At 45.4% G+C, this 60,948-nt stretch overlaps 1 protein-coding gene and 1 pseudogene across 2 annotated transcripts; both read right to left on the bottom strand.

The window, feature by feature from the left end:
- Window positions 1–5,949: 5,949 nt before the first annotated feature.
- LOC308345875 (large ribosomal subunit protein eL21-like) lies at window positions 5,950–6,701 on the bottom strand (the record flags this gene model as incomplete). The annotated part of the gene is made up of 2 exons (XM_080808432.1): window positions 5,950–6,143; window positions 6,326–6,701. 2 exons carry the CDS (start codon window positions 6,699–6,701, stop codon window positions 6,016–6,018), a joined length of 504 nt encoding a protein of 167 aa, XP_080664558.1. The 3' UTR covers window positions 5,950–6,015.
- Window positions 6,702–32,864: 26,163 nt separating this feature from the next.
- Window positions 32,865–34,254, bottom strand: LOC308346073 (protoheme IX farnesyltransferase, mitochondrial-like; annotated as a pseudogene). Its single transcript has 2 exons — window positions 34,208–34,254; window positions 32,865–33,862 (listed from the first exon to the last, which is right to left on the bottom strand). The product of its transcript is annotated as a protoheme IX farnesyltransferase, mitochondrial-like (transcript).
- Between the last annotated feature and the right edge of the window lie 26,694 nt (window positions 34,255–60,948).

Below are 60,948 nucleotides of genomic sequence, written 5' to 3'. Positions count from 1 at the left end.
TTATGTCTCTACAGATCAGTACAAGATGTATTTCCTTCCTTTTATTTTTATACAAAAGAATACATAAAACACACAAAAGAATAAGGTATCACACGCACCGTTCTGTACCTTGCTCTTTTCCCTTAGTATGTCTTGAAATTGTCTCTTATCAATCCGTAAAGTGCTTCTACAATCTTCTTAACAATGTAGAGTGTTCCACTGTACGGATGTGCCAAACGTAGGCAACTCGTCCCTGTTGATGGGCATTCAGGTAGTTTCCAGGACTTTGTGGTCACAAGGAAGGTTGTAATGACCGGCCTTGCATTAACGCCATTTTGCCTGCATGAGAGAGTTTTTGACGTTGAGCCGCTGAGTGTATGGATTTGTCACTTTACTTTGCCTACTTTGCCATCTGTAGACCTTGTGTTGGTCTGTGCACCCCTCAGCAGTGCGCACGAGGCTGCCGCCCCCCACCCCCAGCCTCACAAAGAGTGTTTCATCAAACTTCTGGGTTTTTGCCAATCTGGTAGGTGAGAAATCTTATCTCATTAGGGCTAACATCTGCATTTTTCTTGCTTGTACTTAATTTTATTGAACTATCTATTTGCATGCTTTGCCTATTTTTCTGTTGAGTCGTTGGTCTTTTTCTTGGGGGGGGGGCCCTTAAGATATTTGGGAGATTAGCCCTTTGCACTATGAATTTCAATTTTTTTTTTCTCTTCTGTGTGTCATTTCCCTTTGACTTTGACAGTACAGCATAAGAGGTTATAAACACAGACTCCGGGGCCAGGCTGTCCAAGTTCGCTTTCCAGCTCTGCCAACAGGGCTGTGGGGCTTTGAAAATCTGCTCCTCTGTGCTTCATTGTCCTCATCTACAGAGTGAGGGTAATAGTGCCGACCTCATACAGACTTCGTGAGGCTTAAATGCTTGGTATACGTAAAGTGTGTGTAACAGTGCGTTACAGAGAACATAGGAAATTCTGTGTTTGATGCCCATTATTATTTACAACGTTGCTATGGTTCCTGGATTTTGTGTCACAGTTAGGAAGGCCTTGAGAAACCCTCCCTGTGCCGTTCTTTGCACTGTGTGTGATCTTTCCCACATACTCCGACCGGGAATGGCATGTGGCCGAGTGATTGTGCGCACTGGGTTTTGAGGCAGGAGAGCCTGAGTTTCGGTGGCCGTGCTGGCACGTCCTCGAGAAGTGACCTTAACCAAGTCATTGGTCCTAAGTGGGGATTAAAATGACACCTGCTTGTAAGGTGGCGGTGGTCACTGGGACCGTGGCTGCTACACGTGCGCGGGCAAAGTGGAGGGTGGCCATTGCTTTTATGATCATGGTACAAGCCACGCACGGTCCGTTAATTTCCATTCCCTGCCTTTCCGGTTCCCTAGGTGCAGGGACTCTGCCCCGTTTTCTCTCCCCAGAGGCCTTCACGGAGGGGCCCTGACATGCTGACCGAGGAATGAGTAGGGAAGCAAGCTCTTAGAGAGCGTGCTTTGCGCAGATTATCCCTGGCACGTCACAGAGGAGGAAGCGGAGGCCGAGGGATTTGCCCAGGGTCAGAGAACGGAACCTGGAGCCGTTGACTTCCAGGTTTGGAGGGGCTCTTTCTACCCCACAAAAGGCAGCAGCTCGGTGGAGGAGGAAAACCTGCTCCCCTCGAGGCCACGTTGGCTCCACTGAGGGCCGTGTTCTGTGTCCTTCAGGGCAGACGTCTTCTCATGACCGCGTGGTGTCATCCACTCCCGCTTCTGAAATAGCGTTCATTATCCTTGTTCTTGGTAGGCCCATTACAAAATAAAAAAAAAAGGGGCTCCTGGTTGGCTCAGTCGGAAGAGCATGGGACTCTTGATCTTGGGGTCATGAGTTCAAGCCCTACATGGGGCGTAGAGATGACATATAAGGTGACTTGTAAACAGGGCACCTGGTGACTCAGTTGGCTAAGTGTCTGACTTCGACTCAGGTCATGATCCTGGGGTCCTGGGATCGAGCCCCACGTCTGGCTCCTTGCTCAGCGGGGTCTGCTGCTCCTTTTCCCTCTGCCCCTCCCCTTGCTCTCTATCAAATGAATAAAATCTTAAAAATCAGTCAATCAATCAAAAACCGTGTGGCATTGAAGTGAATTTCTCAGGCCTTGGCTCCTCCGTCTCTAAAATGGGAACACTCATTATTCATTCTCTTGTTCCTTGAGAGAACATGTCTGTGGGCCTCTGCAGACTCTGTTTGTGTCTGCAGTGGACGCCAAACCTACAGAGATGGACAGAGCGAGAGCTCTGTGCATGGAGAGCTCAGAGGACTGCAGAGCAACCGCCCCAGCCATCCATCGGCAACACCCGACTCCTGGGGCACCCCGGGGGCTCAGTGCATGAGGTGTCCGACTCATTTATTTATTTATTTATTTATTTATTTGACACAGAGAGAGAGATCACAAGCAGGCAGAGAGAGAGGGGGGAAGCAGGCTCCCTGCTGAGCAGAGAGCCTGATGCGGGGCTCAATCCCAGGACCCTGAGATCATGACCTGAGCTGAAGGCCGAGGCTTAAGCCACTGAGCCACCCAGGTGCCCCGAGGCGTCGGACGCTTGGTTTCGGCTCAGGCCATGATCTCAGGGGTGTGGGATCGAGCCCCACTCGCTGGGTGTGCAGCCTGCTTAAGATTCTCTCTCCCTCTCCCCTTCTCTTCTCTCCCTCTCAAAACAAACAGAACAAACAGTGCCTGACTCTTTAGATTGCTGGGCCCACGTGGAAGCCGACATGCAGTGCTTTGGAGAACACAGCGGAAGGGCTGTTTATCTGGCCTGGGGCCGAGCTAAGGAAAGCAGAGGGCATGTGACATTGGAGGTTCCTTCTGAAGGATAGCGAGGTGTACTAAATTTATTGACCTTGTGCTGCTTATAGATTTTTCTTGGCTGGCGATGCCCTTTGTGTGACAGGCCTTATTGGGAGCAGATGCAGAGATTACTCCAGAGCTCAGGGCTTTGTACTTCTTTGATGTGACAATGCTTCCTCCAGCCAAGCCCCGGCAACCCCATTTTCAACTTCTGTCCCCAGTGTGGGGATGCCAGATTTAGCAAATAAAAATACCAGACTGTCAAACTGGCATTGCAGATAAACTATTTGGGATGTTTTTATACTAAAAATGAATTTGTTATTTATCTGAAAGTCTAGTTAATTTTTATTTTTTATTTTATTATTTTTGTGTGTGTGTGAAGATTTTATTTGTCAGAGCACACGCAGGGGGAGGGGGAGGGGCAGAGGGAGAAGCAGGGCCTCGCCCCCTGCCCTCTCTCCCTCTCCCCCTTCCCCCATCCCTCCCTGAGCAGGGAACCCAATATGGAATTTGATCCCAGGACCCTGGGATCATGACCTGAGCTGAAGACAGACACTTACCCAGGTGCCCCTGAAATTCTGGTTTAACTGGGAAACCCGTATTTTTGTCTAGCAAACGTACCCCAGTATACAGGCCGCAAAAATCTCTCCTCTGGGGTCCTTTTTCTCTAGCAGGTTGCCTTCTTAGACACAGAAGACGTAGGATGGCTCAAGCCTGCTGCTTTCCTCAGCACCCATTGCTCCGCGGGAAAACTGGACACATCTTTGCCGCTCCACAAACAGTGAGTGCGAAGGCCCAACCTCCCTGCTCCATCAGGCAAACTCCACCAGCCCTCTTATTTCCTGCGTTCTCCAGACAGGAAGGAGAGACATCGGTGTCTGTGTTTGCAGACAGACCCCAGACTCCAAGGGGTATGCATTACATTCTTCCAAGAATGCTCAGAGTTTGGCAGGATGAAGCAATGCCCTCTAACCTATAAGCTGGTTTAATACACAGGATGGTTTGCATATGTACATTTCCTAGCTCTGCCGGCTGAGAGGGTCTGGAAGAATGACGCTCTAGGAGCACGGAGCACACTTGAAGCCCACATCGTCATTTCTAAATGCCCTTCTCCAACTAAAGGAACAAAGCCTTGAGAGATGGCTTGTTCCAGGATTGCGACAGGGAAGTACAGGATGAGCCCAGAGCTCTGTCAAAAAATTAGAACAAAATGCAGCTAAAAACAAACAGTGGAGGGGTGTGTGTGTCCGAAGAGGACTTAGGAGCCAGAGTCTGAAAGAGCCTCCAATGGCCAAAACAGGGACAATTTGAGCAACAAAATAAATAACCATAGTATTAGATTGTAACCCAAATAAATGATTATAAACCAATGATTGAATGAATGAATGAATGAGTAAATAAGTAAATGGGAAAGAAGGAATAAACCTTCCAGGATAATTCCAAACAATTTATAGACATTCTGTCTTGCCAGGAGGTGGGGCTTAGCTTCTCTCCCCTTGAGTGTGGGCCGGACTTGGTGACTCACTTTCAAACTTGTGAGTAGGGAAAAAGAACAATTTTACAGTGAAGAAACCTGGTGGGAGCCACTTTAGCCCAGTGATCAGGGTTCATGTCACCATGTGATAATTTGTGCTGCCCTCACGTCACCCCCCATGCGAGGCAGTGAGAAGGGAACTTTTACTTCTGTGGTATTCTTCCCCCAAATTCTTAAACCCGGTCTGTCATGAGAAAACATCAGGCAAAATCAAATGGAGGAACATTCTTAAAAACAACTGATCAGTATCCTTCAAAAGGTCAAGGTCACGAAAAGCCAGGGGAAGAGTGAGAAACTTACTGGTCAGAGGTGACTGAGGAGGGAGGCATGGTGACTAAGTACTGTGGCATCCTGATGGGATTCTGGAATGAGAACGAACATTCTGGAAAAGCTGGTGAAATCCAAGTTCGCAGTAATGCATTGATGTTGGTTTCTTAACCTTGACAGATGAAGCCCAGTAATATATGGTGTTAATGTTAGGAGAAACTGGGTGGGAGAATATGGAAACTCACTCTATTGTTTGCAACTTCCCTACGATTCCAAAATAACAAAGTGAGACAAACACTGTAAGGCGGTCTAAACACCTAAGAGTTCAGTTTCTTTCATGTACATTACATCCAGAGGTAAACAGTCCAGGATTTACATGGTGGCCCCATGCTCGTCAGGGATCTGGGCTTCTTCTGTAGATATTCCGCCATTTTGAAGCCCTTTGCTTCATGGTCTAAGATGGCTGCCAGAACGCCAGACTTCTGGCTGCATTCCAAGCATCCTGAAGGAGGAAGGATGAAGGACGAAGGAAGATAGGGATCCTTTTTGTTATTTCCTTATAAAGAGCTTGCCCAGAAATCCTACTTCCGCCACATTGGCTGGGGCATATCTAGTCTGCAAAGGAGGCCAGGGAATGTAATCTTTTTCTGGTTGCATTGTGTACTGAATAAAAATGGCCATCTGTTACTAAGGAAGAAGTGCATGCTGGGTAGGCATCTGGCAGTTGTTCAGCTTTCTGTTCATGTACGTTAGGTGGTCTGTGGCTTTCTCAGCTCAGCTGTACCTGGAGGAAGGAGGACAGTCTCCCTTGAAGTCGCCTTCTGTCTCTATGACGATTCTCTGGCTTGAAGAAGGGAAATGTCACAATACTTCCCACCAGGCTGATGACTTACCTCCCTTCATAGATCTCTCCGTTAAAAACTTCAGTTTTCTGGAACTCCTGGGTGGCTCAGTTGGTTAAGTGTCTGCCTTCAACTCAGGTCATGATCCCAGGGTCCTGGGATTGGTGTCCCAGGTCGGGCTCCTTGCTCAGCAGGGAGCCTGCTTCTCCTGCCTGCCTCTCCCCCTCTGCTTGTGCTCTCACGAGCTCTCTCTCTGTAAAGTAAAATAAAAAAAAAAGCCATACACACACACACACACACACACACACACACACACACACACTTCAGCTTTCTGCTTCTTTTGGCTGGTTGGAGGTGATCATTTACTTCTCTTTGGTAAGCTGTCTGGGTAATCTCAGAATCCTTTGCTCTGGAATTCCAGATCTTTTTTTTTTTTTTTTTTTTTTTAATTAGGACACAAAGTTTGCTTTAAATATTTTTTCGGGGAAAGGACACTACACTTCTACTCAATTAAGAGAAACAATTTTACAGTCTTGAGGTCTTTTGTGTTCTTTATATTTATCATGCCATGAATTCATAGGGAATGGGTTGCAGCAGTTCGGGCTCCTTTCCATTGGTTCTCACGAAATGTGCTTCTCTGGGTGAAGCAGGCTGACGCTTCAGCTGAACCCAAGTACCTTTCTCTTTGGCTTCCTTCTTTTTTTTTTTTTAAAGATTTATTTATTTATTTGACAGACAGAGAACACAAGTAGGCAGAGAGGCAGGCAGAGAGGAGGAAGCAGGCTCCCTGCTGAGCAGAGAGTCCGATTCAGGGCTCGATCCCAGGACGCTGAGATCATGACCTGAGCCGAAGGCAGAGGCTTTGACCCACTGAGCCACCCAGGCGCCCCAGCTTCCTTCTTTTTCTGATCATTTTCCTTTACACGCTTCAGGAAGCTATCTTGGCTCTTTGAATGTTTAATATGCTCAATGCGTACATTAATTCTCCTGGCAAGAATCTTGCCCTTAACTTGTTTGTTTACAACAATGCCAGCAGCATGCTGAGTAACATTGTAGACTCTTTCAGTTTTGCCATGGTAACATTTGTGGGGCATTCCCTTTTGAACAGTGCCCATTCCCTTGATGTCCACAATATCGCCTTTCTTGTAGATTCGCATGTATGTGGCCAAAGGAACAACTCCGTGTTTTCTAAAAGGCCTAGAGAACATGTAACGGGTACCTCTCCTCTTTCCCTTTGTGTTGGTCATTTTGGCAAATTATGGAAGATGGCGGTTCCGGCCGAAAGGCTGGGATTCCAGATCTTTGACAGTGTATGATGGGGTTACGTCACCATATACCCATCTAAACGGAAAATATCATAAGTTGAAAAATGCATTAAATACATCTAACCTACCACACATCACAGCTTAGCCTCGCCTACCTTAAATGTGCTCAGGACCCTTACATTAGCCTACAGCTGGGCAGAATCCTCTAACACAAAACGTGTTCCATAATAAATGATTGACTATCTCATATAATTTATTGAATACTGCACTAACAGTGCAAAACAGAATGGTTGTATAGGGACAGAGTAGTGGTAAGCATGTCAGTTGCTTACCCTTGTGATCTCGTGGCTGACCAGAAGCTGGGGCTCTCTGCTGATGGTCAGCGTCACGAAAGACTATCATGCTGTGTGTCGCTAGTCCAGGAAGAGATTAAAGTTCAACATCCAAAGTATGGTTTTTACTGGATGCAAATTGCTTTTGCAACATTATAAAGTCGAAAAATTGTAAGTCAAGCCATCCTAAGTCAGGGACCATCTGTCTGGGTAAAATGTGGGGGCAGCAGGGAAAGTCTTTGTAACATCCTATGAAACAGGCTTTCACTGAGAAGACTGAGAGCAAGATCGACGGGGCATTCATTTTACATGGTCTGGTCGGAGGACAGATTGGTACCTCTCCCTCCTCCAGAGGGCAATTTGGCAGGTATGTCCAAAGTCTTCAAAATATTTACACCCCTGTAATGTAACCTTCTAGAACTTGTTTGGTTTCAGGGAAGTAATCTGAATACAGCAAGCAAGGATCTGCTCGGAGAGATTTGTTCCAGTATTATTTATAATGCAAAAAAACCCAGGAACCAATGTAGAGTAAATGATGGACCTTTTGTTAGGTGGGATTTTATGTAGCTAGTAATGATAATGTTTATTATGATTTAAAATTAACACAGGGGCATCGGGGTGGCTCAGTTGGTTAAGCATCCAACTCTTGGTTCTGCTAGGGTCATGATCTCCGGGTGATGGGGTCAAGCCCTGTGTTGAATTCCCACTAGAAGTGGAGTCTGCTTGTCTCCCCGACCCCTTCTGCTCATGCATGCTATCTCTGTCTCACAAATGAATGGGTAAATCCTAAAAAAAGAATAACATGGGGGATATGTTTATATTATGAAGTTAGGTGGAACTAAATGGGTTTTGCTGTTGCATAGACAGGATGATCAACTTAAAAAATTTGGAGAGATGACATACACCAGTGTGCTACTCTGATTGCCACTGGGCAATAAGGAGTTTCATTTATTCAAAATGAAAAAAGCCCTTCTAGATAAGCGTAGAAAAACAGAAGGAAGAAAAGCCACATGGGTGATTTTCTTCTGTGATGCAGTTTGATAACTTAGAGTCTAGAGGTACTGGCAAGTATACATGTGAAGAAGAGTAGGCAGGACTTCTGGGTGAGTGAGCTCATGGAGATGTGGGGAGAGTGGCCGGCTCGGACAGTGTGGAAGCTCTGCGCCATTCCCACGTGCCTTGTCCTGTGCATTTCCTCCATCTGGTTGTTCCTGAGTGATGTCCTTTCATACTAAACCAGTGATCTAGGTTAAAAAAAAAAAAAAAAGAGCTGTGCCCTATTAAACTTGGTCCTGCTCTTCTGGGGAACCCTCTTCAAGCCTTTAATTTTTTCCTTCTAGGTCAAGATAACATGCTCAGGTTACTGTTCCATGATTTATTGATTTTAGGCATTCTCCGTTGGCTTCCCGATGAGGTAGATGAAGATTTAGGTCTCTCATACCCCTCTAGTGGCCTTCCCAAAATTCATGCCCACCTGGAACATTGAAACGGCAGCTTTGTTTGGATATAGGATCTTTGTGAATGTGATTAAGTTAAGGATCTTGAGATGAGATCGTTCCTGGATTTGGGGTGGGCCATAAATCCAGTGGCTCATGTCCTTGTAAGTCAAGGAAAGGACACACAGAGACACGTACAGAGAGGAGAAGCCCGTGTGAATGTTGAGGCAGAAACAGTAGGTATGCAGCCCCAAACCAAGGACTGTCAGAAGTGGTAGGGAGTCAGCAGAATCAGGAGGAGAAAACAGGGAACAGATTCTCTCTCACAGCCTCTCGAGGGAACCAGCGCTGCCAACACCTTGACCACATGCAAACTTCCAGCCTCTGGAACTGGGAGAGAATACATTTCTTCTGTTTTAAGCTGCTGAGTTTGTGGTAATTTGTTATTGGCAGCTGTAGGAAAATAATCCAACCCCATCTTTCTTCCTCTGTCCCCATGTGGGCATTTTGACTTCTTTTAACCTTTTTTATTTTTAAACTTTGCAGGAATAAGCATGCATTCCATTTATAATGGGAGAAAATAAACTTTATTAGGAAGGAGGGCGAGGATGTGAAAATGTAGCATTTGGGGAAGAGCAAGGTTGCTCAGATTCCGGCCGAGGTGGGTAAGGGTGACTGTGTGTGTCCAAGACTGAGATGTTGGTGGCTTTGTAGGAGGGAAGACTGAAACCACCTGTGTCAACATAACTACCACTTACTCCAGAAAGTTCTTATCCAGGAAGATAAGGCTGTAAACCATGAAATATTTCACCATTTACTTTGGAAATTCCTGAAAACCAATTTATTCAAACAAGAGATTGCACATTGGGGCACATAGCCCTGTTCTCACAAGCACGGGCTGCTCCCCTGGGCTAAAAAGTCCGCTTACCGAACAATGGTTTACTAACAAAGACTCCTGCCTTCTAGGGCTTCTGCCTTGTGGTGGCCACCAATCCTAGACTGTATTAGAAGACCTGCGTTAAACCACTTGAGCTCAGACACCAAAACCCAGGAGGTGTCCGCCTCTGGCCTCCTCCTCCTGAGAGCCCCCTAGGCTTGACCTGGGTGGAGCTGCTCCCTCTGACAGCGGTTAGGTAAAAACCTAACTTAGGTAAAAACCTAACCAAACAAACCTGCGCTTTGTTTGGTGCGCAGGGCATTCTGGTGGACTTTCTGGGTGGTCATGGTGTACAGGTGCGTGTGTGTGTGTGTGTGTGTGTATGCTCACTTGTGTGAGAGCGTCTGCAGGAGGAGTCCGTGTGTTTGCGTGCAGGCACATAATGATCGGAGGTTGGGCTGCAGAGTGCAGGAGTGTGTGATGGGTCCTGAATGCCAAGCTGGGGAATCTGAGTTCCCTTCCATAGGCAGTGAGAGCCTTGAAGGCTTGAATAGAGAGATGAGGACGTGCCCAGGTCTGGGTTTGGGAAAAGTCTGTGATTCCAGGCTCAGGACAAGTCAGGGCATAGAAGTGGACAAGATTGCTGGGTAGCAACGCAGTGAATTAAAACTGGCTGCTGGTTCTTTGCCTCTCCCCCTCCCTTTGAATCTGTTGTAGCCTTGGGATTCCTTTTGACCAACGGAATACGATGGAAGTGATGCAGTCTCACCTCTGAGGTTATGCCTTCAGAGACTGGCACCTGCTGACTTCCTCTTTGGAAGGCTTCCTTTCGAATCAGGCTGTAAGAAGTTTGATAGCCTTGAGAACACCCTGCTGGAAGGAAGCCCAAGCTCGCCATGTGAAAGAGAGGCCACATGGAAAAAAAGCATGGAGGTATCATAAAAAGGAATGAAGCTTTCTAGAAAATTCCAGTCCAGTTCAGCCACTAGCTGAATGCGACTGAGTGAATGACCCAAGCTGATGCCATGAGCAGCAGAGAAGCCACTGGCTGAGCCCTTTCTGGATTCCTGTCTCACAGATTGTGAGCAAGCCGAATGGGATGGTTGAACCGTCATGGGATGGTTTGCTATGCAGACAAACAGCTAACGTTTCTTGGTTATTTAGTGCACGTCAAGGGCAGTGGTAGGCAACATGGTTAGGATGTCAGTTACCCATGATTTGTTTTACAAATCCTTGTATTCCTAGCCACTTAGATTTTTTTAATTATTATTTTTTAATTAACATATAATGTATTATTTGTTTCAGGGATACAGGTCTGTGATTCATCAGTCTTACACAATTCATAGTGCTCACCAAAGTACGTACCCTCCCCAGTGTCCATCACCCAGCCACCCCATCCCTCCCACCCCTCTCCCCTCCGGCAACCCTCAGTTTCTTTCCTGAGATTAAGAGTCTCTTATGGGGGCACCTGGGTGGCTCAGTGGGTTAAAGCCTCTGCCTTCGGCTCAGGTCATGGTCCCAGGGTCCTGAGATCAAGCCCCGCATCAGGCTCTCTGCTTCACAGGGAGCCTGCTTCCTCCTCTCTCTCTGCTGCCTCTCTGCCTACTTGTGATCTCTCTCTGTCAAATAAATAAATAAAATCTTAAAAAAAAAAAAAAAGAATCTCTATGGTTTGTCTCCCTCTCTGGTTTCATCTTGTTTCATTTTTCCTTCCCTTCCCCTCTGATCCCTTGTCTTGTTTCTCAAATTCCTCATATCAGGGAGATGATATGATAATTGTCTTTCTCTGATTGACTTATTTCACTAAGCATAATACCCTCTAGTTCCATCCATGTCGTTGCAAATGGCAAGATTTCATTTCTTTTGATGGCTGCATAGTATTCCATTGTGTATGTACACCACATCTTCTTTATCCATTCATCTGTTGATGGACATCTAGGCTCTTTCCATAGTTTGGCTATTGTGGACATTGCTGTTATAAACATTCGGGTGCACGTGCCCCTTTGGATCACTACATTTGTATCTTTAGGGTAAATACCCAGTAGTGTGATTGCTGGGTCATAGGGTAGTTCTATTTTCAACTTTTTGTGGAACCTCCATACTGTTTTCCAGAGTGGCTGCACCAGCTTGCAACCCCACCAACAGTGTAGGAGGGTTCCTCTTTCTCTACATCCTCGCCAACAAGTCGCTAAAATTAACAAGTCGTTTCCTGACTTGTTAATTTTAGCCATTCTGACTGGTGTGAGGTGGTATCTTATTGTGGTTTTGATTTGTATTTCCCTAAGTGATATTGAGCACTTTTTCATGTGTCTGTTCCTAGCCACTTAGATTTTAATATTCATGATTCTTACTAGCTATTTACCTGAAAATATTACCTTTATATACATAACTTTTTGTTTTATTCATAAGTAATTGCTAAATCAGAAAAAATTTTTCAATATATATATGCATATTTTTAAGATTTTAATTTAATTTAATTTAATTGTCAGAGAGATAGCACATATTGGGCAGGGAGCATTGGCAGGTAGAGGGAGAAGCAGGCTCCCTGGTCAGCAAGGAGCCTGATGGGGGACTCAATCTCAGGACCCTGGGATCGTGACTTGAGCTGAAGGCAGATGCTTAACTGACTGAGCCACCCAGGCATCCTTTCAATGTATATTAAAGTCAAATAAAATGTGAGCCAAGAAGAACCCAAATGTGTGTCCTGAATTAGTCACATATGCAACCTTTCTTTCTTTTGCAAGATTTTACTCATTTATCTTAGAGAGAGAGAGAGAGAGAGCATGAGGAAGACACAGAAGGAGAGGCAGAGAGAATCCCAAGCAGACTCTGTGTGCTGAGCAGAGTCTGATAGCCTTGATCTTCTAACCCTGAGATCATGACCTGAACCAAAATCAAGAGTTGGATGCTCAACTGACTGAGCCACCCAGGCGCTCCATATGCTACCCTTCAATAAAATATTTTAAGGAAAAAAGAAGTAGAGTTCTAGGCCTTCCCTTGCTAATCCTTGACGTGGATGATGCTGTTGTTACCTCTTTGTACAGAGGGGGGCACGGCATAAGGGAAAGCACGAGGGACAAGAAGGATAGAGCGAAAAGGAATGCAGAAGTGGGTGGAGGGGAGTCAGATAAGGGAAATGAGAGGGAACAGCAGAGAAGACAGATAGTGTGGAGAAGTCAGGTGGCTCCTGCCCTTGGTCTGGGCTTCCTTTGCAGGATCTGGTGCTCAAAGAGGGATGCAAACTTGGATCTGGGCTGGCTGTTGGCTTGAAATGTGTGTCTGGACTCCTTTCCTCAGATTCCCAACCAAAGTACGTCCATGTTAATCCACCCCCTTCCCCCCACCCCTGCTCCATTAGCATTTCCAGGTAAAATCTGGGTTTGGGGTGAAGGCTTACTATTCATTTTCTTTTGAAGGGGAGAAGTGGGTACAGAAAGAGGGAGGCTAGTCCTAATCCATTACATCGATTGGTTCAAAATATTTGCCGCCTCGGATTTCATAGCCTGGAGAAATCCACTCCCTAGTGAGGTGTTTCACCCGCTATGAATTAATATGCAAATCAATGCAAATAATGTACAGCTCTCCCGGGCCTCTCAGACAGGTTTTCTTTTCAACAGTATTACTTCACTGGGCCAATTCAATTGGGTAGAAAAAGTCCTTTGCAAATGGGATTTTCATATTAACAAGAGCAGCCGTGGGTTAAGCATCTGGCACTTGATGTATCTGTTTGTAACCCTGCAACACAGAACTGGGCAAACTCCAGACAGCACCTTGGAGCTGGACCTTAGGTTTGCCTACAACGCTCAGGAATATAAAAGCCATCATCTTAAGTAATGCTCAGCCTCTGCCATTAGGCTGAGGCCTTTCACTGTAAGAGCTGAGTTCAAACGCTAAAAATATCAACTCCAGTTTCTTAATGTCAATCGTAGAAACTTACGGAGTGTATAATATTGTTAACACCGTGTTTGTTTTTTCTGATGTGAAATAATTACTGACGTGCCGATAAGAATGGAAGTTAAGTGTGATGGTTATATTTTTATTAGCATGCCTCTTTTAGTTTTTATGGCTGCTGTCATGAATGACCATGAACTTGGTGGCTTAACACATACTCAGTATCTTGCAGTTCTGTAGGTTACAAGACTTACAGGACTAAAATCAAGATGTTGACAGGCCTGTGTTCTGTTCTGGAGGCTCCAGGGGTGAATCCATCTCCTTGCCTTTTCTGGCTTCTAGAGACTTCTGTGGTCCTTGGTCCTTTCTCTGTCTTCAAAACCAGCTCCAGCTGATTGTGTCCTTTTCCTTCTGTCTCGCTGTTCTTGTTGTAAAGACTCTTGTGGTGACAGTGGACCCATGGATATAATCTGGGATACCCTCCCTATTTTAAAGTCGGTGACTAGCTTTGAAACCTTAATTCCATGAATTCTTTCGCAACCTAATTTCCTTTTACCGTGTAAAGTAACGTATTCACAGGTTCCTGGGATGAGGACGTGGACATCTTTGGAGAACATTATTCTGTCCGTCCGGATACCTAAAGCAGTTAGCACTACTTTCTTAATATCACTTGATAGCAGGTCCATATTAAAATTTCCTCATTTGCCTGAAAAATATTTTTTCTACATTTTTTTTTTCAAATGGGGACTGAAACAAAGCCCACATGTTGTGTTTGGATATTGTTTCTTAAATCTTTTTGCCTAGAATAGTCTCTCCTCTCCCCTCTCTGTCCTGGTTTTCCCATGCCATTGGTTTTTGAAGAAACTGAGCCAGTTGTCCTGTAAATCTGCTCTTCATGGTGTCATTTAATTTGTTCCCCTATCCCCCATACTTCCTGAATATAAAATGTTTGATCTGTAACTTGGCTAGATTCAGGTTCAACTTTTTTTTACAAGAATACTCCGTATTGTATTGCATAGGGGGAGCTCATAATATCTGATAAAGCTAAAATTGTGGCTTTCCAATCTTTCGGTTTGCATAATTATCTATATTTCTTTTCTTTCTAAAGATTGTATTTATTTGAGAGAGAGCTCGAGAGTGCACATGAGCTGGGGTAGGGGCAGAGGGAGATGGAAAAACAGACTCCCTGCTAAGCAGGGAGCCCCACATGGGGCTTGATCCCAGGACCCTTGACCGTTGACCCATGACCTGAGCCAAAAGTAGATGCTTAACTCTCTGAGCCACCCAGGTGCCCCTCTTTTTCTTAATGATCTTACCATTATTGTTTCCAAAATCGGTTATTTTATTAGAAGTTGTAAATGGATTTTTGAATTCTCTCATTCCTTTTATATTCATTAGTTGAAAATCTCCTGTAAGGAGAGACCTTTTTCTTATCAGGGAGGACTATTTGGTTACCTGGATATATAGTTTTATAAGGTAGACATGATAAATTTTCAGAGTAAGGAGTTACTGCTTAGTAACTTAGGCATATTATTATTTATTTTAGTTTTCTTTTCTCTGTTTTTTTTGGTCTTGATGTGAACTCGAAATTAAAAAAAATTTTTTTTTAGAGTGAGAGGGAGGAGGCAGAGGGAGAGGGAGAGCGAGAATCTTAAGTAGACTCGATGCCCAGTGCAGAGCCCGAGATGGGGCTCCATGTCATGATCCTGAGATCCTGAGTCAAGAGTCAGATGCTTAACCAACTGTGCCACCCAGGTGCCCGAGAACTTGTGGATTTTTTGTTAGCTCCATATGTTTTAATCAGTGCAGTACTTTTTTTTTTCAGGATTTTATTTATTTGACAGAGATCACAAGTAGGCAGAGAGGCAGGCAGGGCGGGGGGAGCAGGCTTCCTGCCGAGCAGAGAGCCCGATGTGGGGCTCGATCCCAGAACCCTGGGATCGTGACCTGAGCCAAAGGCAGAGGCTTTAACCCACTGAGCCACCCAGGCACCCCTGCTTTTTTCGTTTTGATACTGACATTGTACCACCTATAGCCAGTGAGGATCCTTTGAAGTTGGCTTTTGTTTGCTTTTGAAGCGACCTTGTCCGTTTTAGGTAGCTTCCTTGCTTTCTACACAGGGTCCCCGACATTTCCTTCCTCTGATCCAGAACTAGCTATTTTTGCATGGTCTCTGACTACTTTTGTGGGGAATGGTGGCTAGAAGACGCATCTGAGTGGGATGAATACTGTGTTGCTGTTCAGACCTTTTCATAGGTTTTAGACTTCATCAGTGGCCCAAAGAAAGATAAGTAATGCATTGCTACTGGTGCTTACCATTCAAAGTTATCCTTCCAAGGCTTTTATGTAACTTGGAGTTTCTCCTTGTATCTCTTTTCTTTAATAATGAAAAGTTTGGTTTCTAATCTCCTTACCATAACTACTTATTTATTTTTCCTATTAGTTTCAAAATAACAATTTAACTATTACTTTTGGTAGTGAGAATACTAAATGAAACTTCAAGCTTCTTTGTATTCCTTTTTGTCTGTAGACTATATCTCAGTAAGTGGGTATGTTAAATCTGTGTTATAAAATTGCCTCAATCGTTTATTTCTCTCTATGGTTTTACCCCCAAGTTAATCTTCAGATAGGTTCATTTGTTTTGTTTTCAGATTTGCTTTCCCCCTTTTACTCATTTCTACTCTATTTTGTTTAAACATTGTTTTTTGAATAAGTGACATGAATGACTCTTTAAAGTCAAAACTATATAATCCAGTGTATAAAAAAATCTCATGTGTATCACTGCCTCTTCTCCTTTTCCTTCTTTTATCCGTAGGGAACTATTGGATTGTGATTTACAGATAAACCAAAGTGTTTGTGTGTATGTGTATACTCCTTCTCTTTTATACATAAAAGCAGCTCGTATCAGTTAATCCGTGTACTGGAAGGTACTCCACATTGGCACATAAAGATTTTTCTCACTTCTTTATCTAGTGAGTCACCTCTCAGTGGACACTGGAGTTGTTTCTGGTTCTTTATTATTACAAATAATGGGATGAGAAAGAGCCTTGTCAGTTTATTATTTTGCATTTTTACTAGTGTGTCTTTTGCCCCCTTGATATTTTATTTCATTTTACTTTTTTAAAGATTTTATTTATTATTTATTTGACAGAGATCACAAGTAGGCAGAGAGGCAGGCAGAGAGAGAGGGAGAGGAGGAAGCAGGCTCCCTGCCGAGCAGAGAGCCCAATTCGGGGCTTGATCCCAGGATCCTGGGATCACGACTTGAGCCAAAGGCAGAGGCTTAACCCACTGAGCCACCCAGCTACCCCCTGACTTGATATTTTAAAGATAAACTTTATTTTTTAGGATAACATTAGATTTACTAATTATAAAAATAGTACAGTTTCCATAAACCTCACACCCACTTTCTCTTATTAACATCTTGCATTGGTATATTGGTATTATTCATTACAACTAATGCACCAATATCCATACAGTATTCTTCTTCTTCTTCTTAAACGTTTTTTAAAAAAAGATTTATTTAGAGAGAGAGTGCAAGAGAGAGCATGAGTTCAGGTGAGAGGCAGAGGGAGAAGCAGACTTGCTGCTGAGCAGAGAACCCGATGTGGGGCTCAATCCCAGGACCCTGGGATCATGACCTGAGCCGAAGGCAGATGCTTAACCAACTGAGCCACCCAGGCACCCCTCAGCTTGGTTTTTGATAGTTGGTGAATGTCATCATTTTTAGTTCTGCTACATGGAAGCCTTCTGACTTGAAGGACTGTACTTAAACACTTATCTCATATTCCACTGCTGCATGGCAGTGTCCTTGCCCCTTACCTTGTACGAAGAGGATATCAGTGCCTCCCTTCTTCCCTTCTCTCATCTTTTTTCCCTGCTACCATCTACATTTTTCAGTTGTAAATTCATTTTTAAATACCAGGATTAATATTTAAATGATTTTCAGTAGCCAAAGTTAAGTCTTTGTGCTGTGTCAGTAGGTCTATCATAAAAGGGTGAAACCAAAGAAAGGCATTTACTGACTATATAAGTATTAATCAATGACGAATCTGGTTGTGTGTTCTGTATGGTTAGCAGGGCTCAGCACATTTGATTGGAAGGTTTGGAGCCAAGATGGCCCTGCATAATTGCCAGATTGAGGCCAAGGACAGCCCCTTCATGTAAACACACATGTTTACTCATCAAGCACCCTTGTTGTGTATTCTAAGTATCTTGTGACTCATTGGAGCTGGCTTTGTCTGGACACCTTGATATTTATGTCCATGCTTTATGTCTAGTAGCAAAGATCAACCATTCGGTTACAGGGAATGTAGAGATCATTTAATGACAAAGTGAAAATCCTTTTAAGACTTTTTCATTGTGTGACTCTGTTTATTAGGTGATGGGGACAGATATCTCTTATATTTCTCAGGGCACACTGCTCCAGAGCTGAACATTGCACCGCACCAGCTAAGACTCCAGATATGGTGGTCTGAGTTAGGTTGCCCAGAACTCACACCTCACACCTAGTTCCCAGTGAAGTTATCTTGACATCTTTCTCATGAGGCTGTTTTGAAGATTAAATGAACTAATTCTTAGAAAATGCTGTGTACTGCCTGGTGCATAAGCATGCAATAAATGTTAACTATTATTATTATTATTAATATTTATATCCTTAGATTATTTTTCCTTTTTTCTTCTTTTAAAAATTTAAAAAAATATTTTATTTATTTATTTGACAGAGAGATAAAGAGAAAACAGTAGGCAGAGCAGCAGACAGAGGGAGATTGAGAAGCAGACTCTCTGCTAAGCAGGGAGCCCTACATGAGGCTCAAACCCAAGACCCTGGGATCATGACCTGAGCAGAAGGCAGATGCTTAACTGACTGAGCCACCCAGGCGCCCCTAGATTATTTTTTCTTTGCAGTTTGTACATAATGGAAATGGACTGCATGTACTTATTTTTTTTAAAAAGTTAACATGAGGTCATAAGGTCTTAGATGAAAGACAAAACAGGCATGCAGGGTACCATGAACTTTGTCCCTATAGGATGGCAAACTTAATTGTTAAATGTGTGTGTTCTGACTGCTCCACTGACTGGCTGTTTCCCTGTCTCTCTCCTGCTCTTTGGGCCTCCTTATTATTCCCTGAAACGCAACAATATTGAAATAATTAATTTAATTAATTAATTAATTAATAATTAATAACCCTACGATGGCCTCTAAGTGTTCATGCGAAAGGAAGAGTTGCGAGTCTCTCACTTAAAATCCAAAGCTAGAAATGATTGAGCTTAGTGAAGAAGACGTGTCAAAAGCTGGGATAGGCCATAAGCTAGACCTCTTCCCCTAAACAGTTAGCCAAGTTGTGAACACAAAGGACAATTTCTTGAAGGACATTAAAAGCGCTACTCCAGTGAACTCATGAATGACAAGAAAGTGAAACAGCCTTATTGGCTGAAATGGAAACAATCGTAGTGGTCCGGATAGAAGATCAAACAGCCACAACATTCCTTTAAGCCAGAACCTGATCCAGAGCTAAGCCCTAACTCTCTTCAGTTCTGTGAAGGCTGAGGGAGGTGAGGAAGCCTCCGAAGATAAGTTCGAGGCTAGCAGACATTGGTTCATGAGATTTAAGGACGACACCGTCTCCATAACATCAAAGTGCAAGGTCAAGCAGCAAGGGCTGATGGAGAAGCTGCAGCGAGTTCTCCAGAAGCTGTAGCGGAGATCATTCATGAAGCAGGCTCCACTGAACAACAGATTTTCAATGTACCTGAAACAACCCTCTTATCGTGGAAGAAGATGCCATCTAGGACTTTGATAGCTGGAGAGGAGAAGTCAGTGCCTGGCTTCAAAGCTTCAAAGGACAGGCTAATGCAGCTGCTGACTTCAAGTTGAAGCCAGTGCTCATTGACCCTTCCCAAAACCCTGGGGTCGTTAAGAATGATACAAAATCTACTCTGCCTACGTTCTGTCAGTGGAACAAGAAAGCCTGGATGACAGCACATCTCTTTACAACTTGGTTTCCTAAATATTGTAAGCCCATTGTTGAGACCTACTGCTCAGAAACAAAGATTCCTTTCAAAATAGTACTGCTCATTGACCAGGCGCCTGGTCACGAAGAGCCCTGATGGAGATGAACACCGAGATTAATGTTTTCACGCCTGCTAACAACATACATTTTGCATGTATGCAGAATTAATCTTGACTCTCAAGTCTTATTATTGAAGAAATACATTTTTAAGGTTGTAACTGCCGGATAGTGATCTCTCTGGTGGATCTGGGCAAGTAAATGGAAAACCTTCTTGAGAGGATTCACCATTCTGGATGCCAGTTAAGAGCATTTGGGATTCGTAGGATGAGGTCAAAGTATCAACCTTAACAGGAGTTGGGAAGAAGTTGATTCCAGCCCTCATGGATGACTTCCCGGGGTTCCATACCCCAGGGAGGGACATCACTGCGGATACGGTGGCAAGAGCAAGAGAACTAGAATTAGAAGTGGGGCCAGACGATGGGATTGCATTGCAGCAAGCTCATGATCAAACTTGAATGGAAGAGGAGTTCCTTATTATAGCTGAGCACAGAACGTGGTTTCTTGAGGCAGACTCTACTCCTGCTGAAGATGCTGTGGAGATTGTTCAAGTGACGACAAGGGATTTAGAATATTACCTCCACTTAGTTGATGGAGCGGCAACGGGGTTTGAGAGGACTGAAAGAAGTTCTATTGTGTAAAACGCTATCAAACAGCATCCTGTGCTACAGAGAGCCCATTTGTGAAAGGAAGGGTCAGTTGATGTACCAGACTTCACTGTCTTATTTTAAGAAGGGGCGCCTGGGTGGCTCAGTGGGTTAAAGCCTTTGCTTTCAGCTCAGGTCATGATCTCAGTGTCGTGTGATCGAGCCCTGCATTGGGCTCTCTGCTCAGCAGGGAGTCTGCTCCCCCCGCCCCCACCTGCCTCTCTGCCTGCTTGTGGTCTCTGTCAAATAAATAAATAACATATTAAAAAAAAGAAAGAAATTGCCACTGCCACCCTGTCCCCCAGCTTTCAGCAGCTACACCTGGATCAGTTGGCAGCCGTCAACACTGAGGCAAGATCCTTGACCAGCAGAAAAATTACAACTCTTAGGATGCCTGGGTGGCTCGGTCGGTTAAGCAACGGCTCAGGTTGTGATCCCAGGACCCTGGGATCAAGCCCCGCATCAGGCTCCTTGCTCAGCGGGGAGCCTTCTTCTCCCTCTCACTCTGCTTGCCGCTCCCCTTGCTGTGCTCTCTCTCTGTCAAATAAAATCTTAAAAAAAAAAAAGGATTATGACTTTTTTTTTTTAGCAATAAAGTATTTTAAAATAAAGGTACATATGTTTTTTTAAAACATAATGCTGTTGCACACCTAATACACAACAGTATAGTGTAAACATAAACATAGCTGTTATGTGCACTGGGAAACAAAAGAAATTAATTTCACTTGCTTTGTTGCAATATTATTCTATTACTGTGGTCTAAAACCAAACCTGCCGTATCTCTGAGGTATGCCTGTAAACAGTGAAACTTGATGACAGGTAATTTCTACTACTGGTGGATAATTTCTCTTCCGCAGTTACAAATACTAATTAAGTCCTTAAAAATAGTGTTTTCAATTTTATTTCAAAATTTAAGTAATGAAAATGTACAAACATACAAAGATAAGGAGAATAAGTCAATGAACCGCATATATTCTTCACCCAGCTTTAGTAATTATCAAATTTTCCCACATAATTATCTATTTCTTTTTTCTTTTTTTTTAAAAAAGGGATCTGATATTCTTTTTTTTTTTTTAAGATTTATTTATTTCTTTGACAGAAAGAGAGAGAGATCACAAGCAGGCAGTGAGGCAGGCGGGGGGTGGGGAGCAGAGAGCCTGATGCGGGACTCGATCCCAGGACCCTGAGATCATGACCTGAGCCTAAGGCAGAGGCTCAACCTGCTTGAGCCACCCAGGTGCCCCTATTTCTTTTTTCTTTTCTTTTTTTGAAGCTGGTTTTTAAAGTTTATTTATTTATTTTAGTAATCTCTATACAACCAACGTGAGGCTCAAACTCATGACTCTGAGGTTGAGAGTCTCATGTTCTTCCAACTGAGCCAGCCAGGAACCCTTCTTTCTTTTCTTTTAAAAGCAAATTCCAGTAGTCATATCACTCCCCCCCATACTTTAATATGCATCTCTAATAATATGGGCTTTATTTACATAGCCACACTACCATAATCATGTCTGACAAAATTTGGAATTGTCCAGTTCACAATAAAAATTTCCTTGTTATCTAAAAAGTATCATATTTTCGACGGTTTGCTTAAATTGGGGTACGAACATGGTCAATACATCATATTTTCTTGTTGTCCCTTAATTCTTTTAAAATCTTGACTATCCCGCACCCCCTTCATGCCCATCATCATGTTACAAAAACTAGGCCAGTTGTCCTGGAAAATACCCCATATTTTAGATTTGTCAGTTGCTTCCTTGTACTGTTACTCAGCTAGCTCCTATTTCCCTTGTAGTTTGTTTTATTTTAAAATCATTTATTTTAAAGGCTTTTCTAATTAAAGTATATAACATGAGAATTATAGGAAATGAGAATAATGATAGAACTACAGTTGGTAACATGGAAAAGGTGAATTTCATGATTGTAGAGACAATCACTGTTAATTGTCTGGCATATATTCTGTCAGACTTTTTCTTCACTATTCCATAAGAAAGTAATTTCTTAAGTTATTTTACAATGAAATTGGCCATTGCGTGATTCTCTATTACTACTAGGTTTTTTTTTTTTTTTAAGATTTTATTTATTTATTTGACAGAGAGAGAGAGAGATCACAAGTAGGCAGAGCAGGAGGGAGAGACAGAGGGGGAAGCAGGCTCCCCGCTGAGCAGAGAGCCTGAAGTGGGGCTCCATCCCAGAACCCTGAGATCATGACCTGAGCCGAAGGCAGATGCTCAACCCACTGAGCCACCCAGGCGACCCACTACTAGGTTTTTGTGGAGACTATTCAGTGGTTCTCTGCACAGTGTCCCCAATCCTGTAAAAAATCTAGCCATTGTTAGAAAGGGATGGGGGCAGGACAGTATGGTCACCGTTTTCACTTAATCAGACATAGGAAATTTTGTGTGTGTTGCAGGGTGAAGAGTGCAGACCGAGGAAGGAGCGGATGCAGAATGGGAACAGTTGAGGAAAGCATGTAGGGTCAAACCTTACCTTAAGCTCCGCATGCCATCAGATAGGACCTGATCTAAGGGCATCAGAGTGAGGTTGGTACCCCATAGTGGAAGGAGAGACCTTTTAGTCTGGTACCTTAGTAACTAGGACAGCTTCTGCAGTTGTCTGTCTCAGTGGAGATTCTGAGCCTCTCATTCTCTCATGCTAGAGGAGTGGATTCTTGGTGAAATGCATAACATAATTTCTTTTAGTGCTTGTCAAGTGTAAATAGAAACAAAAAGGAATGTATAACTCTGATTTGCATTCTCTCCCTTGCTCAAATTGAAGCATTACACAAATCTTTTACTACAGAGTCCCAGTTTTTGAGTTCTTAATTTTGACTTTTTTTTTCAGTTTGCCTTAGTATGTCTTCAAATATTTTTTTCTGAAAACATATATATTTTTTAGATCTTCTAGGTCAGTAACAGCTCCTGCCCATATATCATGGTTATGTGCTCTAGTTTATTTTTTAATTTTACTTATTGATTTTTATTAGAAAAAGATTTTATTTATTTATTTATTTGAGAGAGAGAGAGAGAGAGAGAGAGAGAGGATGAGGTGGAGGAGGGGCAGAGAAAGAAGCAGGCTCCCTGCTGAGCAGGGAGCCCTACATGGGGCTCAAACCCAGGAACCTGGGATCATGATCTGAGCAGGAGGCAGACACTTAACCAACTGAGCCACCTAGGTTCCCCCCCACATGAAAAACATTTTGACTAGATTTAAAAATACATGATTACAACAGTTCTGCTCAAAATGTAATCAATGTTATTTCATTATCTTTTGGAACTCAGTGCTGTATGAGCTTTGGGCAAGTGTGAATTCTATTAATATTTAAGTGACCTAGGATTTATGATGGACCTTTTTTGTTTGTTTTGTCTTTTTAATCATTTGCTGGGATTTATTTAGGTGTGTGATCTAGAGATTCCCTGTTTGTCCCTCCATTCTCCATAATCTCCACCCTGCTGTGGGCCATGGGATTTTTACAGAATCAGTTGATGTCCCTAAACTTCTGGTTGATTGGACCAATGGGAGCCACTAGGAGAAGACTAGGAACCGGAGGAGAGTAAAATCAGGCCTTCTTTTACAGCTCTCTCTGGTTTCTGATACTTTATACTACTCTTGCTTTTCCAGGCCTAGTGCTGGTAATGACTGCTAAGTTCTTGACTAACTCTGTGCAAATCCCCTGTAATTGATTATTTCAGGAACTTGGTGATCGTGATCAAACTTCAGTTAGCATGATCTCTAATGACCTGTCTTCAAGGTCACTGATTATTCCTTCTGTTGTGTCCAGTCCACTCTTATGCTATGGTTTTTGTTTTGTTTTGTTTTGCTTTTCAATTTCAGATATTCTGTTTTTCAGTTCTAGAGTTTCTTTTTGGTCATTCTTTTTTTTTTTTTTTTTAAAGATTTTATTTATTTATTTGACAGAGAGAGATCACAAGTAGGCAGAGAGGCAGGCAGAGAAAGAGGGGGAAGCAGGCTCCCCGCTGAGCAGAGAGCCCGATGCGGGGCTCGATCCCAGGACCCTGGGATCATGACTTGAGCCGAAGGCAGAGGCTTAACCCACTGAGCCACCCAGGCGCCCCTTGGTCATTCTTTAGATGTTTAATTTCTTTGCTAATATTTTATGCTGTTTATTCATTATGAGTATGTTGTCCTTTAAGTCCCTTGTACATGTTTAAAATAGATATTTTAAAGTTCTTGTCTGCTAATTCCAATTTTTCTTATATGGGTCTCATTCTCCTTTGTTTTCTCATATGTGGGGGGAGATGTGCTTTAAAAGGATCTCAGATCTGTTTTCTTTTCTTTTTTTTTTTTTTTAAAGATTTTATTTATTTATTTGACAGACAGAGATCACAAGTAGGCAGAGAGGCAGGCAGAGAGAGAGGAAGGAAGCAGGCTCCCTGCTGAGCAGAGAGCCCGATATGGGGCTCGATCCCAGGACCCTGAGATCATGACCTGAGCTGAAGGCAGAGGCTTAACCCACTGAGCCACCCAGGTGTCCCTCAGATCTGTTTTCTATCTTTAGAGAATATTGAATTTTGTTCTGAAATGTGGTTAAATTACTTTATGTAATTTATGTTAAACTACTTTATGTCCCCCAAATCTTATGATTTTATGCATTGCCAGGGCAGGTCTGTTTTGGTTTTACTGTTATTCTTAAGATGAATACATTAGTCCCCAGGGGTGGTCTTTAGTTCTTTCTAAGTGTGGCTTATGGAGTTTTAATGGGGAGCCATTTTTTTCCAAGCCCCTTTAACTTGGAAGGGTTTGATCTCCAAACTCTGTCTTCCCTGTGGTGGGCATGTGCTAAAATCTCTGTTCAGCGATTTGTCCTCCTAGTGTTTTTTCCTGGGGCTCTTTGTAGTCTTGCCCTACACATGTGCACCTCAGGGGTCAGCCAGTGCTGTGAGGGGATTTTCTTCTCTTTCTTTCTTCTTCTTTTTAAAAAAGATTTAATTTATTTATTTGAGAGAGAGAGAGAGAGAGAGTGAGAGAGAGCATGAGAGGGTCAGAGGGAGAAGCAGACTCCCCATGGAGCTGGGAGCCGGATGCGGGACTTTATCCTAGGACTCCGGGATCATGACCTGAGCTGAAGGCAGTCGCTCAACCAACTGAGCCACCCAGGAGCCCAGTTGAGGGGATTTTCTGTGGAGATTTTGAGTTTACTTCCTCTGTGGCTTCCTCCATTTCGTGGAATTCTGTGAATTCCTCTAGTCAGTAACCAGCTGCTTTGGCATGCTTCCATGCTTTTTTCTGACTCTGGAGACCAGTTAAGATTCCAACTTTGCCGGACTCTGTGTGCCATAGTGCACTTTTTCAAATAATCACATGCTCTTCCGTTTCTGTCGGCTTTTGGTCACTCTGCAGTGTTTTCAAACAGCTGTCTTTTCTAAAGCTCCAGAGTTTAAAATTGTGATCATCAGGAAGAATAGTCTGATATAAGTTATTAGGCTACAACCAAGCCATTATTATTTCTTGACTGTTTTTTGGTAATACGCCTATGCACCCTTGCCCGATACAGCTTATTCCCAACTTAGTAGCCAGACTAATCCTATTAGAACATTAAGTCTGATGATGCTTTCTTTTCTTTGTAAGTCACCACTGGCCGTCCATCTCCCTCAGAATAAAAGCCCAAACCCTGGCAATCAGCAGGTTTGTCCTTCAGTGTTTCCCCCCACCCCCCACTCTACTTTTTCGCCCTGCCACCATGTCCTATTATTTTCCATTTTAATCACTCTGTTCCTGCCAAAGTTACCTTCTTCCTAGTTCTTGCACTTGCCTCGGGGCCTTTCCCCTTTCTGTTCTCTTTTCCTGGAATTGGCATCTCCCACCCTATTTTCTTTTTTTTTTTTTTTAAGATTTTATTTATTTATTTGACAGACAGAGATCACAAGTAGGCAGAGAGGCAGACGGAGAGAGAGGAGGAAGCAGGCTCCCTGCCGAGCAGAGAGCCCGATGTGGGGCTCGATCCCAGGACCCTGGGATCATGACCCGAGCTGAAGGCAGAGGCTTTAACCCACTGAGCCACCCAGGCGCCCCTCCCACCCTATTTAAAATGATAAATCCCTATACCCATACCTACTCTAACAGTCTTTTACCAGCTTCCCTGATATACATTATCTCCATAGTGCTCACAACCAGCTTGTTCACGACCGATTCTCTTTGCAAGGATTTAAATTCCGTGAAGGTAGGGATTTTTGTTTTGTTCACTTGTATACTCTCAACCCCAGAACAGAGAAATGCTGAATGAATCAGAGTCTCTTTCTCTGTGTGGAGTCATATTAGCTCAGTTCCTTAATTTTGGAAAAATACGTGTCCAGGGCAGTTCCCAGCCATATTATGAAACTGACATATTTTATCTTGGGTCTATTTATCGTCATTCCTGTGTAGGATCTTTCCTATATAGCTCCTCCCTTGCAGTGCTGATCTTCTGGGACACAACGCTGTCGTGTTTGATAAAATGTCAGTGAATTAGGTGTCTGTGGAGTTTGGTATTTTTATTAGAAATAACCTCAGAAAAACTTGTTATCCTTTAAATCTTACTACCAGTAATATACCAGTGTTCTAGTGTTTATAGAGTTAATAAGAGAGGAATAAGAAAAAAACAGGGATGTTGGTTTAATCATCGTTTATAGAATACATTTTATGAGCCTACATAAATTATGCATCATTGACCTTTAAATGAATTTAGACTTAATGAGATCGTTTCATTATGTTTAAAGATGTAACATAATTATTTTATTATCTTTTTTATTATTTCCTAAGCTTATTTGTGCTCCTCCCCCTCATCAAGGCCCAAGTGTATTGCCTTCTTATCTAATATTTTTAGGCTGTTTTCTGGTTTGTGGTTTGTGGAAATCTGAACTCACTGAATTACAGTGTTACTTAATTTAATTTTCCAGGGCACTCTACAACGACTTTTGCTTTAACAGACCTATGTTTCCAAAAGAGTTAAACTTTGTGCTTTCAAAGTGGATTCTTTAAAAATGTCACTTGCAATGGCAATCTTTATCATCCTGAACACAAATAGAATAATGAATCTAGAGCTCAGTTTAGGCTCAGCATTCTGCCCTCTAGTGTTGGATCTTGAAACTGCAGATTAATTTTGAACATGACTTTGTGTCCCATGGAGTCCTAGGGTCCCCAGAGGGTCCCAAGAAATCTGAAGGGAGGGAGGAGGCAGCTGAACTCTGGCCTCATTCCTGTCAGATGCAGAAGCTCCACTTTTTTGTATTTTCCTGATTTTGGGACACTACTTATTTCTTACTTGATAAAATCATTGTTTTGGCGCTCCAAAAATAAAAAAAAAATTACAAACAATGGTACTACGGGAGCGACTGGGTGGCTCAGCTGGTTCAGCATCGGACTCTTGATTTTGGCTCAGGTCATGATCTCAGAGTCACCAGATTGAGCCCCGCCTCAGGTTTTGTGCTCAGCGGGGAGTCGGCTGGAGATTCTCTCCCTCCCTCTCCGCTGTTCCTCCCCCTGCTCCCGCACTCTCTCTCTCTCAAATAAATAAATCTTTTAAAAAACACCCCAAACTCAAGTACCGGAATATAAGGGTATGAAACCCAAGAGGTGATTGTAGTATACATACTCATTTATATCACTGGACTTTAGAATTGGGGCTGTATTTCCTCATATAAAACGTATAAATGCTTGAGCTAGCCCCAAGTAACTATTTAATGTATGGTGGAATTTAACATCTATATATATGTATTTGTTAAAGATTTTATTTATTTATTTGACAGAGATCACAACTAGGCAGAGAGGCAGGCAGAGAGAGAGCATGTCTTAAGTGTGTCCTCCAGCTTAGAGTCTCTCGCAAGGTTGTAATCAAGGTGTCAACCAAGGCTGGTATCTCATCTGAAGACTTAGGAAGGATCTTCTTTCAAACCCCCTCACTGGCTATTGGCTAGAGGCACCCTCAATTCCTCGCTACATGAGCCTCTCCACAGAACAGCTCACAAAATGGCAGCTGGCTTCATCAGAGTGAGTAAGCGAGAAGAGCCAGGGTGAATGAGTGCAAACAAAATGGAAGCCATAGTCTCTTTGGAACCTAATCTCAGAAGTGACAACTCAGGCGCCTGGGTGGCTCAGTGGGTTAAGCCTCTGCTTTCGGCTCAGGTCTTGGGATAGAGTCCCGCATCGGGCTCTCTGCTCCGCAGGGAGCCTGCTTCCTCTCTCTCTCTGCCTGCCTCTCTGCCTACTTGTGATCTCTCTATCAAATAAATAAATAAAATCTGTTTTTTAAAAAAATTAAAAAATAAATAAAAAGAAGTGACAGCTCTTCACTTCTGCTACTGTCCTGTTAATGTAGGCTCAGGGCAGGAAACAAGAGCTCAGAGTCCCTGGAGGTTATCAAAACTCCACAGAGCCAAGGGGAGAAGCAAGCCACCAAGAACCCAAATTCTGAACTGGGAGAATCAGGCTAGAGGCCCAGAAATCATGAGCAGGGATATTTGAATCCTTTCCTGGGAAGGTTGGAAAAGGCTCCATCCCCTCAACCCCATCTCCCCTTCCCTTCCAGAGGGACTTCGGGCCCCTTCCCATGCCCAGTAAAATCCATTTCTCTGCCCCCATATGCTTTGACCCTCGCCCAGAAAACAAAAGAGAAACAGGATTGTTTCCGTGAAAGATTAAGGAGAACATTTCACTGCAAGTCATAGCACAGAAACATCAGAACTGCTTTCAGGATGACTCCAGCAGAACCTCCCACAGGAAGATCCAAGACCCCTTGATTATCAGCAATAAATACATGGTTGCAAATGAGTTCCCAAGCCGGACTGTTTGACCATGAGTTCATGAAACCTGAGCACATAAACAGTATTTTCTGCTAAGTATTTTTCTGTTTAAAATATATAGGGGCGCCTGGGTGGCTCAGTGGGCTAAAGCCTCTGCCTTTGGCTCAGGTCATGATCCCAGGGTCCTGGGATGGATCCCCACATCAGGCTCTCTGCTCAGCCGGAAGCCTGCTTCCCCCTGTCTCCTCTCTCTGCCTGCCTTTCTGCCTACTTGTGATCTCTGTCTGTCAAATAAATAAATAAAATCTTAAAAAAAAAAAAAAAAAGATGTGCTCAGGTTCCTTACCCACAGGAACTGAGAGAATAAATATTTGTTGTTTTAAGTTGACACATTTGGGGTAATTTGCTATGCACCAATAGATAACAATACAGTGGTCTTGGAGAAGGAGTGCTGGAGATCAGAAGAGCCTACTCGGGGCTGGTCAGAGAAGCCATGTCAACCACTACAAGAACTGTGACTAGATCTAGTCAAGTAAGGAGACATTTGTCTTTTATCCCTTCTCTAAGTCCTCAGCACTAAGTAGCCAGAGCCTAGAAGAAGGGATGGGTGAGGGTGTGATGGGGTGGGACTCTTTTTTTTTTTTTTTTTAAGATTTTATTTATTTTAGAAAGCAGGAGTGCGAATGGGCTGGGGGAGGGGCAGAGGCAGAGGGACAAGCAGACTCCCCCCTGAGCAGGGAGCCTGATGCCGGGCTCGATTCCAGGACCCTAGGATCGTGACCCGAGCCGAAGGTAGATGCTTAACTGACTGAATCACCCAGGTGTCCCTGAAGGGGTGGGACTCTTGAGCACATCAAAATGATGGGTTTTCTGTGCACAAGGGCAGAGGCTGTTTCTGTCCAAGAGCTACCTGGCAGGCAGCAGAGGCGGGACAGACAACAGACCTTGTGACATTCAGTAGGGGAAAGGTGGCCCCTAGAGCCACAAGTTAGCCTACCCCAAGGGGGCTATGTGTATAGACAGTGCTAAGAATGAGCTTTTGAAAGCAGTCTCTGTTTTTGTCTAGGAAAGCATAAAGGGTCTATCATTTTTTGGAAAGTTTTACTTTTCTTCTATAATCACAGGAAGCGCACTGTCTTATTATGGAGGAGCTGCTTTCTCCATCAGAGGGTGGACCTACAGGACCTACAGGACCTAGGATCCTTGGAAACCCTGGGAGCTCCACTGGGTGCCATTCAATGGAAGCAGGAGAGCCTTCTTTGCTGGATTTTATACCGTTTCTTTAGGAAAATCTTTTTGAATTGCCCTCCATTCTCTTAAAAAAAAATTCACTGTAGGAGAGCAGAAAGGAGAAACTGAAAACCACGATCCCAGTGCTGAGCAGAACTGTCAGCGAACATCTTGGTGTATGTTTTTCCAGTCTCTCTTCGAAGCTGTCTCTGTTGTGATTTACACGGTTGACTCATACCACAGAAACACTTTTGCCAAGATCTTTTGTAATTTACCATAATAATAACTTGATATTTTTTCATGTTTCCAAGTATACGACTGTATTTAAAAAAATATATATATATATTTGTATTTGAGAGAGAGAGAGAATGAGAGAGAGAGAGTATGAGAGGAGAGAGGTCAGTGGGAGAAACAGACTCTCTGGCGAGCAGAGAGCCTGATGTGGGACTCGATCCCAGGACTCCAGGATCGTGACCTGAGCCAAAGGCAGTTGCCCAACCAACTGAGCCACCCAGGCGCCCACGACTGTATTTTTTCAAAAGAGATTTTATTTTTAAGTCATCTCTACACCCAGCGTGGGACTCGAACTCACAACCCTGGGACCAAGGGTCCCACGCTTTACCAACTGAGCCAGCAAGGCGCCCTGACCGTAACGTTATTTTTGAAGGTTCCATAGTATTCCATTTAAAAGATGCAACATAATTTAGGGTATTTAATGTCCTTTTGGTAGGCATTTAGAAAGGTCCTAGTTTTTTTTTTATTTAAGATTTTATTTATTTATTTGTCAGAGAGAGAGAGCACACACACAAGCAGGGGGAGGGGCAGATAGAGGGGGAAGCAGGCTTCCCGCTGAGCAAGGAGCTCGATGTGGGACTTGATCCCAGGACCCGGGGATCATGACCTGAGCCGAAGGCAGATGCTTAACCTCCAGAGCCACCCAGGCATTCCAGAAAGGTTCTAGTTTTTGATATGCAGAGATGACTCTTCTCCTTACTTGATGTAACCAAGTGAGGTCAAGTTGAGAAAGGGGCGTAGACTTAGTGCAATGAGACCACGGAGAGACAAAGAACGTCCAGGGGTTTCAAGAACTCTTGATGGCACTTCTATGCACTTTTCTGTCCATGTGAGAGTCAGACCATGTGCAGCCTATGGCCATCCTGTCTGTAAGGTGAGGGGGTTGGTCCCACGATTTCTTTGGTCATTTCCATGTTTGTGAATTTTTGACCAGTTGAGTGATCTTCAAGTTCTCCTCCAGTGTGCTTCCTCCTGTGTGAAACGGGAATAGAAATGCCCTTCCCAGGGGGAAGGATGATCAAATGGAGGATCAAATGTGATCATGTACCTCTATCATGGACCCCAACACAGTAAGCCCTCATCAAATCTCCCCTGTTACTAGGTTGAACCATATGAAATTGCCATATTTTGTAGGTCGAACATGACTAATACTGGCGATTTCACGTGGTCCAAGCTAATAGTTTTTCTCCTATAATGTGCTTCCATTTGTGCTTTCTTTTTTCCCTTATATACTGGCTTATTGCAGCAGGAAAGGAGAATGGAGACATTCTACAAATCTGAGGTCTGCAACAAGGTGTAGCTATTCTTTGCAGACATTCCTGTGCCACGTTGCCCAGACCTGGATACAGCCAAGAGATAATATTACAGATAAGTAGAAACAGGTCGGATGTTATCTGCAGTCGCTTTAGGAACTTCTGAGAACATGCACATTGCTGTTCAAATGTTTAAATGTTGCCTAAACTTCCCAAAATGAATTCCAACAGGGCAACATGCCCCTGGAGATTGAGTACTTAAAACATCCCATTTAAGCCATACCTGGCAACAGGGACACTTGCACAACTCCTGGAACCAGACACAACACAAGTTGAGGCCAACCCATGCTTCTGGCTCTTAAGGCCAGTGGGTGTACGGAGGCTAACTTCTGACTTTAGAAGCTGCCAGGAGAGAAATGGTGTTTTTCACTAAAGGGACAAGAATGTGAGCTTTGTGGCTGGCTAGGCCAGCTCACTTTTCTTCTGATTTCCCTTCTCATTTGGGCTTGAGAAGCCAGACAGCAAAGGGCCTGCTGATTGGCAGTGGTGACCGAGGGGAACATGGGTCAGAGGAGGATGGGCAGGTCTGAGGTCTAGCGCCCACCTTTGAGAAAGAAATACCTCAGACACCTCCTGTATTGTATTGTATTTACTTAGTATTACTGTTAATTTTAAGTAGGCTCCACGCCCAACATGGGGCTCGAACTCACCACCCTAAGATCAAGAGTCACATGCTCTATCCTGGACTGAGCCAGCCAGGTGCCTCGCGGGATACCTCCTGTGTTTAAAGTGAACTATAAAGATGCCTTTGATTCCTTGGAGTTTTTGAAATGCTGATGGGTAATGGGGGTGGGCTAGGGGCTGGCAGTCCCGTCTGAGATTGCCAAGGCAGCTGCTTGGAATTCTCCCTTCGCATGCCAAGCAGCGGCACATCCTTGGTGTTCTACATTGTTTGAAGAGATATGTGGTTGAGAATATCCATGAGAACGTTGTGAGTGTGTGTGCACGTGTGCGTGCATGAGGGGCCATAAGGGAAGGGATGCACTTGTACATCTGCACGAGGAAGAAAAACAACTGGGGGAAAGGGAATTGGGGAAAGAAATATATAAAGACGCTTAAAGAGAAAACTGTTCTCATCCTAATCACCTGAGCCAACCTCTGTCTTATTTGGGAAGCCTTTTCGACATTACCATTAAAGACAGTCATCAGGTGATCACTGAGCACCAAATAATTCTAGTCTTGTACCAGATGCAGCAATCTCTCTTCTCGAGCTCCTGAATTACCAGAATGTTCTTGTCTAACAGCAAAGGGATAGCAAAAATTATGAGCCTCCCTTGCTGTTTTCTGTTTCTGTTTTCTTCCCACATGCCTATGTGATGTCAACTGTGAGGCTCTTCCCTGGCCCCTTTCCCAGCTGGGGGCCACTTAGCACAGGTGAATGGGAGCAGTGGGAGCAGGGGCAGGTGCCGGAGGGCTGGGGAAGAGCAGCTTCCGGGAGCTCTTCCGGTCTGCATCCCTGGAGAACGGAAAGTCACGGTAGGAAATACACAGGTTGATGGGGAGGGAGATGACGGGGAAGGTCCATGTGCTGACATCCAGGATGGGGGCCGCTGAGGACGGTCCGATGAAGGCCAGGCAGTGGTGCAGGACAGTGCCCCTGCACAGGGCTGGGTGGGTGACCGACATCATAGGGTAGCCTCGGGAGAGTCTGTGTAGAGTCCCCAGGTCAGGGCGTTGAAATGGGGGAAACTGGCAAGCGTAGAGGATTCTTCCTGGAAGAAATGAATGTTCCAGCATCGAGTCTGCCAGTAGCTGCTGTTCTGCCCATGACAGGTGGGATGGCCCTCAAAATGGTTCTGACCTACGTGCTGACAATGCTGATCCTCTTAATGGGGTAAAGCAGCAGGTTACAGGGAAATGTGGAAGGCCTCCAGGGCTCCTGCAGGTGGAGTGGGTTCACCCCTCTCCCCCTGCCCCTGGCTGGAAGGGCATGTCCTGGAACAGCACAAGTGGCCAAGGACACCGTTGGTCACGGACTGATCTGTCCACGAACCAGAGGTCTGTGTTTTGTCCTATCCATGTGTGAATCCAATGACGCCTCAAAAAACTGATGGTTGGAGTTGGTGGCACAGGATGCCAGGCCTGTTATGAGAAAAGGAAGCAGGAAGCAGGGCTGGTCAGAAGGTCCCTGAGCCAGTGCAAACCCAGCTGAGAGCTGTGAGTTGGATCTTGGACAGCGGAGCCAGAATTCCTGGCAAATCATCCAGACGCCGCTTCAGGTCTCCCCACTGCTTTCTGGAAGCTGGTTCCAGCTTCAGCAGTTAGTTCTTTTTCCTTTGGCTTTGCGGACAGAGGCAGGCTGGGGGGTGGAGGAGGTCTCACGTCCTAGATGTCTGCTATGGCCTGACCCAAAGGTGTTTTTTCCAGGAAAGAAAATGGCGCTGGCCTCACTTCCGTTTTACTTGCTGGTTGAGGCTTCTGTCCCAGTTGTGTGACATGCAGGCGCTTGAGGAAGGTTAAGTGCTGAAATGTCACCCACGGCTTATGGACGGTCCTGAAAAGATGCATCTGTGTGAGGGGATTCCTGCAGTGACCCTTTTTCTGGAAACCATACACATCCTCCGACCCAGCCTGTCAGGAGGCACGAGGAGAGAGTGTGCAGGGTGGGGCTGTAGTGCCCGAGTTTGGCTGCTCCCTGGGTCCCCGTGTCCTCTCTTCTCACGGTTGCCGGGCACTGCCATCTTCCTTTTCCTGAACTTGCACTTCCATGGTTAGTCTTCTGTGCCTGGGAGGGGCACACCACATAGGGAAACAGCATGAGCCATGGTCCAAAGGCAGGCAGCATCCTGGCATCTTCGGCAACCTTTTCACAAACCATCTCTGGGCCCTGTTTTACTCATAACCGGGAAGGAGGCCCCCTTCCTAGTGTTATTTTCGCGTGCACAGCTGGGGCTGACCCAAGTCCCTGCTCATCCTCGCCGAAGCTGGCTTAGTGCTTCTAAGAGGACGGTTAGAGATGACGGCTAATGCCACTGACTTGTTCCTGGAACAAGCATCGAGGACCTCTAGGATCTGCACAGCCACCCAGATTTACCACGTAGAACCAAGGATTCTCATTGCCTGGCAAAGTCAAGGGACAGGATTACATGGTGGGGGGAGGCAATGGGGTTTAGTGATTGAGCAGAGGGTATATCATTAAAACATTTTTTCCCCTTATGACGAGTTAAAATTTTTTATTGTGGATAATTTTTATTGCAGGGGAAAATACCAAATAGCACAAGAACAAAAATAAAAAGGATTCTGGGGGTGCCTGAATGGCTCAGTCTGTTAAGCATCTGTCTTCAGCTCAGGTCATGATCCCAGGGTCCTGGGATTGGAACCCAGCATTGCTCTCCCCACTGAGCGCCCCCCCCACCCCTGCTGTGCTCTCTTGCTCTCTCTCTCTCTCTCTTTTTCAGATAAGTAAATAAACAAATCTTAAAAAAAAAAAAAAGAGAGAAAATTCTGGAAGCTTCTCCCTCCCCCAGAAGTAATAGGATCTGTTTGCCATGAAATTTTTAAAAAAGATTTTATTTATTTGAGAGAGAGCAAGCTCACAAGTGGGGGGTGGTGGTGAGGAAGGATACGGGGAGATGGAGAAGCACACTCCCCACTGAGCAGGGAGCCTGATGTGGGGCTTGATCCCAGGACCCCAAGATCATGACCTGAGCCATAGGCAGATGCTTAACTGTCTGAGCCACCCAGGCACGCCCCGGCATGAAATTCTTTTTTTTTTTTTTTTAAGATTATTTATTTATTTATTTGACAGAGGTCACAGGTAGGCAGAGAGGCAGGCAGAGAGAGAAGGGAGAAGCAGGCTCCCTGCCAAGCAGAAAGCCCGATGCGGGGCTCGATCCCAGGACCCCGAGATCATGACCTGAGCCGGAGGCAGAGGCTTACCCCACTGAGCCACCCAGGCACCCCCCCCCCCTTTTAAAAGACTTTATTTATTTATTTGACAGACAGAGATCACAAGTAGGCAGAGAGGCAGGTGGGGTGGGGGGGATGGGAAGCAGGCTCCCTGCTGAGCAGAGAGCCCGATGTGGGGCTCAATCCCAGGACCCTGAGATTATGACCTAAGCCGAAGGCACAGGCTTAACCCACTGAGCCACCTGGGTGTCCCTGACATGAAATTCTTAAATAAGTTCTTTTTTCAGTTATCATTGCTGCATAACAAACCGCCCTAACACTTAGTGGTGTCAATCACCCATTTTCTTATGCTCACAGATTCTGTGGGTCAGGAATTCAGGCTGGGCACGGCCATGGTGTTGTCTCTGCTCCATGGTGTCTGGGACTTCAGCTAGGAAGACTGAAATGCTGGGGATGACTTGACTGCTGAGGGTTGGAGTCATCTGGAAGTGTCTTCACTCACACATCCAGTGGGTGATTCTAGATGATGGCTTGAACCTCCCACTGACTGTTAGCTGGAACAAATACAGATGATCTCTCCATATAGACTAGCTTGGGCTTCCTCACAATGGGATAGTCGGATTCCTAGAGAGAGTATCCCAAGAGATAGGAAGTAGAAGCTTGCCAGTGTCTTCAGAAACTGGACATGGTCATAGTGTCATTTTTGCTGTATTCTGTTAGTCAAGGACTAATAGGACCCAGGTTTGACATTGACACTACATTTTGATTGGAAGAATGGAAGAGAATTTGGGAGCTGTGTTTTAAAACCTCCGCAGTTCCCCAGATGGTGTGTAGCTCAGTGATAAAGAGGTGAGGGTCTGGGTCCTTATTGGCTGCGTGATCTTAGGCAGGTTCATTGTGGTAGAAACTATTGTTCGCCAGTATCTATTTCTTTTTTTCTCTTCCTGGGAGCACAGATAAGCTATTCCCCAGCCTCTTGCCTCTAGGAGGGCCTGAGAAACTAGTTTTAGCTGGTGGACTGTGAGCCGAAGTGTCAAGTGTCACCGTGAGTTGAGGGGAGGAAGAGCCATGGGTTTTCTCACTCTCTCCCTCTTGCTCGCTGTCTAATTGCCAGGGATTAAGTGGCAGCTCAGTGTAGGAGGTGGGGGAGTCACAATATGGAAGGAGCCTGGGTCCCTGAATGATGGCTGGGTAAGTCCTTTGTTTCATGCCCTCTGCCAGCAAGGATGTGGGGGAGACCTAGGCTTTGACTATGTTAAGTCACTGAGGTTTTTTTTTTTTTTTTTTTTTTTGTGATAGTGGTTAGTGTACCCTGACCAATGCATTACCCGACCTCTCTGAACCTGTTTCCTCGCTTGTAAAGTGGGTGGGGGGGGCATTAGCTGTAGCTATCTTTGGGTCCCCTGCAAATGAAGTGAAACAATTTATTGTATGGTGCGTGGCCCATAGTCAGTGCTGAGTGGAAGTTAGCTACAGTTACTGAGTGTGAGTGCCAGTTAGAAGAGGAGCAGGTTTGTGTGTGCAAGAATGGGAGTCTAGCAGGAGTGGAACAGTAGGATGGCCCCCATTGCCGCCACCATCATCATCAACATCATCATCAAGATGGCACCCACCATTTACTGAACACTGGCTCGGGCCACGCTCTATCCTAGCGGTGCTTCACCTGGATTCATTTCAGTCCCCTGAGGCAGATTTTATTTGTCTTGATGTGGAGATGAGGATCCCAGGGCCCAGGGGTGCTGCTGAAGATGTTTGAAGTCATGGGCAGGCTTTTAAACTCAGGGCTCCCTGACCTCAAAGCCTGACTTATTTCACTGCAGGGATGACACCTCGTGCATTTTTGGGAAATGTGACATGTATTTATAGGAAAAAAAATGAGACCTCCACCTGCCTGCCATCTCACCGGGGAAGTGGTGTGTTTTCCTTTTGAGATTTTCTCTACTTCAAGTGGCAGGGATTTGCTTTTGTCAATTAATCTTTGGCAGAAAGCTTGCCTGCAAATGTGGACGGCCCCTGCGTCCTTCTCTTCCCCAGGGTCCTCTTGCTTTTCTGTTCTGTTTGAACTCTCTAGGCTCTCTGTGGACTCGGTCAGTGGAGAAGGGACCTGGATCTCCAGAACAAAGTCCCCGTTTGAGTCCCGAAAGTCTCTCTTCGGCTTGAGGCCTCCTGTGCGGAGAGTGGACGTTTTAAAGCCCTTTCAGTGGCATTGATAACCCAAGGTGGGATTATAACACCAAAGTGGCTTGCTTGCTTGCTTTTTTCTCTGTGTCACTTGCCAAAAGCAACTTGCATTTCCACAGGAATAAGAAAGGCTTGATGAAGCTTTGTGCCGGTGCTTAAAATCCTGGTACTCGATTCATTCCATGAACCAGCGACTCATGCCTCTGCGCAGTTGCGTGTAACTGGCTCCCTCTCCCTCCTCTTTGAGACACTCGTTTGCTTTAGCAACATACCCCACTGCACAGACTAGTAGGTCGGAAGGTGTGGATTCTGTCGTTGGCTTTCTGGGGGTGCCCCTGGACCACATTTGCATTTTCATTAGGAGGACAGTTATAATTGCTATGGTGAGGCTGCGCCCACTGGCAGTGTGCTGAGCCCAGACAGGTAAAGATAAGGGTTTATGACATATTTTACTCACACTGCTCCTTTTCTGGCTCAGATAGAACTTTCAACACAAACCACTTCTTTCTTCATTTTTATCCCACAGCGAATTTTTCTATTGAAAACAGTATGAAGGGCAAGGGGGATAAAGTCAAATTCTGCCCTTCGGATTATCTTTGAAACATCTGTGAATATGCTGGGGGTGGGTGGGAACCTTGGCCACTTGGTGCCGGAACAATGGGTAAAGTTGATTTTCTTCTAGAATGTTGTTATTATTATTATGTTGTTGGAAAGTATCATAGGCTATTACAGAAATTCTGCTGCAATAAAACTTTGAGAACTATTTTGTTCTTTAAAAATGCTGCTACTGGGACACCCAGGTGGCTCCGTGGGTTAAGCATCTGCCTTTGGCTCAGGTCATGATTCCAGGGTCCTGGGATCAAGCCCCGCATTGGGCTCCCTGCTCAGCAGAGAGCCCGCTTCCCTCTCTCCCTCTGCCTGCCGTTCTGCTTACTTGTGCTCTCTCTCTCTCTCTGTCAAATAAATAAATAAAATCTTTAAAAAAGATGCTGCTACTGAAATAAGTCAATCAGAGAAAGACAATTGTCATATGATCTCGCTGATATGTGGAATTTGGGAAATAAGGCAGAGGATCATGGGGGAAGAGAGGAAAAAAAATGAAACAAGACGAAACCAAAGAGGGAGACAAAGCATAAGAGGCTCTTAATCTCAGGAAACAAACTGAGGGTTGCTGGAGGGGACGTGGGGTGGGAGAGATGGAGTGGTTGGGGTGATGGACACTGGGGAGGGTATGTACTATAGTGAGTGCTGTGAATTGTGTAAGACTGATGAATCACAGACCTGTACCCCTGAAACAAATAACACATTATATGTTAATAAAAAAATAAAAAAAATAAAAAAATAAAAATTCTGCTACTAAAAATGAAGACAAAGAAACAAAAACAAAAACAAAAACCCAACAAAAACCAAAACAAAAAAAACCTTTGTGGCTATTTAAGAAGCCACACAAGATGGCGCCAGAGAGCCAGAGAGGAGATGGGTTTGTGTCCAGGGCCAAGGAAGGCCTGAGTGAAAGGGGCAGCCAGTAGGTGACAGAGACTATTTCTCAGAGATGGCATCTGTCGCCTCTGCACATCCTCACGGCCCGATCTGTCGTCACAAGGCCTTTTCACGAGCTTTTCGGCCCAGGTACCACCTTCTGGCTGAAATGTATGGAAGAGGCAGGTTGGCCTTGAGCGGTGGAGGGAGAAAAACGGAAAAGGCGGAAGGAGCCGAACCCCTTCCTCAGGCTCTGGCGCGAGCTCGTGCCCAGCAGCGCCTCTGGGATGCATGGCCACTGCCAGAGAGGGAGAGCCCAAACAGGCACAAGGGAAGGCGGACAGAAAGGCAGCTTCTCCTCTCTGGGCCACCCACAGTTTTGAAGAAACTGTGGCCGGGGGTTGGGGTGGGGGTGGGGGGCTGTGCCAAAATAGGGCGCCTGGCCGCCTGGGTCAGTGGAGCAGGCAACGCTTGATCTCAGGTTCATGAGTTCGAGCCCCACGGTGGGTGTAGAGATTACTCAAAAAGATGAATAAAAAACTTAAAAAATAAAAAAAGAAATGGTGGCAAAATATAATAACACGAAACTCAGCATTTTAACTTTTTTTTTTTTTTTGACTTTTCCATTATGGTCAAAAGTTACATAACGTAACACTTACCATCCTCACGGTTTGAAGTGTACAGTTCTGTGAGATTAGCTGCATGGACATTGCTGTGGGGCCAGCACCACCGTCCACTTCCGAGCCTTTTCGTCTCGCAGAACTGAAATTCTGCACCCATATGACAGGAACTCCCCCCACCCTCAACCCCGGCAGCCGCCTGTCTACCTTCTGTCTCCGTGAGCTTGCCTGCTTGGGTGTACCCAGATGTCTTTGAGTCTCTGCTTTCCATTCTTTGGGGTAGATGCCCAGAAGTGGCATTACTGGATCAAATGGTAATGCTGTGTTTGCTTTTCTGAGGAGCTGCCTTACGGTTCACCACAAGGGTTCCCAATTCTCCGCATCCTCACAACACCTGTCAATTTCTGTTCTTATTTTTTTTATCTTTGATGATAGCCATTCTAATGGGTGTGAAGTGGTTTTGATTAGCGTTTCCGAATTAGAATTAGAAATTCCAAAACGAATTAGATTCATTATTTCTTTTGAGCCACAGACGCTTTCTGCAGTCCACAGCTTGTGCGGTGTGGTGTGGCCTGGTGGGTAAGGGCACGGATCCGGTGTGGGACGGCCTGACAGAGAATCCCAGCACTCTCCACTCTCCCCCACAGGCTGTGGGATGCTGGTGAGTCACAGCCACACGGAGCCTCAGTGTCTTTACCTGTCGGCTGGAGTTCATCCTAACTCCTTCCGCAGGTTGGCTGGAGGGATACAGCAGGTGAGACGGGAAAAGCTCTTGGTAAGCAGGAAGTGCTCAGAAATGGTAGCCGTGTATACAGAAGCCCAGTGCATGAAGCAGCCAACCAGGGCTGATGTAGCCTTCCAGTCCCTTTCCTTAACACCTGCTCTCCCCCGCATAGCCGACATCCCACCCCCATGTCCCACACCTCTCGCAGAGAGGAGCCCACTTTGAACCCTGTGCAGAGGAGTTCCCACGGTCCCTCTCTGTGCTGGAGCTCACTGAGCCGCTGGCCAAGTCTTGGTTAGAAAAAATAATGTCACTAGCATCACTGTCGGCCCTTGGGGGCCAGGGGCCTCGCTCTGCAGGCTCGGTTAGGAACAGACAGAGCAGGACACCTGCTCACCTGAGCTCCCATCTGCCCAGCTAGCTTCTTCTGGGAGAGACTTCTCCGGGGGGGGGTAGGAAGGTCTGCTCCCTCTGCGCATTTGAGCCAGTGGGCTTCATGCAAAGGCAAAGTGTTATAATTGCTGAGAACATGGAAGGATGTTTGGAGGAAAGGGGATGTCTTGAACTTCATTAAACGTGCCCGCCCTTTGCCATGTGAACAGAGCAAGAAGTATTTTGCAGCAGAGCGCAACAGGTTCACCAATAAGTCAGGAAGCTTGGGAGAAGAGAGAGAGAGAGGCTGGGGCAGGACAGGGGTCTCCTTTTTTTCCAAGGAGCTGGTGGTAACTTTGCAGGATGGACTGGGTTTTGGCTCCCCACCAGGAGTTTCTGTTTGGGCGCAGGACCCAGCCTTACAGACGAGATGGTATCTGCACAGGGCGGCTGTGGGGCTGCAGAAACAGGCAGGCTCGCTGAGGAGGCTTGAGCTGGGGCGGCCAAGCTATGGGGCAGGAGCAGAGAGGCGAAGGGGAAGCCTGGCTCAGAAGGAAGGGCAGAGCCCAGGCCTGAGCTGGTGAGATTTCCAGAGCGACCAGCAGGGCCCGAGGTGGTGACGCTGCAGAGAAATTCTTCTTCGGGGAAGAGTTGCAGCAGAAAGTTCCTCAGTTATCTGCCGAGGAGTAGGCCCTGGGAGACCCTTTCTGGCATGCAACAGCTATTTACAGAGCACGGCTTTTGGTCCTAAAACGCCCAGTAGTGAAGCAGTCAACCTAGACTCAAGTCGGGGTCACGGGGACTCATGCCAGGCTGGTCAGGGAGTACAGCCTGGAGGAGGTGATGTGGGAGCGGGGCCTTCAGGGATGTGTAGAAGGTCAGATGAGCCATGGAGCGAGGGGCAGAGGTAGGACAGAGGGCGGCTGGGTTTGTAGGTCTAGGCAGAGGAAATAGCATATGTAAAGCTCTAATGGTGAGCCGTGGTGTGGGAGGTTCTGAGAACCTCTAAGGGTGAGCCGTGGCTGTAGCAGAAGGTTTCCTATGGTGGTTGTGTAGGTCTAGGTTGAAGTTCAAGAAGGAAGCAGGGCTGGGTTGTGCTAGGCCTTTTAGTCTCGTAAGCCTGGTGAGGGAGTTTGCATTTTGTCTTGAGGAGAGTGGGGAGCCAATGGAGAGTGTGAGGCCGGGGTGATGTGACGGAAATGCCTTTTTGATAAAGGACTCCATGGAGGCTGGATGGGTGGGGGCAAGTCGTGTCAGGTAGCCGTAGTGTCCTCCTCTACTCCAGGCTGTCTCTATTCCAGAAATGGGGGTCCGAGCTAAGGTGATGGAAGCAGAAAGGAGAGGAATGTAAAGTGCTTTTTGCCACTGCACAACTCCAGGGGGCACCATTCTCGAGGGGCCACAGGGTGACTAATACACCTTAAATTGGACAGTGTGCACCCTGTACAACCTTCTGCAGCATCCTTGAGTGAACAGATTGAAAACTGAAGAGGATCCAGAAGATAAATGATGTTGGTTGATTGAATACATGGAAAGGAATAGAGGAGTCAGAGATGACCCCCCCAGGCTTCTGACTTCCTTGGGGGATTGGGGGATGTGGGTGCCATTCAGTGAGTCAGAGGACAGGGAAAGGGAGTGGGTTTGGGAGACATGACTGGGAGAAACTGGGAAAGCATTGGGAAGGGACTTTCCAGGGCACGAAGTCCTGGAAAGCAGGGAATTTTTCCCTCCTTGTGGCTTCTGGCTCCTAGCTGGGCACGTGGTGGCCTCTCCTGACTCCCCCAGGGCCTGACCCAGGCTCCTGAGGACAGTAAGTGTTAGTTTTCAACATGGTGGGTAGCTTTGGGGTCAAGAACCAGAAGCCAGGGGAATAAATGCGGCACCGGAGCCCTCAAGGGACACCTTGCATTGTCTCCATGGTGACCCCAAACAAACAGAGAACCCATGAGGGTATCGGGTCATTATAAGGTCACTTGCCTCACTGCCAGGACAGATGTTGAAAAGGAAAACCCCAAAAACCTGGTGGTAGAACTGCACTCAACCCCTTTCTTTTCTTATTATTTTTTTTTTAACCCAATGCCACCAATCTTGTTTTGCAGGTAGCCAGGCATCTTGAGGTGACTCCAGGAGGAGTCCCCTTGTGAGCCCGGGGTTTGGTTCACCAGCCTGGGCAGGGGTTCCTGACTGGGGCACGCAATTCCCACCTCTTATTTTTATTCAGGAAGTTGCTCAACCCCACACTTCCACCGGGGTTGCCCACTTACTGCTCTGCAGAGAACATGAAAAGCATCCATGACAGAGACATTGCAGATTTTGTGGGTCATGAACCTCAAAGATGAATTTTCCTATCGCATTTTATGAGTATGGGTTTTAAAGCCTCCATAATGCAGGGCTGTCCCTCTCCAGTGCCTGTGAACTTCCTCCTAAGGTGATGATTTGTGTTAATTCAGCCAGGAGAGGCCTTGGACCATACTGGATCACTTAGTGTGTGGAACTGATAGACCTGATTATCTTCCCGTCCTGCGCCATGGTTGGCAAAGGGGAGAGTTTGCTGTCTTCTTTGAACTTCTTAGCTCGCTGATGGGATCCTCTTTGGGGAACGTGGGTGGGGATCCCAGGCAAGTGGGAGATGCTGTGGTCCCCAGCAGTATCCAAAGACCCTGGGGGTTTTGAAGGGACCTCTACGAGGGGTCAGTGGTAAGATGAACAAAACCATAGATTGTTGGGGCTTACAAAGCCTTTGGGACCGTTTGCCCCAGTTTGTTAAATTTGCAGACTGAGCACCAACGCCTGAGGTTTTACTCAAGGTTATCCAGCGGCTTCCAATACTTAAAAATAATTCTTTAATTTGCAAAACGGAAGGCTTTTTTTGGTTAAGTGGGGCAGTGAAATGAAACACAAGCCTTCATTTGTGGCCTAATAATAACCCAAAAGTTTTTTCCTGCCCTAAATTAAGAATCCTCATTAACGAAGAGGGCTTTTGTTTGCAAGAAGCCACGAAGCATGGCCCGTTTCCCCCCTGCTGACAGGGACAGCAGCGATTACAGCCCTGGTTAGCCAGTGATGTTTTTGTGCCTTCTCTGTGCTTGCAGGAGATTAGAGTCACTAATGAGACACTAATGATCCCGCTCCCAGACTTAACTAGAGCTCACTGTTGCCTTTCTTGGGAGAGGTGAAGAGACCTGCTCCCTTCCTTCCCCTAACCTGTGGTGGTGCAAGGAGCAGGTTTACAAAAGCCAGGCAGACTAAAGCCCAACCACGAGAGCGCAATGACGTCTCCGAGCAAGGCCGCACAACACAGACCACGGGTATGCGTTTGACGGGCTTGGCAAACCTGGTTCTCCCTCCATTGGATGTGTGTTATTTTTCTGTTGGAGGATGCACGGCCTGAAAGAGATCTGGCCTGTCATTCTGTTCACTTGGCCTGGACTCAGAGTAAGAGCACTCTTCCCCGCGTCCTCACGGACACTTGCTTTGGAACAAAGGCCTGGTCTTCCCTTGATGCATGGACCGTGTGGACTGTTTTCCCTTCTTGGCAGAAACTGCTCCAGATCTGCACACCATATAAAATCTCTAGCTCGGTGTTTGGCGCACAGCAGGTGCCCAACTGCTTTAGTGTGGGTTCCCCCAGAAGCAGATCCCGAGATGTGCTGTAGGGAGCTGGGGGCAATGAGATGGAGGGGGGAGCAGGCAGCCAGGAAAGGGGTGTTTTGAAGCCAGCTCCCACGACAGGCAGCTGGAGCTCCCTCCTGTGGAAAAGGTGGGATGTAGTGGGGGATTATCCCATTCGGGGGGCGAGGGAACTGGGGTGTTTATACTCCAGCTTGTCAGTGGTTGGCCAAGGGCTGGGGGTGTTGGTTCCTTGAGCGCCTGCCAGTCTTCTGCAGTGTTGAGAAAGCTGTTAAGTGAAGAGATGGCACTGGCTTTGGCAGTCAGCCAGAGCCCTGACCCACGGCAGGTGGGCAGGGAGTGGACGGGAGCCGTCACATCATTCATTGTTCTATTAGCTATTTATTTATTTCTTTTTTTTTTATTTTAAATATTTTATTTATTTATTTGACAGACAGAGATCACAACTAGGCAAAGAGGCAGACAGAGAGAGAGGAGGAAGCAGGCTCCCCACCGAGCAGAGAGCCCGATGCGGGGCTCGATCCCAGGACCCTGGGATCATGACCTGAGCCGAAGGCAGAGGCTTCAACCCACTGAGCCGCCCAGGCACCCCTATCTCTCTATTTCTATCTATTATTTCCTTCCCACTTCTTTCTTATTTTTTGCCTTGCTGCTAAATTTTGTTCTACAAACTTCGACTCATTTCTAGCCTCTGTTGTCAACTGAGATTCTGCTCTAAGCTCTATATCTCCCTTAATTTGCCAGGGATGCCATGACACCCTGGCTATGACTTTTGGTTTTCTTTAAGTTTCTTGCAGGAAGGAGCTAGAATGTAGAAGTGGGTTGCTGTGGGTCTCACACAAGCCCTCTGCCACCAGGATGGACACTGGGAATGGATCCCATTGATACTTTAAAAAATGGTCTTCTAGCTGTTCCTCCTGCACCCCGAGGATCTTCATGGTCCTCCAGCTGCCTCAATGGCTTGGAAGAGGAAGTCAGAATACACAGCTGGGGTGTCCTCTGGACTTCGAGTATCCTAAGCCAGTTACGGAACCTTCTGGAAAACACTCTGGGACTTGCTGCCCACCTCAAGCATGTCTTCAGGAGGTTGGTGGGCTTCTACTTGGAGAGTTGAGTCCTGCCCCACCCAGGGTGGGTGCTCAGGGGAGAGAGGCTTTCGCAGTGGCTTTCTGTGAGCAGGCATTACCTTAGGCCTACTGAACATTTATGACCAACGTGTGAGAAGTTGCTGTTCTGGAACTTGAGAGCCACTAAATCTGGTCTGCGTGGTGCTGCCTCATCTCCACATCTTAGTGCTGACTGCTGCTCCCTCTTCATTTGTCTGTCCTGCCTCTGCTCAGTGATAACAGCGGTCTTAGGTTGGGCTCCCTCAGAAGTGGACTCTGAGACGGAATTTGACGTGGTTTATTTTTTGGGCGGGGGCGGGGGGTAGTCTCGGGAAATGTGTGAGATGGAAGGAAAGTGAGTCCCTTCAGGAGGCTGAAGAGCCACTGTTGCCGTGGGCGTGTGGGGCACGGTCCTCCCTGACAGTCTCTGGGAGATGGTGCCAAACACACTACAGAGCTCCCAGCACCCCTGCAAGGGCAGAGAAGCTGGGGTCTCTGTCCCCAGCTCCTGTCCCGCACTGGTTGAGGGCTGTCCCAACCTTCAAGGGTGAAGTGGGTTCCTCACTCTAGGCTGAGAGCCCTGGTCGTCACGGGCGAGAATTCTGGAATGCTGGCTGCCAGGCACTTGTGTCTGCCCCAGGGACCATGACAGGGGCTTGTGCTCTGCCATGTGCCAGGTGCCCTTCATGGGCTCACCTGTCTGACTCTTCTCCCAGAGGAGGCAGGAAGAGAGTCAGCAGTTAGCTCAAGGTCACGCAGCTGGTGTCTTTTGCTGGTGTCCTGTCTGGCCTCTGGCTTGGGACAGTTGGCCCTCTTTGACATTGGCTTTGGGGCCATCTTTTGCAAGCTGCTTTCTTGGGGGAGCTGCAGGACTTCTCACCTTGGCTCCGATGGGCTTGTGTAAGACACAAGGCAAGGTCACTACTAAGCCCACTCTTCTGATGAGGTCCTTGCGGTTGAGGGGTTGAGGTTCTGCCCAAAGCCCACAGCTGGCGAGGCAGGGAACGGGCTCTCGGGTCACTTGATTCTGTTGCATGTCTTCACTGTGTTGGGGTGTGGCCAGATAGACGCTCCGTCTACCGCCGGGTGAGTGTAAATTGGGGACATCTCGGTGGCGGACAATATGGTTAATGTCTATCAAAATGACACACACACATGGCCATAGACCCAGTAATTCCACTTCTGGGAACTTATCATGCAGAGACACCCGCCTGCGTGTGAAATGGTTTATATATTTAGTGGGTCCCAGCAGCACTGTTTGTGCTTGTAAAAGATTGGAAATCGCCTAAATGACCACCAGTAGGAGCCTGGCCAAAGCAGGTGTGGGACATCCCCGCAATGAAATCGCAGGCAGCCGTAAGAAAATGAGGACGCGGGCTGCGTATTTGTTTGCTAGAGAAAAAACCCGAGGGGCACAACAGTGTGTGCAGTGTGCTGTAACTTGTGTTCAAGAAAGTAAGTGTGTGTGTATTTGATTGGTGTATGTCTCTGTCAGGAGACCCATGATACAGGAGACCCAACATCGATTAATTCTGGCAGGGGAGCTGGGAGGCTGGAGTCAGGTGGGAATTCCCTTTAGTACCTTTTGAATGTTAGATGGTGTGGATATTGGGTACCTACTGAAAAATAAATAAAATTAAAAAAAATCAGTGTGTTCTTTTTCTTGTATCGCATTTCACTGTGAAATCCCAAGTTCCCTATCTGTTCAATGAGGAAAGTGGTATTTGTTTTAGAGAACTAGGACTCCTATGTCTGTTCCTATAGCATGTCCCGCCACCCTTAGATATAATTTTGGGAGTGGTTGACTTGATCTGTCTCCTCTGCTCAAGGAGAAGAACCACAAGGGCAGGAACTGGGTATCTCTTGTCCACCATTCTGTCTCTGGGACCTGCATTTGGTGGGGGCTAGACAAAAAGATTTTTTGGAATAATGAGTGAATGAAAGCACTCTGTTCAAGAGAACATACTCTTTGTCTTTGTATTTGTGGCCTCAAAGTGCAAGAGGCAGCTGTGCCCAGAGGCTCCGATGGTCTAGGTTCAAATCCCAGCTCTGCCACTTACTAGCTGTGTGACCATGGGCAAGTCACTTAACCTCTGTGTGCTTCAGGTTCTGCATTAGCTAACTGGGAGCTGTGGAAATACCAATTGCTGTGCAATTACAAAGAGCTCATACGTGTAAGCATTTAAAGCAGCAGCGGGTAATCTATAAATGTGAGATATTCTTATTTGCCACGATTTTGACACTTTCCTCTTTATAAATCCTCATCTCTGTGATTCTGGCAAGACTTCTTGTAGAATTTGGGAAGACCTTTAGATGAGTAGGAATACTTCTTTGTTTGTTCCTCCTCTCAATTCTTTCTTTCCTGCTACGTTAGAGTGGCTCATTCTCTGAGTGCTCTCTCTTATTTTTCCAGAAAAGACCATCAGGGAACAAAGGCTCCCTAATTTAGAGGACAGTCGGCCTCCAGATTGTGCAGGGATTGTGTGTGTGGGAAGGCTCTTTTGTTCTTTTCTTTCTCAACACCTGAGTTGGCACACAGTCGGGGAGAAACCCCTGGGCTCCCACTGGCCTTTCCCGTGAAGCCACACCCTTCTCTTTTCCTCCAGGGGCAGGTGGGCCGGGCTTCTGAAAGCCCAGCTCCCGATCCGCCTATCCCTCCATGGGCCTGGGCTTGGGGGAGATGAAGTCAGCCAGGATGCCAGGAGCCGCAGGGTGCCCAGGACACCCTCTGCTTTCTGTTTGAGCCCATGTGAAAAGGAACACTTTGGCTGCCAGCTTACTGATTGTTACTGGGGAAAATTGTGGCTTGAGTGGCCTTGATGGAGGTGCACAAAGGGACGTGGACAATTGGGGCCTCAACTGCTCAGGGCCTCTCCGTGGGGAGCTGGGCCAAGCTGATCAAAGAGCAATGGGAGAGTGGCTCTGAGAACATGTTCATAGCAGCCGCCTGCATTCTGATGGGCTCCCTCGGTGCCTGGACCCCTTCTCGTTTCTGAGTTCACCTCTTCTCTGACAGCTCGGAGGATGTAGGGATGGCCGGCTGCCCTTGCCCTCCTGAGCCCCTTTCATCCCATGGCTTGCATGGTGGCCACCGTGCTCAGAGTGTTGGAGGAAAGTTCTTTTGTCACTGGGAGGCCCGGTGCTGGGGCAAGATGGCTCATTAGTGCTAGGCGTTCTCCATCCAATCATCTGCCTGTTTGAAGCGTCTCCTTGAGACAGTGCTGCTACCTTGGGTTGGCTCACTGGAACTTGAACAGGTGGTCATGACAGCCAAACTTGGAAGACGCCAGGAGCTGTGCACTCCGGTGTCTGGGCTTGGAGGCTGCAGTTCATCTTCTTTCTTCTCAGGAGTCTCTAGGTTCCTGTGCATTTCATCTTGTTTCCTGACCCGGGATAGCATCTTATCACAGTAAAATGCACCCTCCGTGTTCACCCAACCCCCGTGGTGCTCAGCCACATGGAAACAGCAGTAATCGAAATCACCACTGTGTTTCAAAAACTGAGGACAGGGACAGTAGGTTGACAGTAGCCTGAAGGGGAGAGAAGGAACCCAACCCTTTTGAGTCTCAGGTTTTAGCTCCTTATCTGCTGGATCCTGGGGGCAGGGTGAGGAAGAGCCAGAATGTCAGATGGTTGCTGTTTCCCTTTGTTTTGAAGTTCCCCGTACTGCAGGGGTCATAAAAAAGAAAGAGAGAACATTTCCAGAACTGGTTCTTCCAGCTTTTAAAAATAGGAAACAAAACAAGCAAAAACCCCTCCCAAACCCTCCTCCCTGCTCCTTACCTCGAATAGCAAACCCCAAGTGAAGGCCATGCACTGCTAGACTATAGGCTGTACCTGGCTTGCTGATGTGTTTTATTTGGCCCACACAATATATATGTTATTATTAGTATTAATTTGAGTCAACATTTAAACACTGGGGGATTTCAAATAACTATCTAGAAAATCTGGAGTCCCTGACCACACTCAAGTTGCAAAACCAGATGGAGCCATGAAGTTGTAAGGGGCTCATCAGCCTCTCACCATCCCATTCCCTCTTGCCTTGGCTGGTCTCTGACCCCTGTGGGTATCTGAGTTTGCCATTTCTGATGTAAAAGTCCTGACAATCAGCCATTGTCACAGAATTTTTCTGGATTAAGCTTTCTGGAGCGGAGGAAGCATGGTGCTAAGTATTCTTAGATTCTTCTCCTCCAGATTTGTCTTACCCATTCAACTCTTCTTGAATGGCTTTATTAACCCTTTTTCTGTATTCATGGTAAGCCTGGAAGGCGAGCTTCTACTTCAGTCTCCCTGGCCTATAGAGGTTTGCTATTTGATTTTAATTTATGAGTCTTTGTGAATTTATGACTGTTCTGATTTGAATGCTTTTGAGTAAGTGATAAACTCGGAGTTTCAGATTTGTTCTACAACCTTGGACCATGCTGACTTAGTAATTTTTTCCAGGAACATGTCTGTTGCATCCAAGTTGTATTTGACTAATTATTGCCCTAACATTTCCTTATTATCCTCTCACTGTCTGCAGGATCTGTAGTGATGTCCCATCTCTCATTTCTGATACTAGAATTTGTACTTTTTCTCTTTTTCAATGTTCAAACTAACAGTGATTCTTAATATAGCTATGCTTTGACGATGTCTATGTATTCTATGCCTATCTGTACTATCTTAGGTTCCCTCAATTGCCTCCTTTTTTCTGAAGGCAAGAATCACCTCCTGGACCATACTGCAGACACCACCAGGACCAACCAGTCACCTGCCCTGAGAGCGCTGGGCCCTCCGCATTCCTTGTGCCACACAGCTGGGCCAACCAACCATACACCTGAGTCTTCTGGTTCTTCTTGCCATTTTGGATTTAGAAAAACAGAAGTACTACTATAGGAATGGAATCTAGCACCTGCAAGTTTAGGGTCACCCTGTGGGGTAAACATTGACTAGTGCGAAACAGGAGACAGGTGTGAGCTTGCCAGGGCCAGAACTCGGGGAGGCGAGTGAGGCTTTGAAGGTGCAAGGTAAAGAGGCACCTGCTCTCAGGGTCATCCCTGTACATCAGGTGTTTTCCTTGCTTTACCCTTTTCTCACCCCCAGAATTGGCAGATAAGCTTCCATCCTTCTTTTCTCCCATAGAGTGCTCCCTGAGGGTCAATTTTTCCTTCTAGCACACCTGTGTCTCCATGTGTGGAGTGAATCTACCTGCCTGGTGTCCTGTTGCATCTCTGTGGTTTGTACTAAACAGAGGCAACACTCTGTAATGCTCCTCCTCTTTCCTTTGGTCCTTTCCCCTTTTCCTTACTCTTAAATTTTAGGAATAATATCCCCCCCCCCTAAAGTATAAATGTTTTAATCCTTGCCTCAGGCTCCATTTCTTAGAGGATACGGGCTAAGATGGTACGAAAGTCTAAAGACAAAACACTAGATGAATTTGACTTTTATTTTAAATTTTCACCTTTAATGAAATATTATAATAGAAAAAGTCACTTAATTCTGTTTTTTTAAGAAAAATGTATAAGCCATTAATTGATATTCATAGCTGAATTTGTTATGTTTTCTTTCTTTCTTTTTTTTTTTTTAAAGATTTTATTTATTTATTTAACAGACAGAGATCACAAGTAGGCAGAGAGACAGGCAGAGAGAGAGAGGAGGAAGCAGACTCCCTGCTGAGCAGAGAGCCCGATGTGGGGCTCGATCCCAGGACGCTGAGATCATGACCCGAGCTGAAGGCAGTGGCATAACCCACTGAGCCACCCAGGCGCCCCTGTTATGTTTTCTTTGATTGCTCTATCTATTTAAAAAAAATTGAGTGGCCATTTAAGAATCAGGCAATTTTTACATAAAAATCCAGATTTTTTACTTCTTTTGGGCAGGGGAAGATCTGTAGTATAGGCCAACAATCAGCTGGTTTGGGCATCGACTACCCGCTTCAGATGGAGTGGGCATGCACACACCAGTTGGATGTGGTCCCAGAACTCCACAGTGACAAATATGTTCCTGTGCATGGCCCCTCTCTCCTCATTAATGGAATGTGCCTACCTCCTTATAGGCATTTGAGTTTAAAATCTCCAGGGTAAAGGGAAATTCAGCTAGAAGTCTTGTTGGGATAGGAATTGCTTCTCAGAAGGCTTCTATACACTGTGGCTAATGGCTGATAGATTGCTGAATCATCTGGCTCAGTTAGGAGTGTTCTTTGATCAATGGTGGGAGTCAGATCAAATAATATGGAACACGTGCCAAGACCCTTTTGCATATGGTGGGAGGGCTGTCTCTAACAAAATGACAGTGTTGTTGAGAGCTCCTGAAGCAGAGATGGGGAACTGTCAGCACCAGTAACGCTATGAAGAAATTTGGCAACAAAGCCTCTGAGAATCAGAGAATATGTGTGTGTGTGTGTGTGTGCATGTGTGCACACATGTGCATACATGTATACACACATGTTATATGCTAGCATATATATAATATTGTCCTACATATTATATAGTGTATACTAGTATAACATATGCACTGTATATCATGTATAGTGTCATATATGTCTGTGTGTGTGTATATAAATAGTATTGTATGAATTTCGTGATGCCTCTTGGAGTAAGGCGCTGAGCCACTGATTCTCAGTTGGTGGGTGTAAATCGCTGGCCAAAGAAATGATGCTTGTTTCAGGATGTGCTGTGGCCGCCTCATTGTCTGTCTCCTTTACTTTCTTCCTCTTCTTGGTTTCGCTCCCTGCGTTCTGGCTGTCTTCCACCTCCACCTGATCTCCAAGCAACCCAGCTGAGTTGTAGAGAAACAGCGTGTGGAAACTCATAGGTTATTATGTCCCTTCTTCCTTCTCAGTGACTGACACCACCTCCTTGGAGCTGAGTGGTACTTCAATATTTTCAAAGCGCTTACATGTCTTTCATCTCATTAGACCCCTCTAACAGACCCGTGAGGATAGAGCTGGCAGAACCTCCATTTAAGATGGACAGTGAGTCACCGTGAGGCTAAGTGATCTGTCCTCTCCCATCAGCCAGGAAGGGACTCGGCTCAGGCCTCCAGAGGTTCCCCACTTGACTCCCAGCCTGCCAACTGGTGACATTATCTGACTTTAATTCTTCAGCTGGACTGATGGAAGCAGTATTTTTCCAAGCTGGGGGATGTAACCCAAGTGTAAAATCAATTAAATGGGGGAAACCAGTTTTTACAAGTGAAATGGAATAGAATAGTTATCAGAGCACATCACATAGAGAGATAAGGATTGTTTAATGAGACTTTGGGTGTATGTCTGCTGCCATTTTGATTACCTGGGCTCTGGCTGTTGCTTGGTCAAGAACGGATTCATGTTCCTTTCCATGTGGATTTTGCAATCAGATGCTTCTGCCTGAGTTTCAAGGAGGTTAGATTTTAGTGACAGGTTGTTGGGACATGCTGCTGTTGCACATCTGATAATCCAGGGCAGGAATGCACCTTACAGATGACAGGACTCCCAATATATGTATAATATTGGATTAAAAAACAAAACAAAACACGCCAAACAACCCAAACCCAAACCCGGGAGACTGTATTCCTGCTTAGAAAGGCTAGAACCAAAAAGATCATAAACTACTACCTACTAGTACCATGCTAATGTATGGTTTTAGAGAAAGAGGAACTGTAATACTCTGCTGTGAACACTGGAGACATACATGCATGGACCTCCGAGCAAACGGGGGGAAGAGGCCGTGTGGGGTAGAAGCTCAGGGCAGGAAGGGGGCAGGAGCAGATGTAATTCAGGGAATAAATGTGACTTACAGCTGGGAAGGAGGTCAGTCCTGAGAGGGCTGTCTCATGACCGGGGGAATTGGGAAGGGGTGGAGGAGTGGAACACAGGTCATGACACAGAGACCACGAAGAAGGGGGGAGGGTACTAAGGAGCCGTTGCTCACAGGTGTTGCCCAGAAGGCTTACAGGCAGTTTCTGTGGAATGTCTGGGCCAATGATTACCAGTGTGAATGATTGAAGTAGTCCGTTTACATTGGGTCACTGAGAAAAACCAATAAAACAGAAGCCAATCAATCAAGAATGGTGGTTAATAAATAATAAATACATTTTTAACATGGAGTGCTCTAATTGATTGCCTCTTTGCCTAACTTTTCTTGCAGATGTCCAGGGGGAGAATCACATAGTTCTAAATCATACTCAGTCGAAGGCAGAATATTCTCTTAAGGATAGAGTAGCTTCTGTCTGTGGTTTTTACTACGTATGCCCAAGTATTTTCCTCTGTGGGATCATAGTTCTGAAATGGCAGTGGAAGTCAATGGGAAAATGCGTTGATTTACAAACATTTGTTTTACAAAAAGAATTTTCAACTGGCGACCTAAGAAACCAGTGACGATGAAGTCTGTCACAATGGCGGTATGGTGATGGATTGCTTGCGTGTGTGAATGGAAGGTAACAGTAGAGGAAGAGACAGAATGGAACCCATAGAGAAGGAGGGGCTGGGAGTATGGAGACAGGAGCAGACAGAGACAGGCTCCTACAGACCAGAGAAGGGGCATACTTTCCTAGCAACCTCAACTTTCTTCAATCCTCCTGGTAACTTTCCAGCCTCCAGCATTGAAATCCCCTACTTGAAACCCCAGGGCTCCCCACCAAAAAACTTGATTTCTTCCTCCAGTTTGACTTAGTAAACTCAGATTCACATCAATAACACTTAAGTATTTCTATATACATAAAATATATTAAAATATATACATAAATATGTAAATAATTATAAATATATAAAATATGCATGTACTTTACAGACCCCAAACCAGCCTAGGTCTCTTACCGAATGGACAGTAGTTGCTGGCCACATATGCGCACATGGCCGGTGATGCCCTCCTCTTCTGCTTTCAGTTGTATTTTCTTTCCCCTGTTGACCCTCTGGTTGGCTTCACTTCCTCTGGCTATACCAAGGCCTCAAGATGATGATGGTGGAGCTGACCAGGAGAAGGCCATGGTCATGTTTGGACTGAGGAGAGGGTTGGGGGATGGTGGGGATGTGAGGGTTGAGTCCAAAGCAACAGCAATGCTAACTCGTACAGTGGTTATCCTAAGTAATGAATTTTTTAATATGAGATCTTTGATCCTTGGGTTGTGCTTCATCATGGCGTTCAAAGACAAGGTAGCTGAGCACAGAAACAGCCAGATTCATGGTCTGTGTCATGCATGCATGCCAGGCGTCCCAAATTCCCTCAGCATTCACTGTCTCTAAAGACAATGCCCGAACAAGATTCCAAGCCTTTTTAGCTAACAGTGAGCCCCTGATGCATAAAAAAAATGCCTAAGTTAATTTTCATAACATCTACCTCCGGCTTTCTCATACTAAAAAGCCATTCTCTGCTGTACAATTCCTTTGGATAAATTCAAATTTTAGCTTTTATTTTGTTTGCTTCCACCCTTTTCTGGTCAGTTTGGTTAGGTAACTCAATCACTTATGGCTGAAAGCGCTCATTTGCTTGCTCAGAAGGCTTGGAACGAGGGGAGAGAAGAATGAGTCCAGGAACCGTTTGTGACAGGTATTAGACCTCTGAGCTCTGTGATTCTGACATTGTACCCAACAATACAAATGTGGCTCAGACACAGCACTGTCTAATCCTGGCCTCTTGGTGGGGGGATTAATGAGTCGGGATGTCGTCTGTGTCCAGTGGTAGAAGGGAAAGCTTCTTGCCCGTGCTGCTGGATGATTTTGTCCCGTAAGTGCTCCTGATAATGGACACGGGGGATCTGCTCAAAATAACACTGGATTCCAGAAATAAGGAGGTGGTGGGAGGGGCTCATCCAGTTCCCACCCCAATGTGGAGACACGGACAGAAGACACCTTGAGTCCTCCTCCATCTTCCTCTCTTATACATGAGGAATTGGCTGAGATAGGGCTGGTTCTTGCTGCTGAGCTCCAAAGGGCAGCAGGCCCTGTGCATCTGGGGCTCCCAGGCTGCTACCTCAGAGGGTAGTGTCAGAAAAGTGACTGCCACGATAAGCCACCAGAGGAGGATTCTGTGTGGGCAGTGGCATTGGGAACTTGTAGAATTCAGGCCTACCAATAAAGGTGGGAAAAGTAATTCCAAAGATGGATGCCTGGTAGTCATACGGTGGTACTATCTCACGTTATTCTGTCTAATTTTCTATACTGAATCTCTTACAAGATTATTAAAATTTTGAAAGCAGAGGTCTCTTAGAGTGAGTGGCTCTTACTCTGTTTTAGTGTGGTGATGGACACATGGAATGTGCTGGTTAGAGATGTGTGCACTGATTGGCGAGGCTTTACTCAGACTGCGAAATGTCCCTTCCTCCGATTACAGCTGACCTTAATTTTGACCTTTTGGGGCCATGCTTCAGCCAGGGACACTGCTAATGGATTGCTTTTCACTCCAGCAGCTCTGTGAGATGGACCAGGAACATTTGTCTATTATAAACCAATGCAGAATTCTGCTGTTTTTCACCTTCTGCTGCTGAGCAGCTGTCAGGCACCACTGACTCCAAGTCACTTGCTGGGCCTCAAATTTATTGGCTGAGTCATTGGCAACCTCTGGATGATTCCCAGTAAGCCAGTCACCCAGAACAGGATTTTGAATTAAAAGTTTATATATTGCTTGGAAGGAACATGGGAGTCATGGCCATCGAGGCAGAGAGGGAGAAATGGTAGAGGTTGGCTTCCGGTGGTGGGGCATGTGATAGAAATCTTTCCAGCTAGATGCAAGAGCAAAGCTCAGCACATAAATATTTCACTTTGATGCTCATCTAAGATGAAGCTGAGTTCTTGGATTCCTGGGATGAACTAGCAGGTGGTGTGCTTTTTAGTGTTGATATGTCAGATTTAGAAGATGGGGGATGGCAACTAACCCAGAATGCTGCTCTGAAGAGTTATGGGTTTAGTTAGGCAGACCTGAGCCCTCCTGAAATCACCCTCACAATGGACACTGTCGGCCCTCTAGTTTTAGGGCTTGGAATTAAGTAAATATAAATTTCAATGGTATGCAGTAATTTCACTTAGTGGAGATTAACTTCTTAAGTATTGCCTGATCTGGAAAGCCTCTGCTGAGGATACATGAAGTTGTTACCAGGGCTTAGTAGCTCAAAGAGAATTAACTTACATGATCCCTTTTATTTGTTGTCAGGGCAAGGAGATGATGGGAGGTAGAGGGAACAGAGTTAAATGAACATTTATTATGGACCTCTGGTGTGCCAAGCACTGTGCCAGCAATAATAACCGCATACCTCATTGAATCCTTACAGATGTGTGAAAGAACTTTCTTTGACCTCAGAGACAGAGGGTTGAGTTAATGACACCTTAATGTCGGCCAGTGCAATGTCACTTTCTGGTTCAGTTATTTTTATACCCTTTTATCTTATCCTCTATGTCCATTCCCCAATTCTTCTAATGGCAGCCATTTTAATATTTTTGACATATGTCCTTTTATTTGTATTAATTTTTGGTGTTTATATTTTATTTTATTTATTTCTTGTTTTTATTTCTAAGATTTTATTTATTTATTTCAGAGAGAGAGAGAGAGAGTGAGAGAGGATGAGCAGAGAGAGGGGCAAAGGGAGAGGCATAAGCTGATTCCCCGCTGAGTGGAGAGCCCAAAGTGGGGCTCCATCCCAGGATCCCGAGATCATGGCCTGAGCTGAAGACAAATGCTTAACCTATTGAGCCACCCAGGCGCCTGGTGTTTATATTTTATTTTGAAAATATTTTATTTATTTATTTGACAGAGGTCACAAGTAGGCAGAGAGGCAGGCAGAGAGAGAGGAGAAAGCAGGCTCCCCGTGGAGCAGAGAGCCTGATGTGGGGCTTGATCCCAGGACCCTGGGATCATGACCTAAGCCCAAGGCACAGGCTTTAACCCACTGAGCCATCCAGGTGCCCCTGGTGTTTATATTTTAAATTTACATTAATGGTGTGGTCTATAACCTGTTTCATTCTTTTTCTCACCATTATTTAAAAAACCTTTTATTGTGCAAACATCTCAAACAGTGTCAAAAGTTGAAGAGTGTGATGAACTTCACTGTACCCATCACTCAAAGTGAAGTATACAACTTGTGCACAGAGTCAGGTTCAAGTTGTGGCCAGTTTTCTCTCATCTGTACCACCATCCCTTTCCACTGTTCACAGATAACTTTGAAGGAAGTCCCAGCCTCATACTATAACATTGTTAAATATTTTGTATGTACCTCTAACATATAATCGTTAAATTAAAAAATCAATATATCATACCTAAAATTAGAAATAATCACTTAATATCATCAACTATTCAGTCATTGTTCAAATTTTCCCAATTGTCTCATAATTTTTAAAAATCACAACCAAATGTGATTGGTTGATATGTCCCTTGTCTCCTTTAATCTATGGTTCTTTTTATTTTAAAGATTTTATTTATTTGTCAGAGAAAGAGAGAGAGAGGGAGCACAAGCAAGGGGAACAGCAGGCAGAGGGGGAAGCTCAACTGACTGAGCCACACAGGTGTCCCTTAATCTATGGTTCTGTCCTCTGTCCCGAAATAATTATTTAGAAGATCAGAGTGTTTATCTTCATGAAGTTTTCCAAAGTCTGGTGACTGTATCCCTGTGGTGTTTTTTTTCATATGTTCCTCTGCCCTCTGTATTTCCTGTAAATTGGTAGTGAGATCTAGAAACTTGGATCAGATTCAGGGTCTATTTTTTTTTGACAAGAAATACTTCATAGGTGAAGTTATGGACTTCTATCAAGAGGCACCCAGTGTCTGGCTGTCTCTGTGATATTAGTGGTATTGGTAGGCAGTGCCTAGGTCCATGATTCCTTAGGGGTTTCAATATAATGATAACCTAATTCCATCATTCCTTCTTTATTTATTTGCTGGACTATTTCTATAAAGAAAAACTTAGCTACCTTGAGATACAGTTTGTATAGGAAAAGCAAGACAGTGTTTGATTCTTTCCTTTATCAGTTTTCAAAATAATGAGCTAGTTCCCCTAAAGATAAATCAGTAAAGTTTAAAAAATAATATTATAAACTCATGTATTTAAACATATTTGCTTATTTCAGTTGTTTGCAGTTATTCACACTGATGTTCAAATTATCCCATCTCTGGCAAATGGGAGCCTCTACAAGGTTTTATTTTGTAGTCATTATTGACACTATCTCATTAGTCTTGGATAGCTGCCTTGCTTCCTGGTATGATAAGCTATTCCTGGATCAACTTATAAATTTATTGATCCAGAGCTGGAGTCAGCCATTTCTTCATTTCTGGTTCTGATAAGTGGGAGATTATAATTAGAGTCCACAGCCCGGGTGCGAGGCGCACTGTGTTTCTACACTTTATCCATATTGCTGTGCCTGTCTGGTCTGCTTTTTCCAAGTATTGCACAATATTCCATAGTGTGTAATCTCTGCATGGCACAAATCCATTTCTCCACTGTTGGATGGCTGCCAACTTCCAGCTACCACAAAACAACACTACAGTGAACATCTTTGAACACGTCCCCTCATTGATCTGTATCAGAATCTTTTTTTTTTTTATGATCCCTATGTAATCGGGGAGGTCATCAAGCAATGAGGAGTGAGAAAGAAGGTGGGGAAAGAGGGAGGGTTCCCCTGTGTGTCTCTTGAGTGGAAGCTTCTCATTCTCCCATGGTCCTGGTATCATGGGATCTGGAGGAAGGACACGGCAGGGGCGGATCAGCCTTCTCCTGGCTTCTCCTGGCTTCTCACTCTTTCTTCTCACAGGATGTAAGGGTGTAAAACTCTCAGTGCTCTAAGGCTCATGTTTCTGGAATATCTCGCAGTTCTATGGTTGTGTTTGTTGTCTGCACTTCGAGGTTTCTTCTGTGCATCTACTGAGGCCTTGAGCAGGTGACCTGAGTCTTCTCCGTTCCACTTCTTGCCATCATGCTGGTCAACTTCATTATCCATATGGATGGCTCACTCTGCATGATAGCCTCTCAGCAACTTGGTCTCCTCTCTCCCATCTCTCTTCACTCTATTCCACTTCAGGGGTCTGTTTTCACTGCCAGCTCGGGGGCAGAGAGAACAGGAAAGGCTTGGTAAGTAGAAAGAAGGCTCTTAGGGCTACAGCATGGAATGTAGAGCCCACAGTGCTAGACGAGGCCCCAGAGTTAGGCAGGCCTCCATCACTCAGCTTTGGAGGTTTTATCCCAGATTCTGGCCTCTGTCCTAAGAGAAAAAAGCTACTGAAAGATTTTAAATGCAGCAGACAGGGTGTTATGAGTTGGTGAGGGTAACGCGATCAAATTTGTAGATTGAAAAGATCCCCATGGCTACTGTCGACCTTAAAAGCGAAACAACCAGTATTTTATCAGCAAATGGGTTTATGCGGAAAAAGCAGAGGAATGCAATTCAGGACAAGCAAGCTATTGCCAAAGCCACAGGCAAGTCTGGAGATCAAAGGAGAGGAATCTTACTTTTTACAGAAAAGGAAGACGCTGGAGGGGCTACTTTGAATAAAAGTCCGTTGGAGGAAAGCAAGCGTTCGGGGTGGTGCCTCTTTCTCATTGGCTGAATTTGTCGCTGGGCAAGGAGAAATTCTTCCTTCTGCCTGCTGGAGTGGTGAAGTTGGCTTCTTCCTGCTGGGTCTGCTGTTGAGTGGTGGGGCATGAGAGCTCCCCTTTCTAGCCTCCTGACTCCATTTTATTTATTTTTAAAAATTGTTTATTTATTTAAAAAGATTTATTTATTTGAGGGGGCAGAGGGGCGAGGGAGAGGAGGGGGCAAGGAGCCTGACTTGGGGCTTCATCTCAGGACCCTGAGATCATGCCCTGAGTCAAAGTCAAGAGTTGGATGCTTAACCTGAGCCATCCAGGTGCCCTTTTAAATTATTTTTAACATATTTTAATTCTGGCATAATTAACATGCAGTGTTATATTAATTTCAGGTGATTGATCATTGACTCCCATGTTAAGCCCCTGTCCCTTCTCAAGAGAATGAAAATTCCAAGCTTCTAATCATGGCTGGGTCTTTCCAGGGACCCCTACCCAGGCGCTATCCAGGAGCCCACCCAAAGTCACCTCAGGAGAACAAAAGACACTCCAGTCCCCAGGCAATCACAAGGGTTTTAGGAGCTCTGTGCCAGGAACCAAGGGCAGAGAGCAATATGTCTCACAGGATATTTTCTCACAAGAGCATTAATGATAGAATAATGCTGAATCCCCTTTTGGTGTGGTAGGCATGCAGTAGGTACTTAATATAAGCTTTAATACCTAACAATCCTTTGTCTACCTCACTGCATCCATGTTTTGTGGAGATGGTGTAGGTGGGAGGGATATAGACGGTTGATATGAAAGGTAATTTCTAGAACTGTAATTCTACAGTTCCATTTGAAATGTACTGTGGTGGTTCATATACAAAACAATTTTGCAGCTTAGGATCACAGGGGAAAAGTGCTGAGATCGGAGAATCCGAACAGTCATTGTAGGGGAATCAAACTCCATTTCCACAGCTGTAACCACCCGTCAGCCGCAG

Source organism: Martes martes, assembly GCF_963455335.1.
Source record: "Martes martes genome assembly, chromosome: 7".
Classification (NCBI taxonomy): domain Eukaryota; kingdom Metazoa; phylum Chordata; class Mammalia; order Carnivora; family Mustelidae; genus Martes; species Martes martes.
Note: the sequence above shows the minus strand (reverse complement) of the source record. Positions and strands in the feature narration are given on the sequence as shown.